This window comes from Anoplophora glabripennis, unplaced genomic scaffold (genome assembly GCF_000390285.2).
Source record: "Anoplophora glabripennis isolate ALB-LARVAE unplaced genomic scaffold, Agla_2.0 scaffold41, whole genome shotgun sequence".
In the NCBI taxonomy this organism is placed as follows: Eukaryota; Metazoa; Arthropoda; class Insecta; order Coleoptera; family Cerambycidae; genus Anoplophora; species Anoplophora glabripennis.
Window position 1 is genome coordinate 800,548 of NW_019416901.1, and position 72,089 is coordinate 872,636.

The following is a 72,089-nucleotide window of genomic DNA, read 5'->3' on the forward strand; positions in this document are numbered from 1 at the left end:
GTTCCAAATTCAAAGGTAGGGTATTCTCTTCTTCTCTTCTTCTTCTTCTAGTGGTTGGTCCTAATAAATCCCATAGCACCACGGCCTAATTAGGAATATTGTGCGTCCCACTACTAGTCCTATTCTCCAAGTAGATTTGTACTTTTTACAAGGTCCAAAGGCTTCCTTGCTGACACTTCTCTCAGTTCCTTGGGTTTAGTTGGCCTCCAAGATCTCCAGACACAGCACTAGATTACTGTTTATGGGGCTGGTTCAAAAATGAAGTGTGCAAAGTTAGAGTGAACACTCGGGAGGCACTAATTCGACGTATAATGACATGCAGCAATCAGGAGAGCTACGTAGACGAAGCAGAAAATGTTTAGAGGTCAATGGTGGTGTCTTTAAACATTTAATCAAAGAACGTCCCAACTCACCCTGTACTCTATATTTATCTTTATGGTAAACACGGACGCGTGTCGCTTTCCCTGCAGGATCCGCAATTACGCGAATTGGCGCAATTTTCTCAGATTTGCCATCCAATTGAGGAATGTCACGACCCGACACGCTCGCCGCCCATCAGACCTGCCTGATGACATCCACCATGACATAAGCCGCGCCAATTTATCTTTATAAGTTAATTCATATTTATAATGAGATAAGTATCGATGACCGCATGCTTCCCGTTGTTTCGTACGGACGAGTCTCGTGCCAACGGTATTATACCATCTATCACAATCACTCCCCCGGAGACCCGGGTTATTATTTCATATCTAAATACGAGCTGCTGCTCATTTGAATAGTCCTTTGGAGTACATCTGCGCTATTTTTAGACCGAGCGAAAACAATTGAGGGTCGGTCCCTGCATAGCTGGGCATTAAAAGCACGCAGCGCTCTTGATTGGATTAAAGTCCGTTTCCTGAAGGAGCTCGAGTTGCTCCTTTGGAGCAGTCGGTCTTTTATTTGGCTTGACAGCATGATTGGTGCTCTCGCTTTAAACTTTGGCGAGGGGCGGCTATGGCTTTCGAACCTCACTGTTAAAATAACAATTTTAGTCCCTGTGATATATATTGACTTTCACTCGAATATAGGTACCCGTTAAATAAATTCTGCAAATAAACTGGTATTTGGTGCACTTGTATCTAAATCTGAGTAAATGTCTTCATTATTGAGTGACCCCACCCCATTCTATGGTTGTCGTGCGTTGTCTTTGTATATTCCCATCGCCCAAGAGCGTAGCCAGCCAATGGAAGGGGGAGGAGGGGGGGAGATAAGAAAGTGGATGGGAGAAATATAAATTATAGGTAAAAATAGGTACAGTGAATTATTTTTTTTTAGAAATATTAATAAAACCTGTTTAATACAAGGAAAACATAAAAAATATAAATAACTAAAAATATTAAGAAATTCAACGAAAATTAGGTAAAACATCTCGGATTTTTTGAAAATTTGTTGAGCAGTTAATAAAATCTTCATGGTTGTCAAAAATAAGCTTTCATTGCTATTGAACTTATTGTCTCTAGACTTATATAGTGTATACGAGTAAGTCTCAAAATAACATTTTCTACTTAAGTAATGCAATTCTTATCCTCCAGTCAAACGCTTTTATTATACAAGGCGATTCATAAATGGTGACCCAAAATGAAACCTCGTATTCTTTGGTGAATTTTAAGGGAGTCTTTCCTATAAAGTTTTTATCTAGGACGCTTCGTTAAAAAGATACAGGGTACAGAAAAAAATATTGTTAATTTTTTTAAATAATTTAAAAACTAGTAAGTGAAACAATTTGAAATTGAGCACGTATTTATGTAAACATTGTCCAAAATCTGAGGGGTTTTCCTAAAATTTACATGTTCCAGTGGCGGAGATACAGGGTATCGGTGCCATACTTTTCTAAATAAAATAGTACGCCACTCTTTACGGTATTGTATTAAAAAATTTAAAATATTTTTTCAAGTTTAACACCCTGTACCTATCTTTTTAACAAAGCGTCCTAGATAAAAACTTTATAGGAAAGACTCTCCTTAAAACTCACCGAAGAATACGAGGTTTCATTTTTGGTCACCATTTATGAATCAACCCTGTATTTGAATATTCCCGTTACTTTTTGATCAAACCTCGTATTCCCTTCGCAGATTTGCCTCCACTTTCCAACGAAATATGTTGTTATGTCCGTTAGTAACCAAGTACACGCCGATTTCGAGTGAGACGTACATATTTTAAAATGATAAGTTATTTCCTGCCCCCAGAAGTGTCTCAATTTGTTGCAATTAAATTCTTGTCATACCGATATTTATTAGCGATTGTTTCGTTAGTATAAATAATGTCAACATTCCTCGTGTACCTAATAAAGATCGGGCTTTATTCGAAATAAATCACGTATTACAAAATAACGTATCGAATCTGGTTGCTAACATATTTACATATATGCACTCGTACCTCGTTGCACGGCCGTAAAATTGACCGATTGTTTTAATTATCTATTAAACAACTGGCAGCCGATGGATTTTACTGGTTCGTAAAACACAATGCCTTTTCTTATTATCAGTTGCAGGCCCTGGAATACAATTGGACTTTTTAGCACCGAAGGCATTTCATCCGCGACCGAGCTACAGTTACACTCACAGAACAGGTTGATTAGAGTTAATAAATAACGAAATCTACTTCTATGGAGATGTATTAGTGACATCGTATCCAATTATTGATTACTAGCGTCAAAATAATAAGGATTTTGATAGCATAACCGCCTCCACAGAGTTTAGCCCAAGAACGACACAAAAAAAATCATCGTACTTAAAACCACTATTAGTTTTGTCTATCAGAAGGAGTAGAATATCGTAGTAGTTTGAAACTGAAATGAAATTCACAATTTTCTTGAAAATGATGATGTTACATCAATTATTTAGTTGTAAGTACATTAATAGAATTTCTACGAATCTTTTTATGATTGATATTGATTATAGAATTTCAAAAGCTCATGTGAGATACGTTTAAGAATGTTAATAATACTCCATTCTTTTGAATGACTATCTATTTGTACACATATTGTTAACCAATGGTTGGGAATAGACTATCGTAATTTACAACATATTTAATGCAAGATAAAGCATTTATTTCCCATCACATTACCATAAATAAACAACATTATTATAGAGATCTCACAAAACGAGTGCCCAAGTATTTACGGACGGTTTTCAAGTATGTCTACCATTTAAGATAAACATTTGCTTGTGATTAGAATTGTTTCTATTAGTTCGAGTATAATAGTTTAGAGGGATCAGATTTTTGTTTTATTTCAAAGTAAAACCCACTCACATAAAAAAAGATATATCAGAATTTAAATATATACCGAATATAATCAAAAATTTTATAAAATGAAACATCCTTAAACAAATACTTTTAATGTTACGTAATATTTATAAGGAATCATAAATAAACACAAAACACAAGCCTGAATATGAATTATGTTTTATTCACCATAACTAATGTGTTACTAATACCAAATTTCAGTTTAATATATGTTGGTCTTTTAAAAAAAAGTTTGTTATCAACAAACCCTATCTATCACACAAACGAAGCGTTCTAAGACCTAGATTTATAGGAACTTTTCTTATTAAAAAATGATTCTCTATCAATTGTTAAAATCCTACCACAAAAAACTGACTCACCCTGTATATACATGGCGCCCAACGTGGGGCGCAATTAAGAAGAGGCTATTTTATAACGTGATAATAGGAAGAGATTATATTTAGAAGAAATAATATGGATCTAAGGAGTAGTAATGTGACAAGAAGAGAGGATGAAGATATAAGTATGTCTAAAGAAGAGCAGGAACAAGTGAAAGCAAGGAAACAGGACAGAAGAAGGAGATGACATGTTTATTGAAAATGTTCCAGGATGTAAAGGAAAAGAGAAAATAAAGAAAAGAAGATATTGAGAGACAGTTAAGTAAAGAAAAAGAACAAGAAAAACAAAGAAAATAAGATATTGAGAGACAGTTAAGTAAAGAAAAGGAACAAGAAAAACAAAGAAAAGAAGATATGAGTGAATTAAAACAAGTGATCTTAAGGAATACAAAAGAAATATCTGGAGTTTTGGATAAGAAACTAGAACAAATGAAGAAAGAATTAGAAAATTAGAGAGAATTAGAAAAAAAGAACAGGAATGTAAGAGCAGGGTTGTTCAATTATGGGAAAACATCAGGAGAATAGAGGATAATGCCCAAGAAAAAACTCATGAAATAGGAAGAGATGAATAGCTTGGAGCAGCGAATAACCGAACACGGACAGGACAAAATGTATATATATGAGAAACGAGGAATACAATCATGACAGAAAAACTCAAAGAAGAATAATTAAAAAAAAGAAATGGAAAATTGGAAAAATTTACAGATACAAATGGGACAGAATAGGATAGTAAGTTACACTGGTCAAAATTTGACACATAAATTTGATGGACGAATAAGACAGGAGAGAAGAGATATAAATGTCAAAACAGAAAAAGAAGATTGAATAAGAAAAAGTTAAATAAATTAAAGAAGATGAAAGGAAAAGAACACGAAGCGGATAGTGAAAATCAGTTGCTGAGAAAAAAGAAAAAAAAAATTTCTTAAGGAGTAAGGAACAAGTTGTTGTTTATTGTGTATGAAACTATAAAGGCAAGAAGATATCAACAGTGAAAATTAAAATTAGAGAAAAATTGTGTTTGAAGAAAGAGTAACGGTGTACACGAAGTTTGACAGATAACTAAAGAGTAATAATCAAATAGTCATATTAGTAAAATTATTTAAATTGTCGTAGCTAGTAATAATGGAGATAAGGAGCTATTAAGGCGAGTTCGGAAGTTGCAGCCAGCAGAGCGATACAAGAGACAGAGAAAGGAACAAATTGACAAAAAAGGAAAGAGTGAGGGGACGAAAATAAGGAAGAAGACAGGAGAGAAATAGCAGAAAGAAAATTACTACTTAAGAAATCGTAGACATTAAAAGAAAGAAAGAACAATAGACACGTATGTATAGGTAATAAGTAAATGTTAGTTTGTAGAATAAAAGAGTAGAAATAAATTACCGCAGGATAAATAGGGACATTCTTGAAAGGTTATAGATTTATAATTTATTTTGTCAATATAAAAATTTAAACACAGATTACAACAATACTATTTAATTTTTTTAACAAAGTTAATTACAAGTAAAACCTATTTTGTGAACCGACTACTGAGAAGATCTCATGTTCTATTAAATTTGATGTATATTATTTATACAAAATTGACCTAAGTAATCTAATTGTCATTGAAATTATCAAAAGTAAAATAGAAGCCCATTTTAAATCAAGAATACTTTATAAAAAAAAAATATATTTTTTTTTTAAATTTACAATTTATATTTCAAGATCAAATTGAGTGATAATAAATAAAAAGCTAGCCTGGTAAGTAATAAAAAATATATTTTCTAAAATAATATTCAAAATTTATAATATTTCCATTGACGCTCAACATTACATATTGCATAGTACACCAACATTAAAAACTAATTATCTTAAATTGAGCATCACAATATATTTTAACACCATCAAGATAAAAAAAATTAAAAATCGTGACTGAAATTCGTATGCCCGCCGTTTTTTGTTTCTTTTTGAGTTTTTATTGATTTTATTAGTATATCCTCCAACTACGGATACATACTTAAGAAAAAATTTTTGATTTTCAACTTCTACAGCTTACACAAAATGGACTCTTTTTTGAAGGTGATCACGGCGCACGACATACAACTGATCATCAAGACAGTATTTTGTACCAAGAAAAATTTTTCCCAGCATTGCATTTGTATCCTATTTGAAAAAAAAATCCTGTAAATTGTTTTATTTTTTTTTTACTAACTAGATGTAAATACTTCCCTAAGTTGAGATTTTATACACCGGTGGCACCATTGGTTTTAGGCACGTACCTTCGCATAAAAATTGAAAAAAAAGAAAAAATTGCGGTGATTTTCGACGTTTTTTTTTTCCGAAAGTGCAACCTCAAAGACATAAAGTCTAGTAGGTTTGATTTGATTCCTTGGCCGGGTGCAATAGTGCCGGTGGTTCGAAGATAAAAATATAATAAAAAAGCTTGCAAACTATTCATCAAATGCCCCGTATATCAACAGCGCGGCAGCGTGGCAACATAATCCGCCGCAACGCCAAACAATACCGAATAAATCACGTCCACGAAAACTGAGCCCCGCGCCGTCAGGTTATTCAAAATAATTGGGTGTTCCCCGATTCTTCAGCGGCCGTTGTACACATATATCCACCTCTAGACAATGCCCAGCAAAGATACAAAGCCACAAGTGCACTGGCAGGTACCACTGGACAGGGTGCGGCCGGACCAGCCCAACGATGCTATCTGTCTTCGGCCGGTCGTGTTGCACCCCTCATCAGGTATGCCCCTCTCCCCCCCAGAGGCCCGGCCCGAGCCGAGACGGCGCGCGAGCCGCTCGAAAAAATGCCGTGCCCGTCTCGGCGCACGCACCTGGTGCATTTTTTCGGTCTAATTGCATTACGGGGTTCCGTAAAGTGTTGCCGATTGCACCCGGGGGTGGTAGATGGGGGAAATTAGGGACGGTAGGAAGGAGGGCGTAAGGTGGAGTGCGATTCGGTGGGAATAAGCGTTTGTTTGAGGAGGCTGCGGCAGTGCGTGAAACGGGAATGCGTTAATTCGTGTCGGGGACTTGGATTTCTAATTCCACCTTGAGGTGAAGAAGACTGCGGTTCAACTTAGCCTTGTGCTCCAGTCGAATTAATGTTCGAACATAAAAAAATGTTTGTGTTTTTTTTACTGCCCATGAAAATCTAGACGACCTATTGAAAAATTTTTATTTTGTGTTGAAAGCAATTAAATTACTTACAATTTAAGGTACTTAAAGTCGTATTTCACCAATTTGTTAACTGTAAAAAAAAATGTTGATGAAATTTATGAAAAAGACGCTCGGGAATTCGCTCTTTTTGCATTAAATGGAGCTTGGAAGTTAAATAAATAAAATATTACTTAACATAGCGACCAATGATTTAGAGAAAGCAGCTTAATTGTTCTGTTTTAATATTTTAATAGAAACCCATAAAAAATTTAATTCGATAAGTCACTCATATAGTACTAGATTCAGAGACAATTATGTTAATCCGAGGTCTGTAAAATCAATAGGACAAAGAAATTTTAACTGTCTGGCTTCTAGGTTATATAGTAATTTTAAAAATATAAATGTATACAGCTCTTTTAAGCATAAAGTAAAGCTATGGATTCATGAAAAAGGCAGAGAAATATTTCATAATATCATAAGTCAAAAAAATTGAGATTAGTGTTTTATACATGTTTAGGTACATGTCCAAAGAAGTGGTGTATATTATCTGTTGTTAAATATATGTAGAAGTGTATTGTCCACTGTATAGTCAAGAACAAGCTGTAGTTACTTACCAGTTTATTTGCAAGTTCTGTTATATCATTGTTTTGTAATTTTGATTTATTTTATTAACATTTTATGCATGTTGGCGATTTTATGTTGATTTTATATGTTCTAAATTTTTCACATACTTTTGTAAATAAACAATGTACAACTTTTTGAAAATAAAAATTTAACCCTTTCTTTAATTGTCCCTAAAAACCCGGTCTGGTAGTTAATTAAACATTAACGTTATAAAAAAACTATCTTGATAACAAAAAGAGCGAATTGCCGAGCAGTTTTTGCCTGACTCTGGGACACTTTATTTACAACGTTGTTTTGCACATCTCACTTTGTTAGTTGTGAGAGCAACTTAATTTCAACTTCTTGAAATTTTTCTTTTTCGATACTTTTCTTTGGATCAATTAGAACCTACATCTATGATATTAATTTCTAAAATTAATATTTAATTGCAAAAACGAATAATTTTTCAAGGGTTTATGACTGGACTGGACTATTGCGACCTTAGATCAAAGTTGAATGTAGCTAGTTCAAGTTTTTCGTGATAATTTTCCTCTATTCACGTAAAATACATACACATATATTTTCATAATATTTCTTACTGACAAGGAAATCGAATCTTGATAATCTCGAATCTTAATCTTAATTTTAATAACTGTTGAGGCAAGTCTTGTTAATAATAACACTGTGCCACAAAAATTAAGTATTTTGGGAACTAAACCCTAGATCAATTCTTGTTTTGGCTCTATATCAATCTAAGAAGCGGTTTTCGAGATTTCAACCGACAGCGATTGGAAAAATATTGATATTCATGATCTACTTTCCTAACCTGTTATTTGAATGATTTTTTTCGCAAGAAACGATCGCTGATTGTACAGTCGAAGAAGAAAAATTACGATTTTTCAGTTAGATATAAAGAGAAAAACTCCGGGTGACTTTGAAAGATAAATCTGTATTCCCCAGATTATAGGTTCACAGGAGCTTGCATGCGCTAAAGAAGTCTCTTAATGTTTACGGTAAAAATATGAATTGATCCGGAAATTCTGACTTCACATTCGAATTTAGCGGGAAGAGCCCACATTTTGCGACGCTGCGTACTATAAAAAATCTAGCAGAACGACAGTTGCGGCGAAAGAGGAAAGATAATGACCCAAGACGGTGGCAATTCTACAGTTAACGCTAATAATAACTAAAAATACTATTAATTATTACTGTCGATGGTAATTTTTGCAATTACAATGTAAATGTAATTAGTATTCGCAAGTTTCTCATTACACCAGACAAAGGATCAGATGACACATGGCATCTGATGGATCAACACTTAAACCGGCGAATTTATTGGCATTTCGGTTTTTCTGATGAATTGATGAAATGGGAATCAGCTGCTGCTGAAAATAATACCGTCATTGTCACAGATATTTCAATGATTTCCATCGAATTTTGACACAACAGTAAAAACTATGATTGTTTGAAATAGTCGTCAGTACGACATAAAAGACAATTTTTTACTATCTATCCATCTATCTATCTATTTATACTATAAAATATAGGCATCCTATTAAAAAAAATGTCGGTAATGTTCTATTTACTGTTTCAGCGGTTTTTTAGATCTGGACTGGAAAAAAACATGAATTTGTTCCATCATTTTGGGATACAGTGTATAATCTAGATCTAAAATAAAATATGTCGAAATGGCAATTCAAGAAGCCCGAAAAATATTCCGAGGTAAAGTTATTTTCCGTATCTTAAAAACTACGTGTGAAAAAAATTATTGGTGAGAAATTCCTGGTAATTAAAAAAAATCAAATGTTAGGGGCCATATTGTGTATGATACAATGTGTAATAAAAAATATCAAACTTATATATAGCCAATAAAAACATTAATTTAATTAGTCAGTTAATTATGCGTATTCTTTAAAAATGAAACCAATCTTCTTTCTTCTTTTTTTTCTTTATTATTACTCGCATTGTTATCTATAATGTAATTATTTATTACCTTGGAAATATTTTTATAACACCAATAAAAGAATAAAACGTAAATAAATTATAAAAGTCATAAATTACGATTTTAATAAAATAAGTTATTAATGCCAAAAGTTACGAGTGTTTTCATAACATGTGGCGTTTTATTTGTGTTTTCAAGTAATAATAGCTGTTTCCTTTTTTAAGCAGTTTCTATTTCTATTATGTCTTTAATATCTCATACCATCAGAGGCTCTGGTAATCTATTTATGCTTGTATACTACTTACAATTGTATTAATTTAATCGGCCTACTTTTTGACCTGAACTGAAGCCTCCAGACATCTAGTAATAGATGACAACAGTTGACCAATTTTTATAAAATTAGACTGCACTATCCTACTTTTACTTGCTACGTAGACATTGGCCTAACCTGCTACGAAAAGGGAAGATCTCATCAATGATGGAACAAGTAAATACGTAGCGGAAACCGCTTGTCAGAACGACATGTGGTCAAGTGTCAAGTCAAGCAGGTACCCTGGTCCGTTTTCCCAACGAGTTTTATGGTAGGCAAATAACTTGGGCCCGATTTGTTTAATTCCGGGGAATTTATTGGAAGGCATTTGTCTCTATCTCACCAGTCGAGGTGAGAACGGACTTGGACTCATTGTTTTTTGAATAAATTAACACAGGAAGACTGGGCAGAGCACTGGTAGAAGGTCTAATTGTTGGAGAAGAGAACAATACAGTTAAATGAAATAAAGATTAATAGGAATATATCTCGTACACAGTATCATAATTTTTAATGTTATACTTTTACAACTAAAAGAATTATTTATTTTCCCCAAAAAGGGTCGAGCGTTGGATAAATGTAATATTTTCTTTGGGAATTTTTTGGTTATAGTATTGATTGATTCAAATCCAGTAACAAAGGCACCTTCAAAAGCTACGATCCCAGAAATTTGTGGTAACGGTATTGAATTACACACAACAGAATATAACAGTAAACTAAATCAGGAGATGGCCATAAATTTAAATATTAAATTTTCCTGTACAGAATTTATTTGGCACCAGCAACCCACGAATGACTTTAATAGAATATACCCAGCCTTACCATAAAACTAAAATGTTACTTTCCGTTTCAATACATGAATTAAGTAACACCCTGTACGTATTCACTAATTGAATTATTAGTTTTCTTACGACGATCGTCGTCGGTGGTCATTTATAATATTATGTTTGTAATGGAAATGAAGTGATTTGACGTAACGGTAAATAATTATAACCAAATAAACACAGCTTCCATAAATCATGGCGTTGTCTGGGATTTAAGAAAATTTCCAGTCAGGAATTTGTTCCGTAGTATTGGCGCCTGAATAACTTTACGGAATCAAACTTATTGCCTACTACGAGTAGATGTGACGAAACTCTATCTTAATTATGTGCATACGGTTAGGATTTATCGCTTTACCATTTTTAGATTTTTGAATTCTGTTAGTATTAGACTCAGACGGTGTCCCAAAGATTTATCTCAGATGACACTTCAACTAATTACCTATTTTTAAAGAAATCAGCTTTATATCAGTTAGATTCTGTAAATGTAGTCCAAAGTAATTATTTCCTAATCAGAGTATTGATTGTATTTCATATAAGAAGACCAGGTGTTTACAAACTTGGAAATAATTTTATCTGCTCCCACTATAGTAAATAAACTATTAATACATTATTTTTAAGGAGGTAAGTGGATTTTACCGTAGAAGTGGAAGTTGCTATGGGAAGTCAGTGAGGTAAATTATCTTCCTAGGGAAAAAAGCGAGTTCGAGTTATAAATGCACATTTATAGAAAATATTATATATAGAAATATTTGATGAACATTACATTTTATTAATTATTATGAATGAGTATTTAGGTATATCTAGTAATTGTATGTTATTACATTTAGCAACATTTATAAAATCTGGATAATTGTCTATTTCACTTTTGTTAGCAACTGTCAGCAACATAACTTTCTGCAATTGTGGCTGATTTCCACCCCCCATGTCTCTTGATTGCTAATACATCAACTCTTGTATTAGCCAGTAACGTTGCCGATGTTCTTCGGAATGGATGGCCTGTATATGTTTCAGGATGTTCTAGTTTCAAAAACTGTGCAATCTCATTAAGAAGCACAGAAAAGGTATTCTTGCCGACTTGTAACACCTACCTGCTTGATAGCGCATAAAAAAGTATAAGCATAAGAAATTTTTGAAATTGACGTTGTCCAAAGCTTGCACAACTCATCAGAACGGCTTGCTCCTGCAATGCCTAAGACCGTCACTACCTTTATTAGCAAATATGTGTTATCGGGTGCCTGAACGAGAAAATCGTTGACTTGTTCTCTTGTAAAAACATTTGACTCTTTAGGTCTATAGCCGTCATTCTTACGTTTCAAAAATGCTCCCAACTTGGGGTATTTTGATATATCCACATTCTCTATGAAAATAGTTGACTATTCACTCCACAAACTCACCAGTGGCTTTAAAGTTGTTGACTTCTCCGTGAAATATGCTAGCAGTGATATTTCAGAAACACCAGTATTTTTGTTCTGGTCCCATTCTTTGAAATTTCTATATGCTCGTCCGTAGCGCATTATCGACTTCTCGCGCAATAAAAATGTTTATAAACCCCTTAGAAACGACCAAATCCAAACAATCAAGGCGACTTTACAAGATTTCGAATAATCTCAAAAAAAAATAAAACCTAAACTTAATTTCATGAACCATAAAAAAGTGTGGGAGCAGATAAAATGTTATTCACCACGCAGCAGTTAGGTATAATTTACCAGTCTCGGACTCTATTGACAGCCCTCGCCCCGCTCGGGCGCAAAATCGTCCGCGACTGGTAAATACTGCTTACCTGCGTTATGGTGTAAATAACTATTTTCGAAAACTGTGATAAAATATTTAAGTGCATAATATTTTTATTAAATTTGAACAATAATTGACCAATACCATTTCGAAAATTGTTTATAATAAATCATCTATGATATTTTTTCTGAAGATGCAGTAAACCCAAAACGGTCATAAAATAAAACAAATTGGAAAAACATATTATAAGCTAAGTTATTTTATTGACCAATGTCCCACTAAATAAATTCAGCAATAATTATACCGGGTGATTTCACTTTAAATACAGAAACTGCAGGAATAGATTAGTTGCCAAATAATAAGAAGAATTTGCTCTATAAACTTTTGTCCTGTGGATGTGGCATTCGAGATATAGGGTGTTCAAGTTTCCAAAAAAAAAATATGTTTTTTGTCATATCTTCATACTGCGCTTAGCGATTTGAATAAAATTTACTACAGCATATTCACTTAATTATACCTTTTATTGAATCTAAAATTAACCTTGTGGTTTTAACCAGTGGAATGTTACTGGAGGTTCCGCCCCATTTTCCCAAGAAAAACCACGCAACTGGTAGTTGTTAGTAGAAATAATGTTACATTCAGATACTGTTAAGTCACATGAATGAAAAGTGTTTCTTGATGTAGCAAACAAGTTTACAAAAAAATATATTTTTTCATAAACTTTAACACCCTGTATCTCGGATACCGAGTCCCGCAGGAAAGGGGTTTGTAGAATAAACAATATTTTTAACAAGTTCACTTAAACTGTCGGGGCCATGTGTTAAGCGTCTAGTATAAGAAAAAAAAATCGATATTTTTAATAACGCGCGAAACCACGGGAAGAGCGTAGAGATTCCAAAGTAGAATTAAATTAAAATTGTAAATTGATAGTAATTCAAAAAGAGAGTCATGGCTGTTTTTTTGACGGATTTTCCAAGCTATAAGAGTAGATTAAATGAGATCGACTAATCCGTCCCGTATTTGCTACACGGAGTCGCTAGAGGAAGGCTAGGGTTAGGGTTACTTGTAAGTAAGTTTAGTTTCAGAATTCTTATATAAATCAAAGTCAAGTCAATTAGGTAATTATTAACCTAGTCTAGTTCTATCCAAGCGTCCCGATATTCAGGTCCACGTCAATAAGATAAGAACCGATACTTCTGGACCCAAGAAATGGGCGTGTCAAAGCGAATTGTGGAATTTAAGAGAGATCTAGGAGAAAAAGTCAGTTCTTCCTTAGATTTCACATTGACCAGTCGACCTAGTTTTAGATTAGAGTCCCGGGCTAGTTAAGTAAATTTAATAATAGATAAAGTTTTTCCAAATTTTGTATGAAGCGCGCATTCCCTGAATCTCGGTACGCTGTAGCGTGTAAATCAATCATCATTAGTCAAAACCCTCCCTGGAAGTTTTGGCGTTCCTTTTTGTTTCTTCCAACTTCCAGTTTCACCCTGTATAGTCAGCCACTGGATTACAGTCTACGTAAGCAATAAAGGGTAAGTGCCTGAAATTCATTCTCTGAACATACAACATTTCTAAGTTCTCACGTATTAAATTAAAGCGTAATGATAATTATAAACTCCCTTTCGAGAATTGAACAGTAAACTCTTTTGAAATCCAGTCTCGCTATGATACTGGTCATAACGATACATAAATAAATAAAGAAATAACCTCAGATTACAACGTTATTAAAATCTAATAACACCGTAATAGATCCCATTCGAATTTTACCAAACTTTCGATTCCAAATTCGCAGCGCGATCACGAAAGGCTTTCGATGCGACTCGGTGGATTTGATGAAACTTAATCTTTTCACTCGCAACAAATTGGTTATTATTAATAAGACTGTCCCGCGGTTGGGCGTCCGCCGCTCGTACGGCTATAGAATTCTTCTATTAGACCTCTAAGAGAAGTGAATTGGCCCGTGCCGAGCGCAAGCAGGTTTTGCCCACGCAAAACGCCGTCTGGAACGAGAGAAAAGTCACCGGAAATAGAGACTAGTTTGTCATGCTCGCCCAACACCTCTGCACCGCGCACCGTCGCTAAAACAACCGCTGGAGTGGAGTAACAGAATTCACTGAACGATTTGTAACTGTTCTTTTAATGGTATTATACGATTTTTAATAACCACAATAAAGAATTTTACAATGCTAGAGGACTGACTTGTAGTCGAATGTTGGAAGACGATTGTTGCCAGTAATTTTTCAGTTCTCGATAAATGTTGCCCCCAGGGGGTGTTCCAGGTGTCACTAGCCGAAAAAAGTCATGCAACAGGCAACATTATAGTACTTTAGGCCAGGAACATTTAGGACAAGACTATGAACGGACAAAAAATTGAAAAAAATCCTTTACGAATGAAAGAAATAAATAAAATTTTATAACACCTATTTTATATCAGCAAATTCAACTGTTTTTACCCTATTGTCATTATTAATTAAAAAAATTAATTTGTGGATTTAATTAATAAATCAATTTGACATATCTCATATTGCTACAACTCTTCAAAATTTTGTCCACCGACGTGTAATCACAATTGGGCCCGTCTTATCCAATTTCTATGAACTAACACAAATGTTCTCTTGCTTCACCGTAACACAAATGCTTTACCGTAACACAAATGTTATGTTAAAACGATATCCATCAACTCCGCGTTGCTATACACTAAGCCATTTTTGACACTTAAAGAACTGATGTAAACACTATCGCCAAAACGTTAATACTAAACTTTACAATATTACTGAATTTTAGTTGCATTTTATCTGACCTACAATTGTTATAATTTTTCTATACATTTTGCGATACATAGAATAATAATTGTCTGCATCTTCTGCCATACCGAACAAAGTTCGTTTAGAGGAGTGCTGGCTAAAAAGACCTATGTTGGGAATTTTTACACTGTGTCTTACATTCACCTCTTGTACAGAATTCAAACTATTGCCATAATATCGATATAAATTCTACCAATAATGTTAAGTGTTTAGATAAATCAATAAGGTGGGATGGGCAAATTAACTGTGTGGTTAAGAAAGTAAGAGATGTCGTACATAAATTCAAATACAAAGTAGAGTAGTATATTACTCCTATATTATTTTAAGAATTTTATTTTATGTTCTACCACACGGACTCTTATTTCCATTTTAGAAGAGATTATACAGAAAACTATAAATTCCTTTCAAGTTTCTCATTAATCCAAATTATAAACAATAATTTTGTGAGAAAACTTTTAAGTTTGAGAACACAAATACGGACGTGCTGTGTTAAAAGGAATGTTCCTCTACCAAATAAATTTAACAGGACGTAGAAAAACTCGACCGCGCTACAAGTTTAATAATCCAAGCCTAAGCCTCCAAAAATAAGTCAAAAGATAAAGTATCTACCGGCGTTCAACAGGTGTTTACTCTTCGGATGGCCAATTTGGCGGTTCTAAGTCCGCCAAAAAAAGCCACGCGCTTCTTGAAGACCTGCCAGGCTAAGTGCGTGCAGTTTCGTATGTATGCAAATGGCCTGGGTGAGCCTTTTTGTGAAAAAACCCGACCATATGGTCGAACTGACTAATGTTCTGGGGACCAGGTAATTTATTGTTTAGTTGGGAATTAAATTCTTATCCGAATAGACTGGAGATGTTATTAACGGTATATCTGGATTTATATCGTGTACGTCATTAAAATAAAAAGTTGGGCGAGACACTGACTTGATTTTAAATTAAGTCTAATAACACGAGCTTTAGTGAAATTTATAATACTGGACCGTCATATAACTTTCGATACAATACTGGATATAAGAATACGTTGATAAATTTGTTAAAGGATTTACTTACTTTTATATATTGTACAAATGTATGTATTCTTACAAAAGCAAAATATTTACATTTGATTTGGTGAAAATATTATTTTACTCACAATTTTGTTTATTTCTCTAACTATATTTTTACGCAATGATGCTACTCCAATTCTTTTTCTAATGGCTACAAAGACTTTTTAGTTTTTTTTAAGCAAAACTAATATGTTTATGTTAACAAACAGAAAACATATTTACATATGTATATACATTTCTGAAAACATACATAGATATTGTATTTTCGAAACCAAGAGAGTTGCACTAACCAAATTTGGACAGGACATAGCTATTACAATAAAAAGCATCGCCTTACTATTAAAAATGTTATCACCGCTGTACTTGGTTGTGAAAATTCCCTTTACAAAGGGATAGCAAGACAATAAGCAATTTTGTTTAATTAACTGGTATATTGTACTTATAGGATTTTGAAAGGAACTATGACGTATGAAGATATTTTATTACATGAATCGTTCAAATGGTCATTTTAGATGAAAAAAACCGAGGAGTGCTATTAAATTATAGGGTGGAAATTGGAGACAGGTGTGAAAATGCACCTCTTTCAGTTTTTTAAATGTAGCTCGAAAACGAAGCAAAATTTCGCTATAGTTCATAGGAAAAGTTATTTAGAAAATTAAATTTCCCATCGAAATGGCTTATTTAAAAAATTTAGAAGGATAATTTTATGCAAAAAATCGTTAATAAACAATTTATTTTTGTTACTTTTCTGCCTCTATTTTTTCTTATGTAAAGATAGGTATAGGCATTGGTTCATAAAAAAAGCAGTATTTTTGGATGAGAATTGACTGACGTTTACCCTTACACGTTTTAATTCTCATTTTTTGCAAAAAAGGAAGGATTCGTTCAAGGATTTTCATGAAAATGAAAAAAAAAATGCGGAGTGCTATTAAATTAGAGGATTGAAACTGAAGATAGGTGTGAAAATGCACTTTTGCAGTTTTTAAATATACCACGAAAACGAAGCAAGATTTCGGTACAGTTCATAGGAAAAATTTTGTAGATAATTGAATTTCCCATCGAAAAGGCTTATTTAAAAAATTTAAGAGAAAAATGTTATGCAGAAAATCGTTAATAAACAAAAAAACATTAATAAAAAAAGCAAAAAATAAGATTTGTTGATTTTTTTAATTTTCTGACTAAATTATGTTAAAAACGACGAAAATCTAAAAATTATTAAAATTTTACCGGTTATAACTCGGTCAATATTAGTCCAAATACTTTTGAAAATGCATCATTTTGAAGGGAACCTCATCTAGTTTTTTTGTACAGCAATTTTCTTTGCCTACTTCTACTAAAAAAAATTAGAATCAAAAAAGTAAATAAAATCAAAAATCTTATTTTTTACTTTTTTTAAAATTGTTTATAAACGATTTTTTGCATACAATTTTTCTTTTAAATTTTTTAAATGAGCCATTTCGATGGGAAATTCAATTCTCTAAATAATTTTTCCTATAAACTATACCGAAATTTTGCTTCGTTTTCGAAATACAATTAAAAAACTGAAAGGGGTGCATTTTCACCCGTATCTCCAATTTCCACCCTCTAATTTAATAGCACTAGCGGGTTTTTTCAACTAATATGACCCTGTATTTTTTTATATAATCAATAGCCTATTAAACAGGTTTTTGTAATGGGTACCTATTTACCATTTATAGATAAACAGAGGAATATGTAAAATAAAATAAACGCACACAAGCAATTGAAAACTTTCTAAGATGAAACATTTTCATACTGTCCTATAAAAATTCTAGATCAGAAATTTTAAGAATGATATTGATACCACAACATTATTGAACTGCTTAGATTTTGGGAACGCTATTTTTATAAAAAATTTAAAATAAGAGTCATATCAATATAATAACTATAACATCTAATTTTTTCTTTCATAATATCAAGAAAGCTAAAACAACTAATAAAAAAATTGCAAAATACAAAATACATGAAAAAAAGTGTAAACTGCAATTTATTACAAATATACAATTTAATCTGGTTTTAATTAAAACAATTGAATAAATTGCACAACAAATACATTAAAAAAATTCAATTTGTTTTAAAAAGGTACATTTTAATATTAATAAAAGCTTTAATTTAATTTATAGGAATCTATTTTATTTTAATTTTTTCGTTTTATTAATTTTTATGACAATGACCTCATGAACGTTTATAATTTATTGGTTAAATCTTAATAAGAATCGACATAACATCTTTCTAGTAAAAGATACCGGTCTAAAACAGTCATGCAATTCATCTATAGGAAATAAAGACAATCCCCCATCAGCGTCCTGGCAAGTTCAATAGATGACATCATTATAGGACCTTTCTTCTATAAATATACTCCCACATCCAAAGAATATTGTCTTTTTTATAAAATTGATTTGCCAAACGGTAAGATTTGTTCCTGCGATAAAACTAACGAGCGAATAATGGCATATTTCAGCAAGGCGCGCCTTGTCTTCGCCTGAATACGCGAATGAATCTTTTCAAGTCGAGAAAAATCGACTAAACAAAATTTCTGGTATTTGCCGTAGAATTGAGATAAGTCATTGAGAAAAGCACGAATTTGATTACATTATTATAATAATTATTGATTACTTTCTTAATTATAAATAATAAAAAGTAGCGTATGAACCATTCTGGGAAATATACCTATCAAAATTCCAAGCTAATTCAAAGACAAAATGAAAATACATTACAAAAGGAATGCACTAAAATGCAATTAAAATAGGTTAGTTATATATTGCAAGAAATACAGTAGACTTACTTACGTTGTGAAATTTTAATGTATATGTGAATTTACAGTTTCACTGTAAAGTGCCTATAAAAATGTGCAAAATTGCTTCCTACCTGAATGGAATTTCACAATTGGAAACCATTAAAAACTTTGACGAATTTACCAAACAATTATCCAAAAAGGTGTAATTGTAAAATTACAGATTTTATGTATAAATCGAAGGTAAAATTACAAGATTCTATGTTGATAATAGTTAAATTAGTCTAATTACTGTTTCTATAACAAAAAATAAAACAGTTACTAAAGCCAGAATAAATTCTAAATTGCATAAACTTATGAGCTGTTTGGATTCAAAAGATGAGTAAAATTTAGTTACTCAGCTTTAAAACTCGACAAAATCGACAGAGATTAACCAATTTCTGAATTATTCAACGAAGCTGGCGACATTAATAACTTTTACAACCGACCCACAGTGCAATCTGCCTTATTAGAGCGCTCCTGGAAGTTGCTGAACATTGAGGCATTAAAAATAGCATTAGCCGAATGCCTTCGTGTATTTCATGAATGAAAAACATCAACCGTACATTCCTCCATCGTAAAACTGCTGCAGTGGCAGTGCCACAGCGTTTTCTACATACTTGTAGAGCGTATCCGATTAGTTTACAGAGCCAGAGATGGCTGATTTAACTTGAGACAACGGTAAGTGTTAGTTTAAGGGCATAACGCCAAAAAATTAGAGTACATGAAGGAATAAATAATATAAATACAATAAATTACATTATATACAATCTATTTTACGCCACAAGTGTATTAAAGAGTTTATTTAAAACTATAAAGAAACAGGTATAACAAAATGCAGTTAAAAGCTCTATGGAAATAGCTAACTTGCAAATAATTACAAATCTCTAAGTTTTCTACCAGTGTCGACGCAACATTTCTAATGTTCTGAAGATAATTTTAATAATTTAATCATTTTTATCCACAATCACCTTATAATCGGACTTTTATCCACACATATGAACCGTCTAAAATGATACTTTATCCACTAGTGGGACAAAGTAACTTTATTTCACTAGCAGACTATTGAAAAAATCATAAACCTATAATAAATCAATTTTAATTTATTTACTTATTAACATTAACATTTACATGTATAGTAATAGACATTTCGTTCTTTGTTTTATCACATTTAACTTCATTTCCGTTAATAACAACCCTTGTAGCATTGTTGCCATCATTCTCGGAACGCATAACATCTGCCCAAGTTGATAAAGAATTTACACAAGTTACGGATGTCTCTACTTGTTAAAGAACAGCTATATTTTCCTTGGATCTTCCTTGCAATATCAAGTTTGTTAGATATAGACTCATCAACAGAACTTTCTGCTACAGAGTTCTTCCATCCACCATGCCATGCAACTATTGAGGATACCTTCGCCAATGCGTTGATTCCAACAGGCTGAGAAATACATTTTTGAATGATGTATCTTAAAAAGAATCTGTCTTGTGTTAGTTCGCAGCATCGACAGGCACCAGAAGCCCTCATTATTAGTGCAACCTAAAATAATTCAAAGTTCACTATATACCTAACAACATGTAAAAAGTAAAGAAATAATACTTTAATCATGAAATGTTCTTTATCGGAAGCCCCAGTAAAAAATTCTTCAATACGTGCTGTTTGCAATACTGCAGCTTTTTTGGTTTGTATCCTCTCGATTCACTCTTCAAATAAGCAGTAAGCTTGTTATATTTTCCAATATCTATATTTTTGTAGACCTTTTGTAGCCTTCAACATCGAATACTTAGACCACATAGATGAAATTGGATATTGTTTCTTCAAATTTAAAAGATACGATAGCATATCTTCTTCATTTATTGTTATTACTCTCCGTTTTTTCCTTTCTTTCGCTAAATTTGGCTAACACTTTTTCATAATGTTCCCTGGATTTCGCTGGCAATAAATGGAAAATTGATTTTTCAGCTTCTTCAAAAACAGCCACAGGAACACAATTACTTTCTTGCATTTTCACCAAATTCAGATAGAACTGTTTATTAAATAATTGATAATAATTAACACGTTTCTTTGAATACTAGTAAGAAATATCAAGTCGTGCGAATATTTTTTTATTAATTTCCAATAATTCAGACTCCATATGATTGTGATGTGATTATGGATAAAACGTTAAAAACACTTATACAATCAATAACTATTATCAAAATGGAAAGTGTTAGTTATAATTGAGAATAATTTCAAATTCGTCAGCAAACAATAAAAAAGTACTATTCAGAATGGGAGAAACTGTGATAGATGTTATAAAGAAAGGTGTGTGGCCCCAAGTGAGAGCCTTGGGGCACACTGAACACTACTGCTAATATAATATTTTTTAATCTAAAGGACAAAAAAACTACAAGCATTAAACTAAAAGTTCAGTTTCTTTTGGAATAACACTAAGGGTGCTTTGTCAGTAATATTTAAATATAAATAATTCCTGCGTAAATCTTTAGTCGTTAGTTGAAAATATATGTTAAGACTTATCTTAAAAGAACAAAACTTGCAACTGCTGTTTGCTCTTGTACTATAACCGGAACGGAAGAATTGATGTAGCGTGCTGCACACATTATATGAACTGCATATGCACTTTCACGCAAGAAACATAAAACCTCTAGCTTTGTATCCAATCGAGGGAGTATTTGCTTACAAAAACATGCTCTTACTATAACTACAATGCACACGAGGATTTTATGGGAATTTCCACCCCTAGTTAACTCTGCTACTTCGAGCATTATGGAGAAATGGTACATGTGAGTTCTATAGCTTCCTCGAGACGTTTGGAAAATCACAATCGCAAAAAAAAGTAATACGCAACATGAGATTTACTGATATCTTTAATTTTTTTTGTCTTTACTGTCATAACCTCAGTGTTCTTTCGATTATTTCGACACAACAGTGCCAGGACACGTGAGAGTATGCCGGTCAAATTATTTCAAGAAGCACCATGACGCTGCGTTACAAGTAAGGCACTTCCACTGTAAATCACTCCGGATAACTTCGTGGGGAATTCGCCTATCGGCAGTGTCAATCAGAGGCCATAGAATGCATCGGACGATGGCCACGGAGATAAACCCGGGATTGAAATTAATGTGACAGTTTGTTGTTGCTACCGTTTGGACCTCGTCAGTGCCCATCCGTTCCGTCGGACGTTCTCTCTTGGGCTCCGTGACGCCGTGATCGACCAAATATGTTAATGAAGATGGATATTACCGTGGCTACATTAAACGGTAGCCGGAGTGTGTTTGATAAAGGTCAAAAATGATGGCTCTATATGAGACGGTGCAAGCTCATTTGGTAGTCAAATGGACGTCGTTTCGTCCCGTATCGTTTTACCTGTTCGGATATTTTTGGTTGGCAACGTTTTTTCGTTTTACTCTTACGCTGAATCCAAATCAGTACAAAAAATATAATGAAATTATCGATGAATCCAACTCGTGTGTGCAGAGTGGTTCATTTTAATTGTTATTGCAGGGTTCAAACTAAACGCAGAAATACATTGGAGAGAACTAACTATTGATGAAGTTAAATCACTAAATATTCCGAAAAAATATTGATAAACAATGAAAACGAGTTGTTCTTTGCATCATTTTTGTATATTTTTGAGATGAAATATGTCGTGCTTTTAACATGTACCCGGCTGCATCACAAGACCTTTATCTGAAGCACCTTGATCGTGCTATATACAGAGTGTCCCTGAAAAGGATGGACAATGCTTGACCACAGGTTCCTTGGATGAAAATAGGACTATTTAGCCTAACTTACCTATATACAAAAGTGCACGCCTACTGAGATATAGCCTTCTAGATATAGAATATTTTTTTCAAATAATTTGAAAACTACTTTTCTTAGAAACTTCAAATTTGGTACACTTATTTTTTTATATAACGGCATGGTAAATATAAAATTTAGAGATAATACATATACAGGATGTTATATTTTTAGTGCATGTGCGCCACTGGCTATCCTGTAACTTTTTTGTGTGTATGCCAATGACGACAGAATTTATATTTTTAAAAATAAGCACTATTTTATAAGATTTTTTTGCTCTTAAAATTTCGATATCGTTTATCGATTTCGAGTAAAATTCGCATTTTTTATACATTAAATATAGGCAAAAATTCCGATTTATAAAAAATAATTTATAACTGCAGCCTCAAAGCAGGGATTAAGAATGAAAAAACGCCACATAAAAAAAATAACTACACATCTTTGGTATTAGTAATATCAATCAATAAAATAAAAATCAACAGTAATATTTTAAATAAACAATATCAACTAATAATGTAAGAAAGTCAACATTAACATTTTAAATAAACTGATATTTGTAATCACATTAAAATAATATTACAGTAAATGCTCAAAGTTACTTTCTTGTTCTTAAATGCATTAGTTCTTGGAAAATTAGAAATTATCCAATAATTGTGCATTACCTCTCATAACATTAATTTCATGTTGTATTCTTTCCCATATTCGTTTTCTGTATTTACTGAAAAGTTATTTTAAACTCTGGTCCTCAACGCTCCCCAAATAAAATAATTACATGGGTTTAAGTCTAGGGTTCGAGGTGGCCATTTTAAAGGGGCATTATTTCCTCTACCTATCCACCTGTTACACCTTTAATAACCTGTAATACCCTGTAATATCTGTAACCTGTAATAACTGGTCTTTTAATAATCTATTAAAGGAACTTTTTGAAAGCCAATCTCAGCCGTCAAACGCCTTTTATTTACTTGAGGAATTTCTTCGACCCTTTCCAAAATTTGTTCCTCCAGCTGAATAATTCCGGCCGTACATTATCCACGATATAATGTTACAGGTAAAAAACTTCCTGTTTCCCGAAGGCGTCTCTCCGCATTAGCAAATGTTTTGTGATTTGGAGTTCTTCGATTAGGAAATCTTTCAGCATATGTTCGAACAATAGCACAACAATTTCCATCACAATAACCCAAAACTACTAACATATCAGTTTGTTCAACAAAAGTATAAATCGCAATAAAAAACAAAGTATTCTAAAATTAAATCACAGCTAGCTTGACACAGAACCTTTTAATTATTGTTATGAATTTGTTTCTCTGTTATATGGCACCTCGTACTAGAATGTTTTATTTATCTTAAACTGATTTTATATTATTAAATGCGTAAAAAATGACAATTTTACTCGAAATCCATAAACGATATCAAAATTTTGTAAGAGGCAAAAAATCTTCTAAAATAGTGTTTATTTATAAAAATATAAATTCTGTCGTCATTGGCGTACATACAAAAAAGTTACGGGATAGCCAGTGGCGCACTAGAAAGAGAACATCCTGTATATGTATTCTCACCAAATTCCATATTTACATTGCCCTTATATAAAAAAATATGTGTACCAAATTTGAAGTTTCTAAGAAAAACAGTTTTCAAATTATTTGAAAAAAACTAGGTTATCTGTTCTATATTTAGAAGGCTGTATCTCAGTAGGCTAAATAGTCTTGTTTTCATCCAAGGAACCTTTGGTCAAGCGTTGTCTATCCTTTTCAGACACCCTGTATAACGAAAACAGTCAATAACAAAATTTATAATAGTTTTGCGATTGGTTTTGTCCAGCACTTTAGAAGCCAGTAGGTGGCTGTAACCAGCAATGTAACTTTTTAACGCACCAATTAAAAAATTGGCTACTGAACGTCCACAAGCATCAGTAGCTTCGTCTATATAGTCCAATAAAATTCTCGAAAATACATAATTTTTTTCCAAAAAATTGTTCAGTAATTGAAAATATGTAAAAATTAGGAAAAATTTTGTAGAATTCGATGAACTACTTTACCCCACCTGAATTTTTGGGCTTCATTTTCAAAATGGCTTTCAAAGTTCGAAAAAAATCAGTATTTTTCATTTATAAAAAAACTAAACATTTTAGAAAAAAATGTTTAGTTTGGCTGTAGGAATTTTTAACACGCATCGAATAAGCCCAAACCGGTTTTGATCCATAAATAAATTATTTAGTTATTTCAAAAAAACCGATAAAAATCGCAATTTTTTCAAATAGCTGAACCTATTACTTAAAAATAAATATTTTTTTATGAAACTTGGTGAAAGGATAACTCTTGGTGAGCAAAATAAAATGATTGTTTCAAAATTGAAAAATATTTTTTAGTCTGCAAAAATCGAGTTTTTCGAAAAATAAACGTTTTTGTAAAATCCCCATAGTTCAAAACGCGAGTAAGCTGTGAAGGCCACCGACCCCCGTGCCGGCTCTGTTAGACTCTGCGCGCACACTAAGACTACTTATCTAAAGACAATCCAAACGGCCATTTTCTTTAATACCGAACCAACATTTTCCATTATTCTCTAAAAAAAATCCTTCGCGCTTACGGCACTTCCCGACCCATAAACTTGATACAATGGAGACTTAATGGACTCTAAATGTAATATTGAGAAACTTAATTTATAGACCACGGACGGGAAAAAATCCGTTTATAGACACTGAGGACTACCGCTTGTATAATTGCGTAAATTATTGCTTATCCGAGACTTCATTTATTGATTATTATTACTATATAGGAGCATTCATTTGTGAGTGTGTGTGTCTGTATAAATTAGCGATAGAACGCAAATAACTTTACTGCATTTACCGAGTCACCGGCAATTACTCCTGCTGCTCGGGGGCATCGAAAAGCCATGTGCAATACATTCTCACCATATTGGAGTATTTTATTTCAGGGTGTGGACAGAGCGCATAATAATTATAAATAAATTAAATATTTACTTTAATGGCAACGTAAATTATAAACTGGCTACCTTCCACGTCTACGAGCATTTGTTAATTATTCCCCGTAACATCGATTATTTAATCGTCCTAGCAGAAATTCCTTTTTCTACTAGCAGGTACATAGATTTAAGATAAAGATAAGACGTGTACCACTGCGCTTGCTGTCAATTTCCCACTTCTAGCATCCACCACCCACCAGACTGCTATTTTGCAGTTGGAACATGTCAGTTGTGCTGTTAAGAAGTAGGTAAATCGAATTTAAAATACATAAAATTATATATTTCCATTTCCCAGTTATTATTTTTTACCCAATATGCATAAATAAATACCAAAAGTTGCTTCAGAAACTTGGCAACAGCGCACGAGTATGTTGAGTTTATTATTTCTAAGTTGGCATTATGCTATGTGATCGCTCGCATACCTGATAGCTTTAATCTATAGAATGTCGGATGAAGAACAGAGTCGGTAGAAAGGAAATTTTGTGAAAAAAAAGTAGGAGTGCTTGAAAATTAGAAGAGAAAATAGCAAAAGCAGAAAAAATTCTCTTGAAATGAAGATTGTGGAGCCAGAACCTCCGCACACCGTTCGAGGGCACCAACTAATCGACATAGAATACATGGCATGCACTGCTCTTTTAGCAAAGAAATAATTGAAATTATTTAAATGTCAATTTTAAAATGAAAAATGATATTAAAAATGTCATAATTTATTAAAATGCATAATATTGTTATATGCGCTGTGATGCAAAGTATAAATATTCCATTTTTATTATTTTATTATACAGGGTGTTACATTTAAAAAATGTAATATTTGGCGAGTCCCGTTTTTACCCATCGCCCTGTGTGTTTCAAATTAATTTTGTCCTTTAGGTTTTTTCATTCTGTATGACTTTTATATAAACTTTTTTTCTGTGTTATGAATAACAAGGGAGCTATTTTACTTTCTCACACTAATGGCCCACCCTGTATATGCTGCTGCATTTTTTACTTCTTGTAGTGAAAGTTTATCGTAACTTATAAATAAAAAAGATTTCAAAAACATACTTCATTTGAAACTTTCCCATTTTATTTAGTATTTCAAATTGAGTTACACAATTGAACGCAAGCTGAATGTTATCAATTTTTAACGACTAATTTGTGTATCGTGTAAAGTTTATTTAAATTTCCCGCCACCTTTCCTCATTCATACTCTATTGCGCTGTTGCCGTTACTCCTTCGCCTTTATTACTTGACGAACGACAAGTCAGAACTTTTTATGTTTGATAATTTGTTTCTCTATGAAATGTGAGGTAACCTACTTTTTTGTTTCTCTCATCTATTAGTTAATGATTCAGGTAGATGTCTATATCTTTTTCGTCTTACCATTTGCATCTTTTTACCCGTAATTCGATGGTAAGCGTATGCATCGTAGCAATTCCCTTAAGGACCTATGTTAAATTTTCAAATATTTGGCATTAATTAAAAACAAAAACAAATCGACAAATAATTCGAGAAAAATTCACAAATTTGATTTCGCATTGTTTCTCAAAGTACTATAATCAAATGTTGATGTTCCGGTCGATTTAGGAACCATAGTATTTTTGTTATCGATAATCGAGTTCGTTACTGGAAGTTTCAGTTTGGTTTTGTTTGTTTTCTATATAAGAATAAAACTGTAGTTGCCTTGTTTACTTTTATTTAGAATTTTCGATATAAACTTATGCCACAATATAAGATTTCCATCTCTAGTGACCCTTCAAACTTTGAAATTTCTACCTCCATCTATCAGTAATGTAGTTGAAATCCCAATAATAATAACAATAACAAGAATAATAATAGAAATTTCAAATTTTAAACTATCAAAAAAATTATCTGACAGAAGAAATTTTGAACAGATTTAGATAAACTAAAACTTGTCTGGCTCTTCATTGGACATCGTCGACAACAAAGACTACTTTAAATATACGTCCATTTATTTTAAAAATAACTACACAACCGAGAAAATTAACCCAGGAAACGATCATGTCCCTAATAGGTAACTTATTCCGAGCTAGAACGAGATAATCATGGCCTATTATATCCACTGACTGCTGTAATTTAGCTCCTATCAACACGTGTTGCTCTAATAATGGTTCGTTAAACAACAAAGTTTACATAAATGTCAAATAAAATTATTGTATAGTCGTTTCACGGTTCAAGTGAGAGCAATTTTCACGAATGTAATAGTATATACATAATTCGGCAACGTCGCATTCTAGTCTTCCGGTAAAAATAGTGTATTAATACTGCCTTCTAATAGTTTATTCGAAGAGGAAAGCAATTGCCACTCCTTCCTTCCATTATGGTATAAATGCAATTCACGTCGATATGTCTTCGCTCAATCACAATTAGACTGAATTCAATAATGAAGAAGTAATTAACCATTGTAATGCAAATTATTCTATGTGGTTAAGACGTTTGCATTTAACTTTGTTTTTAATCAGGTCGGACTAATGTACAGGGTGTCCCAAAGTTCGCGTCTCGGGCCCATAACAGACAAACGAAAAACGACAGTAAACACGACGTGTTTAGATGGTGTGAATAGGGACTCGCTAAGGTCTGTTTTTACACTTGAAAAATATTTTTTTTTAAATTCGGATAATAAAAAAAATGGTGTCATTAACTTTTTTTCTCCACGAACATACCTATTTTTTATGATAACTAATATTATTTATTTTTTTATGCAGAAATTTTTCCTCTATCTCTTCTTAAAAAGTTACAATCACAAACATTATACAAAAATGTATCCTATTGTAGTGGAATTGCTGCGAAAACGATGGCCGAAACTGCTGTCACAAGTCTGTTTATAAAGGGTCGGAAAGTCCCCATGGTTCATCATAGAAACTCATGCGATAGAGAAGGATGGCTATAATGAAGGCGTCTCATAGTCACCTTCCACAAATAAGATCCACTTCCACTTGTAATTCAGCGACCGGTGGTCATCTTTGTTTTCGTCGTTTGCCTTTTCTGTAATAGATGTCACTACTTATACAATTCCGACTTCGTATTCCGATATGTTAATACAATCCGTTTACAGAGGGCAGTCCTAGAAAGAGTGACGCCAGATCTACAGATTTTGTTGGAATTGGAGAAATAGGGAATTTTGCTTTATTTCTTGGGATTTTTAAGTCATTTTAAAAAGTATACTTAAATAACAACTAAATTAACTTTAAATGCAGCTGAGCACTATACTCCATTTGAATAACTTCTCAGTAGGGGAAACAAGGTCACTAGATTTACAAACAGAGGTATCTACTAGCTACTGTAAAAAGTTTTTTTTGTTACGCGTTGTGCTGCCCTCTTTTAAGGGATGGTATTAACATATCGGAATACCGAAGTCGAAATTGTATAAGTAGTGACATCTATTAAAGAAAAGCCAAACGACGAAAGCAAAGATGACCACCGGTCGCTGAATTACAAGTGGAAGTGGATCTTATTTGTGGAAGGGCGAAACGGGCGGTGTCTATGAAACGCCTTCATTATAGCCATCCTTCTCTATCGCACTTATTTTATCGCTCTTACGTAACGGCCGATGAACCATGGGGACTTTCCGACCCTGTATATTAGTTTCTGTCAAACGCTATTTTTTGCATGATAAACAAACTAGTAAGTGGTTGCTAAATATTAAAAAATTTTCACAAACAATGAAAAGGTTGACATGATTTTAATTTATGGTGAATGTCAAAAAAATGCCAGAAAAACTGCTAACTTATGTCACGATTGTCTGTTATGGGCCCGAGAAGCGAACTGTGGGACACCCTGTACAGTGTGACCCATTAGCATAAATACACCCTTGTAAAGGGTGTCCAAAATTTACGCAAAAGTAATTTTGATAGAATTCACAAGTTTTTAATTAAACTCTCAGCTGTCACGCTGCGTCTTTCTCTTCGTTGGCAACACTGTACCGTACAAATGGCGCAAAATTCAAATCTTACGTGAATTCTGGGATACCCGATAAAAAGTATTTGTTGTTGGATTTAATTGTTTTTTTTTAATATAGAGATAACCCTTTTTTATATAAAATCTGACTACGCTACTCGAAAATGTGTAAAATATTGTTTGAAACCATGTCATCGTAAAAATCAAACTGCATATCCTAAATCTTCCACTGCATCCGAATTTTACCGATCGAACTAGTTTCGAACACTATAAACGTTAACGATTTAATTTATTCGTGAGGCGAACAATGGCGATATATCTCTGCTTTCGGATAATAAAATTAAAAAAATGTTCGACATTGTATTGTTGCGAGTCCTGCCTACTGCATAAATTTAAACTGTAGGATACTAAGGTTTTATTTTCGTATTTATTGTTCCCTCGTCAGTTTATTATGATATATTAATCGTCAATCCTTCATTCACTGCGGTTAGTTTATGTAACTCTTGTTAACAATGGGGTCAATACCACCAAGAATACCGAGTAGTGCTCTCGACTTGCGTTAAAATTAAGGTGTACACGCCATTTTCAAATAGATGTTTTAATAAATTTTAATAAAAATGTACACGAACTGGACTGTTGGATCTTAAATTCGCGAGAAACAGAAGAAATATGTCGAAATAGAGAATATTTGTGACCATAATCACATAAGCAATTTTTTATTTGCTTGTTTGATAATGCTGCAAAATCTAAGAGTGCATTTTTAGGCAACCCAAATATAGTTAAAAAATTGATGAGTATAAAATCCGAGTCATACGACAGCACTGGCCTTGATTGCAGTAACCAGTAAAATAGTAGACAACAAAAAGTTCTACTATGGGATTGTTTAAAATTATTTATCCACAATCACCTCATAATCGGACTTAGCCACACATTTGGTTCCTTCTAAAGTGAAGTAAACAATTGTCTTCATTTCTGGAGTAGTATTAAGAAAAATGTTTACGATAATGGGCTCGTTAGAGAAGATTTAGGAAACAAATGTGGAGAAATTGTTAAGCAAGAAATAAAGTAATAAAGGGATTAGCAAACGCATACAAAAATAAGGCAGATCAATTGAACTTGAGGCAATTATTTAGTTGTTTTGTTTAGTTGTTGTATTGTATCAATTTAATATATCATAAAAAAGTGTTTTATTTTTGTTAGTCTAAAATCACCTTCCACAAAAATATAGCCGCGATAGACAGATCTTCTTTCTACATTTCGAGATTTGCTTTTTCAAATGGTACCCTTATAAACGTAATTTATAAATGTTAATAGAATAACATTACATATAAAATATAAAACTCATAGAAAAAATAAAAATTTGAAGCGACAATGTCAACTAGATTAATTTGAATTGTTTTTTGCATGACCAATTTTTGTAGTTTTACTTTATTTTTAAAGTGTTATTTATTGTGAGGTCTCAATTTGAACGCGTATTTTTAAAACTGCACTGCATTATACGCCCGTGAACGGTGAAATTCGGCGTTTATTGAAATTAAATAAAGAAATAACAGCTCCGGAGCACGTATTAGGGCTAAATTTCAGTAATACAGACTATCGACTTTGCATATCATTACAAATAATTGTGTTTGCGAGCACTTGACTCCATCAACAGCCGAGATGGGCTTAATCATAAGTTTGTTGGTAATTTTACACGCCATAATATCATGGTGAGGTGCTAATGCCATTATTATTTGAACGTCAGACCGATGCCTAACTGCACCATTATCTCTCGGTGCTATTAGAGAGTCAGTGTGAGGTCTGGTTTATGGATACATGAATAATGCTATGGGCTCGCATGGGGTAATTCGAAAAAAGGCCTACATATATGTTGCCGTGCGCCCAGACGTTTATTGTGGGCAATTTTTGTTGCTGCTCCGCGTATATAGGCCTTGCGCTACGGGTCCCCAACGAGCGAGCTCAAGCGCGGTTTCAGCTCGGATCGCTGTAATAGAGTTACCGAATGGGTTTCTTTAGATGGGCTTATTCTAAGGCGATAACGTTTATCATTTATTTCTATTTTTAAATTATATAAACTCAGCAAAACAAATTTTTTAGTGAATCAAGGAAATAGAGAAGCATCTTGAAGCTTGAAGATTCTAGTTTTGAAATTTTGATGAAATTTTTTTTTCTGTATCAGTACGACTTTTGCTCATTGAGATATCGGCTATTGATTGAAAAATCAACTTTTTTTTTGATCATCGAAATCTTATGAACTTAATGATCGTACATCGAACGGAAAACTGGGTTTTGGAAACTTGAATTAATCCTCTTCAAGGGTCTTTTGATATGTTTGAGAAAAAAAAAATACTCAGAAATATTGTTATACTCTCAATAATAATATTGTACTCATTATTAATTTGAAAATGTACAAAAAATTACTTTTTCTGCTGTTTTGGAAAATCAACGGCTACTTTGCAAATATTGCGAAAAGTACCAATGTTTGTAGTTTGTTTTTTTAGCTCAATACATGCTCATAAGGCCTGTAAATTTTATAATCGATCGGTTGAATCGTTTTTCTTTCTTCAATTGTCAGTTTTATAAAAATTTAAAGAAGTTTATTGCTCCTTAAACATCAATTACAGATTTTGATGAAAAAATTTTTTTTGCGTTATTTTTCACACAATTTCATGTTAAATACTCATTAAATATCGAAAAGCGAAAAAAATTCAAAATTTTAAAAAAAAAACAATTTTGAAAAAAAATCTAATTTTTCAAAATTTTTTAAAATTGTTTTTATCTTTTTTACAAGTTCACATTGAATATTTCAAATGTCAAATAATTTTTTATATGAACTTTAAAATAAAAAAAAATTAAATAAAAAAAAATTTGGGAAAAAAAAATCAAATTTTTCAAGATTAAAAAAAAATCCATTATCATTTTTACAAGTTTATGTTGAATGCTTCAAATGTTGAAAAAAAAATTTTTAAATTAAAAAAATCTAATCAAAGTTTTTAATAATTATTTTGCGTTCTTTTTTACAAGTTCACATTGAATATTTCAAATGTCGATTTTTTTTAAGTACCAAAATTAAAAAATTTCGGAATTTAAAAAAAATAAAATTTTCAAAAATTTTTAAAACTTTTTTGCGTTATTTTTATTACAAGGTCACATTGAATATTCCAAATATCGAAATAATTTATATTTTGAAATTTAAAATAAAAAAATTTTCAAATTAAAAAAAATCAATTTTGAAAAAAGAATCAAATTTTTCAAGATTTTTAAAAATTTTCTTCGTTCATCTATTTTACAAGTTTACATTGTCTAATTCAAATGTCGAAAAAAAATTTTTAATGTTGGTTCATACAAAAAAATTTAAACATCTAATTTTTTACATTTTTTTACAATTTTCTTGCTTTGCCTTTTTACAAGTTCACATTGAATATTTCAAGCGTCGAAAATAAATTTTTTTTAATGTACCTAAATTAAAAAATAAAAAAAAAATTTCCAAATTTTTTAAACATTTTTTTCGTTGTTTTATACTCGTAAGTTTACATTGAATATTTCAAATGTCGAAAAGAATTTTTTTTAATGTAGAATGAAAAAATTTTGAAATTTAAAAAAATCTAATTTTTCAAGTTCTTAAAATTTTTTTGCGTTATCTTTTTTACAAGTTCTCACTGAATATTTCAAATGTCGAAAAAAAAATTTTTTTTTATGTACCTAACGAAAAAAAAATTGAAATTTAAAAGAAAATCGAATTTTTCAAAATGTTTATGCGTTATCTTTTTTACAAGTTCGCATTGAATATTTCAAACATCGAAGAAATTTTTTTTTAAATGTACCTAAACTAAAAAAATTTTTAAATTAAAAAAATCTAATATTTCAAAATTTTTTAAAATTTTTTTGCGTTATCTTATTTACAAGTTCACATTGAATATTTGAAATGTCGAAAACAATTTTTTTTAGTGTCGAATGAAAAAAATTTTTTAAATTTAAAAAAAATCTATTTTTCAAAGTTTTTTAAAATTCATTTGCGTCAACTTTTTTACAAGTTCTCAGAATATCTTCAAATGTCGAAATTTTTTCTTTTTAATTTAAAACCTACAAAAAAAAATTTAAATTTTTTTTATTTCAAAATACTCAGAAAATTATACTGAATCATTTTCTGTTCAAGTTAAGAAGGAAGATTTTGACGATGTTTTAAATACGCCAGGAAATTTAACTCTGATTCCTATTGCGACAACATCTTAAAGTGGATAATAATAGATTTTTTTAAGTAAAATTAACAAATATTTATAACGCTTTCTATACGGTAGCATAAAATTATTTACATAGAGTGTTTGTCCATCAAATGATCAAGTAACATTTTGTTCTGTTTGAAGTCCTTAATAGAATCACTAATACAAATGTTACAACTACCGTAGGTATATGTTACAACAAACATACATTTTCAACGTCCATGTAATAATATGTAACCCGTTCTTTGTTTGGAATTTAAATGCAACTGATGCGTCACATCCATTTTATTTGCTGCGAATAATTTGTTATTTTAATGTCCAGTTTTACGACAGGAAGACATTAACATACGCTTAACACACATTTTTCGAAATTACCTGCCTTACACCGCAACAAATCATTCGAAGGCCTTGATCGCCCTTGGAGACACGTCTTCCCTTTTTTTCTTCACACGCCGATTCTTCCTTACAAACCACTGTTCCGCTGTTTCGGGAAGACTACACTTTCTGCTCCATTAACGACCCTACACGGGGGACAATTTAGTATTATTTTCACGACCAAACGAAGAAGACTGCTTTTAGAATAAACGGCAAGGCAAGTTCAAGGTCGAAATCTACCTGTTCCCCTATGCGTATGTAAATTGTGCACAGAAATGTGTAACAGAGCTGTAAGTGACACTGGTTGTCGGAAAACGGCCAGTACAGTTTCGCTGTAAATGTTATTTATATCAAATAAGTATTCCTTGAATTAAATAAATAGAATTTTATCATGCTTTATCACTCAGAATTTCTTGGGGAATCAGTCGACTTATGGGGAGAATAAAGTTTCAGTATTCTTATTCCAAGACAAGTTACGGGATACGTCATAAAAGCCAAAATATAAAAGTTAGGTTGTTGGACAGCAATTAATGGGCAATAAAATTGAGGATGTCAAATGGGGGAGAGCAGCCCCTCGCTTATTTTTAATCGGCCGGCAGGAATTTATCCCGGTGACGCTGCATAAATTCGCAATAAAATATGAATATTTGCAGCCTAAATAAATGACAAAGGAACATCGGGTTGAAAATTATTGGATCATAACTCGGTGTCACGGTTTCTGTTTGCAATAAAATTTATATCTGATACCATTAACGACTTAGGTGTCGCAATCCTCGTTTCGTATGCGCACTACTGATTGTTATTTTCATCATGCTTATTCGCGGCGGGCAATTCAGGCGCATAAGTTTTCAACTGGTATTCTATTTAAGGCCGGTTGCGTTTAGTTTGTTGCAAATCGGCATTTTTCATCTCGCTGGTATTTATCCCGTGAATTTACAAGGTGTCTCAACCATCAACATGGCTACGAAATACGAGGAAAAGCCACTAAATAACAGAAATTGTTTGCAAGGATCCTTAAAGGAATTGTTTGACTTATTTATTCATAACACTCTTATTATTACATTATTCCATTTCAGTTCATTGAATACTCATTTGTTTCTTATTGGTTTAATTTATTTAATGATCATTGGTTGGGTTTTATTAACAATTCTTATCTTTATTCGCATCAGCCTATAATAATCGCTTACATTCACTATTTGTTCAAGTTTATCTTTAAGGAAGTAGATAAGCAGGCTATAAAATGAATGGTTAAACTTACATTTTAAATCACAATAACAGACTGTCGTGTGTAAAAGCTTCGTTTCTTTCTATGTGAATGTGGTAATTATAAATAATTGTTTGTATTTACATTATAGTAATTCACAGAGAGTAAGAATAGACATCAAAGCGTAATATGATGTGTATCTGCTATTTAAATCGTAAAACTTGGTACGTGTTAGTTTTTACAATTGAAAAAACGATATATTGTTGTGTTTCTGAGTTATTCAAGGTTCTTTGTCAAAACAATTCAATTATCGCGCAGCGAGTACCTCGTAAAGTTCTCGGCCCAAGTACGTGGTAATTAAAATATCAGATATGACAAATATCGCAATTACCTTAAATGCTTCAGTGAGCTTTACATTCTTAAGAATATTTTTTATACCACGTGTAAAATGACGACTTTACGCACGCTGCATTTCTCTATTAGGTGGCTAAATTGTGAAGATAGTAATCTGCGCAGTTGCCAACCTTCAATAAATTGAGAATCTTTTATTTAAACATTCTTAAAATGCAGCTGAAGGTAAATTGCATTGGTTTATTTATTTATCCGACGTGTGGAATTGAAATCATAGAATATTTACTTACCGAGAAATAAAATACAGCATCTAGTTCTACAGCTTGTCCTACCGTTTCACACCTTGCCTTTAAAAGTGGGATTTTCATTGGTCAGCTATGAATGCTGAGACTCTTTATGGCAAGAATTAATACCTTTATTTTATCTACACTATCGATTGTCAATTAAAACTGAAAAAATTCCCATAAACTTTATTACGCTGGTAAGTCAATAAACATACTGGCGTTTCCTATTGTTGTTTTATGTAGTGGACAATTTTTTTTTAATTCTTGGCATAGTAAATCGTTTTACATACTGTACAGGGCGATTAGGTCAAAACTGGAATGTGGAAGGACTGCAAAGGTTGAGGAGAATTTATTAAATGATTTAATATCTGCATATATTGAAAAAATATATTCGATTCGACATAGTAACACCAGTACAATGTTTTTCTAGGATCACTAAATCACCCCCTGTAACAAGCTAGTTAATTTCTTACAAAACTTAAAATAAGACGAAAAAATAACATAAGCATGCTGTAGAGTGACGAAAGCGTGCCGAAAATACCCACAATTCACGCAGTAGCAGGGCGCATGGCACATGTTTCACAACCCAGACAAATGTCAGTCCGAGTCAAATCAATAAGAGCACAAATGGACAACAATTATTCTAATATTCCATATCACGCATTTCTGTAACGGAAAAGTCAATTGTTTCCGCAACAAAGGTGCTAACAAAGTTTTTTTTTCATATTGTTAGAACCAACGTTCGTACAAAAATTGACATTTGAACCTTTCTATACGCCACTAACTTTAATACCTAACAATAAAAGGGCAAAAGATTGGAGTAAATTCATATTATTTGAGTCCAAACAATTTTTTTGCCTATACAGGGTGTCCCGAAATTCATGCAACGAAATTTGGTCATAGATTCTTAAGACAAATTTAGGGGACCCGTATTTTTTCTTTATGCCAACTAGCCCCCTCTTTCGGAGTTACAGCCCCCTGAAGTCCGCCCCTAAGAAGTCTTTTTTATATCTCAAAACCATGTTGTACGAGAATCACTAAATTTGGTACACAGGGGTCTTATGACATGTGGAATCTCACAGTGCTACATTTTTTGGCAAGAAACCGCCTTAAGACACTTTTTCGTGGGCCGCCTTGTCTTTATTTTTTTTTTAAATTACTAGTTAGCTAGAAAGCCATTGAATTTAAAAAATTTTTGTCTCGTAAAACGCAATGTTTTTGAGGAAAATGGCGAATCAGGATAGGCATTCGATCACATTTTGACATTTTTCTCGAGAACATTGCATTTTACCAAAAAAATATAAAGAGACAAAAAGTTTCTAAATTTAATGGTTTTCTAGTGGACTGATGTTTTTTAAGAAATTTAAATATGCGACCAAATTTGTTTGGCTCCAAAGACAAGGGGGCCAACGAAAAATTATCTTAAGGGGGTTTCCCGCCAAAAAACGTAACACCATCAGATTCCACATGTCATAAAACCCCTGTGTACCAAATTTAGTGATTCTCGTACAACAGGGTTCTGAGATATAAAAAAAAGATTATACTTAGGCGCGGACTTGAGGGGGCTGTAACTCCGAAAAGGGGGCCACTTGGCAAAAATAAAAAATACGGGTACCCTAAATTTGTCTTTAGAATCTGTGACCAAATTTTGTTCCATGAATTTCGGGACACCCTGTATAGTTTTCTGTCGAACAATTCAAAATTACATTATGAAAAAAATTGAATTGAAATTTGAATATTAACGTGTTTGAAACAAACAACTCTCAGCAAAACATTTCCAATTTTTTTTAGTGTTTTTTTTTGCCATCACTCTCAGCACTCAAAAAAAATAATGCAAGGCAAAAATTTTACTGGCTTAATCAATGCCAGGATTATTTAACCTGATTCATCAGTTTCATTTTGTTTTCTTTTCAATTTTCTGCAGTTTTGGAAAATCAACGACTACTTTGCAAATATTGGGAAAAGTACCAATGTTTGTAGGTTTTTTTTTAGCTCAATACATGCCCATGAGGCAAACAAAAAATCAAAATTTTTGAAAAAAAAACATTGGAAAAATCTAATTTTTCAAAATTGTTTGCGTTATCTAATTTACAATTTTACATCGAATATTTCAAATGTCGAGAAAAATTTATTTGAAATTAAAAAAAAATGAAAAATTTGTCTTTTTTTCCAAAATTCAAAATCACTACAAAAATTTGGAAGTTTTTTTGCTCCTTTAAATTTTTTGCTGTTTAACTGAAAAACGTAAGTTTAATAGTGTCAAAAAAAATAATGGAAAAGGATATGTGCTTAGAAATTCTGAACAGCATTCCGTTTTGCAAGTATTTTCAATTTTATTAAAACCTTTGTCATATCTTATTTATTCTCCTTAAATGTACTTTAATTTTTATTGTTAGCTTGTGTCGAAAAATGATTGAATAATACATAGTGACATTATACAACAATACAGAAATAGCAGATGTGCATTTTGTGTATGGACTTGCCAATGGTAATGGTGTTGAAGCTCGACATCTCTATGCTGAGACTTATCTATTCTTCTGTTCGAATACTCATCAGACTTCTTCTGCGGCTATGGAAAACCGCTTGTATAGCCACTTTGGCTAAGCAACACTAATTTAGACATAGAAATGGTAAGAATTCTGTCGAGCATTGTATTGGCGCTTTAGAAGTTTGTAAAAAGAGATAGAATCGCTTGTATAAGAAGCAACTATATCCATTAAATGATAATTTGCTAGTTTTTAAAGATATTTCCCAAATAAGGAAATATTTATAGAAAACTGTGGTGTTTAACCAAGCTTCTATCTAATACAACTCGAACTGATAGCCGCTCTATATCTCCAGCGGCTAAGAGCCCGATTCCGCTGAAATAATATTCATATATCACCACCTGGTTCAACATCGATTGCCGGATTCGCAGAAATATGGTATTCACCAATTAATTTACGGCCGTCTAGCTTACTACGAACTGGCTCGCGCCAATAAAAAAAATTAGATTTATATCCGGCGTAAGTTTCGCTAAGCGAGCAAACGGCGCGGAACGTATACGCCTACGCCGAGTCCTTTTCTTCGGCTACCGCGATGTTTCAACTATCACAGTACATCATAATTTCATGCGGAGATTCTTCGATATACCATTTAATGTGCCCACCGGTATTCGCCCTGCACACTTTTCCAATCAGGCGGCGCGCCGACGCGTGGTGTGAAATTACGAATCGCGGTGCTTGGCGAAGCGTTCGCCTTTTTTTCAGTATTCCTTTTTCAGGGGATTCAGCTGGTTTTCCCCTTAGAACGCCTTGCCATAAAGTGTCTAGGCCAGGAAAATAAGCTGAGAAATGAACATTTCGCGACTTTTTGTTTCGGCAAGCGAGTTTATCACTATAGATGCTCAATATTATGTATAATAACAACGTATTAGTTTCCACAGTCATAAAAATGGGGGGAAGATTGTTTACAGTCTGGTTAATTGTATAATTTTTACGTAAATTCACGTTTTTCGCTTATAACTTTTTTCCGGTCATTTCCACGAGAAAACAGTAAAGTACCTTTTCTTTTCTTCTTCAAAAGACCTACAAAACTAGCCCTCGAACGAAAAATATTGATTAGATCAAAAGTTATAAACAGAAGAAGTTTATTTATGACTTTTGAATTAAACATTTATAAACTGCGTTATTATTTATTACCAGAACGTTTTGTCATCGCATCCTCTCATTCCTTATCCCTGTCTAATAACTTACACGAAATCTGGAATCGGTAAGTTGAATACTTTACAAGTTATGGCCTGGTAAACAAATTATCTAATTATTAGTTTGGACAATCCCGAGGATCTTCCACAATCGCATTGATTTTTTTCTTGGTAGATTTCATAATAATACATTGAAATCTATCATTTTTTTTTAATTTTAAATTTGCAACCTGGAAATGTTTTTTTTATTTTTAAACCTTTGCAAAATGAAATATACCACGCACGCGCGTGATATAGTGATATATTATTACATATTCGGAAAGCTTATGAGCTTTAAGTTAAAAAAAATCGTCAAGATTCGTTGAAAAACAACGGATTTGCAGACAGTTACTTTCAGTGTTTTAGATGTTTGTTGATTTTCGATATCTATCCAAGTGGTTTTAGACAACAATAAAAACAATAACGGCGGCCGCAGCAGCAGCACCAACCACGACGACGACGACGACGACGACGACGACGACGACGACGACGACGACAACGACGACGAGGACGAGGACAAGGACCAGAACCAGGACAACGACAACGACAAAGACAAGGACAAGGACAACGACAAGGACAAGGAAAACGGCAAGGACAACGACAATGACAAGGACAACGACAGCGACAAGGACGACGACAATGACAAGGACAACCAACAACAACAACCACAACGACAACAGCAGCAACAACAACGACAACAGCAGCAACAACAACAACAACAACAACGACAACAGCAACAACAACAACGACAACAGCAACAACAACAACGACAACAGCAACAACAACAATAACAACAACGACAACAACAACGACGACAACAGCAGCAGCAGCAGCAGGAACAACACAGTAACAACAACGACAACAGCAGCAGCAGGAACAACACAGTAACAACAACGACAACAGCAGCAGCAGCAGCAGGAACAACACAGTAACAACAACGACTACAGCAGCAGCAGCAGAAACAACAACTACAGCATGTAGCAACAACGACAACAACAAATAACAACAATATTGACAACGACAATAACAACAACAACAACAACAACAACAACAACAACAATGAGAACAACAACAACAAAGACGACGACAGCACCAACAGCGACACAAACAACAGCAACAACAGCAGCAACAGCAGCAGCAGCAACAACAACAGCAACAACAACACCAGTACCAGACACCAACACCAGACACAAAAATGTATTTTTTTCGTACATTCACGCCTTTCTTTTGCAAAAATCAGTTGCAATTCGCACAAAAAAACATAAAATAAATGATAAAACTGACACAATTCCTAGCTAAGGGAAACATCTGATCTAGCTATGACATTATCCTGCCTTTAGACCACCTCTTCTTCTATCATTCAGCTCTAAAGCATTTTTAGATGGACTATAGTATTGCTGCATCAGCTACAACAATATATCGGTAGCAGTGATTTGTAACCTCCGCAATACAATAAGCGCACAAGGTTCTCTAGACGTATGCGACCTACTAAGTATTCAGCATCGCTGTGAAAAGAAGGTATGAGGTATTATCACGTCCAGTTATTTCAGTAGGCATAATGAAAAGGGTACGTTCGCATTCATTTCGCGGAGCAACAATTAATAATTGGTAGTACTTCAGGCTTTTAATGACATGTGGAGGTATATGAAAAAACGGTTAGTGATTGTTGGTACAGTCACCGCAACAAGTACCGGATTTATGTCGGTCATGTTACTAGTAATGTGTGGAGAAAAATAAAATTAGTTATTAACTGAGAAGAGTAAAAATAATAACAATTACTTCTTCCGGGTTTTCTGGTATTCATATGAGTTTTTTCAAATATAATGGGAATATAATATAATTATGTTTTATTAAATCGGAAATTTTATATCGATTCTTTTCTCGGCAACCAAAACATGAAATTGTCGAATAAACACAAAATTTAGATTGAATATATTTTAAATAGACACAAACAGTGTGTGAATTACTGTAATCAATTTAAATTGAAAGATATTTATCAATAGTATAAATTCAAATGTTGTAACTGATAAATTTTCACAATAAAACGTCTCGACTGTCAAAATTATGACAAAAAGTGAATTTGCATATTCATTGTAAGTTCTGGCATGAGCACATTTAAAAATATAGTGAAATTTTGACAAGTCATCGACAAAGGTTTTTCACATGTAATATTGATTCATGCAATAAAACTGGAATGTAAACAAAGCATAGTATACCTGTAACCAGAATGTATGTGTGGAATTAAACCTATGCATCTTTGGAAACTTTTATGTATCATATAAATGTTGACATTTGTTGTTCCGTTAGAATTTGTAAATTTTTAATTGTAAAGATGTATTAGGACTGCAAAATAATATGTGCAGAATGTAAAAGACCCTCATAACTTCAAAAACTGTGTTTAAACTCCAACCAAAGTCCAAATTGTTATTACTTTATATTACTTGACAGATCGGAGTACGTTGAAATTTTCTTTCGTTTGCATTTGAAAAACGAGTAAAGACTGTATGAAAGGTGTTAAAAAGGTTGTACTCAAGACAGTGAAAGAACAGACATGCTGAGAATTAATCTATTTATCAAAATTTAGTTGAAATTTGTAAATGTAAGTAAAATTTTGGCATAACTTTTAAATTAATCCAGAAACGTGCAATTGGTATCAAAAGATTCAAAAAAATGCAAGGAAGCTGAAAATGTAAATTTTATGCATCATAAATCAGTCCAAAAATCAGTATTTGCATAAGTATAATTTCAAAAATGTTGGTTATTGTTGCTATAGTAATTTTCACTTGTTTTTCACGTTTCTTAAAAGTAATCTCCGGGCTCGAGGTAGCCAGTCTTCCATGTTTACCTGTAGCAATAACATCGCTCGTTTGCTCCTAGAAAAAACAATTGCTATCAAATAAAATCATCAAGGTAGTGAAAACAGTATACTTATCAAGCCATCTTGGTGGTGAATTGTCGTGAATAGATATAACTGTCAGAAGTCAGAAAGTCACATTAGTAGAAGTGACAAAAGTTCGAAAAGTCATTCAATAACATCAACACAAGTTATTTGAAAACACCAAACTGAAACTAGGTTAACGAGCATAAATAAAAAGTGTTAAGTGAAATCCATAAAAAAAATAGTGCAGTGCAGTTTCATCTGGAAAAATTTTTGTAAAAGAAACCTACAAGGTATATTCGGCAATCTCCGTGGCTAGACGTCATTTCTACGAGGAACGTCAGAACAGCGCGACTACGTGAAGGAGAATTTAAAGTGAAGCGAGGTTACATGTAAATTAAATAACCAGCAACAAATCTACGTTCGTAAGTGTCGACAATTAGCTAAACTTTGCAAATTTTACAACTAAAGCGCTATATAAATTTCTACATTAAAAATTTTCACTGCATTTATGTGTAATAAATGCACAATTCCATTGTTAATCAACTGAACTACTTACAGTATAAAAAATCATTATGCACTGTAACAGTAGAATTTAGGGGGGAAATTTCTTGTATGATTAATTTAGTATAAGGAGTATAACATTTGTAAATTGTAAACAATCCCATGACCAGTAAAATCCTGTAATATATCGATATTGTGTAACTTAAACATACCTTTCATTTAGAGAAATTAGAGTAACAAATCAACATATAAAATTTTAATNTTATGACAAAAAGTGAATTTGCATATTCATTGTAAGTTCTGGCATGAGCACATTTAATAATATAGTGAAATTTTGACAAGTCATCGACGAAGGTTTTTCACATGTAAAATATTGATTCATGCAATAAAACTGGAATGTAAACAAAGCATAGTGTACCTGTAACCAGAATGTATGTGTGGAATTAAACCTATGCATCTGTGGAAACTTTTATGTATCATATAAATGTTGACATTTGTTGTTCCGTTAGAATTTGTAAATTTTTAATTGTAAAGGTGTATTAGGACTGCAAAATCATATGTGCAGAATGTAAAAGACCCTCATAACTTCATAAACTGTGTTTAAACTCCAACCAAAGTTCAAATTGTTGTGCAAACTTTATATTAGGTACTTGACAGATCGGAGTACTTTGAAATTTTCTTTCGTTTACATCTGAAAAACGAGTAAAGACTGTATGAAAGGTGTTAAAAAGGTTGTACTAAAGACAGTGAAAGGACAGACAAATTTGTAAATGTAAGTAAAATTTTGGCATAACTTTTAACTTAATCCAGAAACGTGCAATTGGTATCAAAAGATGCAAAAAAATGCAAGGAAGCTGAAAATGTAAATTTCATGCATCATAAATCAGTATTTGCATAAATAAAATTTCAAAAATGTTGGTTATTGTTGCCATAGTAATTGTCACTTGTTTTTCACGTTTCTTAAAAGTAATCTCCGGGCTCGAGGTAGCCAGTCTTCCATGTTTACCTGTAGCAGTAACATCGCTAGTTTGCTCATAGAAAAAATAATTGTTATCAATTAAAACCAACAAAGTAGTGAAAACAGTATACTTATCAAGCCATCTTGGTGGTGAATTGTCGTGAATAATAATTCCATTGTTAATCAACTGAACTACTTACAGTATAAAAAAATCATTATGCACTGTAACAGTAGAATTTAGGGGGGAAATTTCTTGTTTAATTAATTTAGTATAAGGAGTATAACATTTGTAAATTGTAAACAATCCCATGACCAGTAAAATCCTGTAATATATCGATATTGTGTAACTTAAACATATCTTTCATTTAGAGAAATTAGAGTAACATATCAACATATAAAATTTTAATCAAAATAAAAATAAAATAAAAAAGAAACCCACACGCTGAGAGAGTCCCATATAACAATATCAATAACAACAAAACAACATAAAAAAATAAAGGCGTCCACAAAAACATAATAATATATAAACAAAAAGATTGCGGTCAGCAAAAATCCGTGAAGAACGAAAACCATCTATGAAATACCACTTTCCGCTCTTGAACGTAAATTATTATTGCAGAACATCATTCTAAACACTTGCAGAGTAATAAATTCACATAACAATTGGAATTCCACAACGAATAACCCATTTTAACTGTTATAATTTTACAGCATTCCATTTCACAGGACAATACATCTACGCCTTAAGATAAGCTTATCCGTTGACCTCTCTTAGATTCCTCACGAGACTGGAAACAGAGGTAAAAACGTTGTTTACTCTGTTAGACACATAAAAGCAACATTTTATTTTTAATTAGTTTACATCAACGGCATCGAATGAGAACCTTATCCGCAATCCCATAAGGCATTGCAAATTAATTTCTAGAAAAACGAAATTAATTTTATTTCCTTATAAACGGCGGTGAGAGGCGGCTCGCGTCTCTATCCAGCGTTATTGCTAATAAAAATTAATTGTTGCGGCTACGTCGTCGAACGCTATTAAGTGACGTATCAAATTTAAAAGTTGTTTTCTTCATATATGTACCCAGGGATTCCGTTAACTTTGAAAAGTTCGCCTCCTACGATCAGTCCACTTCCCAGCTGACTCTCCCACGTGGATTGCCAAATGGAGACACCGAAATCAGTTATTCCATGATACCGGCTCGTGGCATAATATCAATTTTTAGTTGTGAATCACACCCGGAGTGTTGAATTGCCGATGGAAACTCGACTTACAAGGGAATAAAAAAGTTTCGAGGCTGCAAGGTCGCGACACGTCCATCAACTTACGTATATAGGCCGGATTTGATCCTATCAGTTCTGCGGATCTCTTTGGAGATGTGGGAATATTGTTTTTTTTAGAGGACAGATTGTGGTATCCAGTACTTTTCCAGTTGATGTCATACAATTAGGTTAGGAAACTTAGATCATTGACATTAAAGCCAAAATCGCCTTTTCAAAGTGTAAATTCTAAAATACCATCAATAGATGTTTTTTTATCCCATTATACAGGGTGTCCTCGTTTTTTGTAGCAGTACTTTCACAACTTGTACTAAAAGTCCTTTAAAAAAAAAAGTTCATGTAAACATATATGTATAGATGCGTCGTTTTCGATTTACAGTGTTCAAGTAACAGGCGTAGAGTAAACTGCATCCTTAATAAACCCCCAACCAAATCAATCCAGAGGTGTTAGATCAGGCGATCGCGGAGACCACCCAACTAGACCTTTACGATCCACCCATGTCTGTGGATACACTGTATTCAGCCAGTTTCGTACCATCACATACTACTGGGAAGGGCATCAATCTAATTGAAAAAACGAGTCTATTCTTTGTTGAAAAGGAACATCGTCTAGCATGTTATCATGCTGGGTAGTTAAAAATTCAAGAAATAATTGACCGCTTAATCTATTGGGAAGGATGTAATGTTCCAACAAAAAATCCTTGGCAACTCAAAAACAGACATATTCACGGCACACTTTGTAACAAACAAATAAATAAATTGAGCAAATCTCGAACCTATTCATGAAAATGTTTTATTTCTGACTAAACAAAGCGAGATAGGAAAAAAATTAAATAACAAAAAAAGTTGTATTTTTGATAGCTAAATCTGAGAAAAATTTCAAACTTACCAAAAAGCAGTGGCGTACCATATTTTTTTCTATTTTTATCAAGCTGGTATCTTGTTGTGACGCCACTGGAGAAAATAGGACAAATTAAATTATGTGAGAAAATGAGTATTATTATTACAAACAAAGTTGCCAAGTTTCAACAAAGTCTAAAAAGGGGTTTTCGTTTCACGAATAAAAAATTAATTCTCATTTTAAACTTGAACACTCTGTAAATCGAAAACGACGCATCTGTACATATATATTTACATGAACTTTTAGTACAAGTTGTGAAAGTCCTACTACAAAAAACGCGGACAACCTGTATATTAAAAAAGCATTTTTTGATTTTTCAAAGAAAAATCATGTAATCACAATTCAAAAACATGCTCAAAAATGCAAAAAAAAATAAAAATGACTTGCAGCAGTGAATTTTTCAGTAATTGTTGATAATTTGTTTAAATTTAGAAAAAAAATCAAAAACTGAATACACCATTCAATTGTACGGAAAAAAATACAAAAAAACTAAGTCTAGATCAAGAGTCATTTTTAATTTTGAATTAGATGATATTACTATTGTAAAAAGGTTTCCGGGTTCAAGCAAAGACTTGGCTACTCAATTTCATGTGAAATGTCTTGGAATCACTGAAATTTTCCGAAATTTTGTCAACGTTCAAACAATTATCCGAACCGTAACACAAAATATCCTCTATAAGAGTGTTGTGTAGCTGCTCTAACAGTTGGTGGTAATTTTTCTAAACAGTTATTTTAAAAAGTATACCTTGCAGTTAATACTTTGTATTGCTGAAATCTCAAATCATCCAGAGATAATTTATCGTTTGTAATTCGACATAGATGTTTATAGCAATACTGCAGAAAAATAAAGTTTTGGGTCAAACAATGAGACACAGTTTGTTTTGTATTTTTTTCCGTACAATTGAATGGTGTAATCAGTTTTTGATTTTTTTTAATTTAAACAAATTATCAACAATTACTGAAAAATTCATTGTTGCAAGTAATTTTTAATTTTTTTGCATTTTTGAGCATGTTTTTGAACTGTGATTACAATTTTTTTATTTCACCAAAAAGTATATGCCAAAACAAAAAAATGATCACCGGCAGATCTCTGTACGATGATTTTTCGAAGTAGATTTTTTTTTGAAAAAAAAAGTGTTTCAGACCGGAAAAACTGAATATCTCGGAAACTTCTTGATTTTTTTATTTAAAAAAAATTGTGGTTATTTAAGACACAAAAAGGTATACTTTCATCAAGTTTTGTCAAAATTAAATTATTTTTGCGGAAATGAGAAATAAAAAACAAAAAATAAGAAAAAAACCTGTTTTTCGCATTTTTCTCAAAAACTTTGAGGTTATCTTAAAAAATGACCTCTACAAACGTTGTAGATTTTTGCATGATCTAGAGGTTTGGTATTGGATACTTTATTGTTTGACGTCAACTTTCGTCCGAAATTCCATAATTTTTCACCACTTTTCAACCATCCCAACCCTCCGCTACCCCTGCTCACGTATTTATTTATTTTTTTTCGTTTATTATAAGCCCCTTTACCATTTCATTAAAGTCCAGGTAACAATTTTTTTTTTCTCCAAGTGTAATTTGGTTGGACTATAAGGTCGATTGTAATTTTACAAATATTATAAACTGCAGCATAACTATGGAATCACATTGTAATTAGTATTACAATTTTACAGTGTACCTTTTTGTACTAAAGGCCGATATATATTAAAAAAAAAAGAAAGCAATTATTCAATTTTGGCTTCGATTTTCAAAAATAAAATAAAAAAACATTTTTGTGTAGAAAACATTTTAAAAATGCAAATTTACATGCTCAATGTAATTTTACTTGTATAATATTAGTAAAATATTTTAATGCCATTTCGTTTTCACTTTTCCAATTTATCATTGTTTTCTTCTTATTTACTTCGTATCTGTAGGTACACATTTTAAAGACGATAAACTGTCCTCCGGCTGCACCTTTTGTCCGTAATCACTTACGAGGAAGTGAACGCGGCGGCAGATATTATAAATGTCCAGAAAAACATCTGACAAATGAAATATCACGCCAGACTTTTAATTTCATTAATAAAACGGAATGATTCAGTCGGTTCGGACCCGCGTTTACACAGGAGAACTCGACCTAGGGATCAAGTGGTGGTCATTAAGAATACGATTGGCCATTGACGTGCTGCTGCATTTTGTCCGAGAAATGTCACGTAATTATATTAGAAACCCCTATGTGAAAATACGGACGATTTTTCTTGATCCGTTAGGCGGCAAGATGGATTAAAAGAAAACAGCTGTTCGTAATGAGAGTTCTGGGCTACTTCAGTAGGGTCGAGTTATGTAAATTTACCAAGTCGACAGCTAGACTATGAAGAAACCCCTTTTAACAGCTATAAAATGATGGATGCGATTAAAAATTAAGCTAATTCAAAGTAACTTAAAAATAAGGAAATAGTGACTGTAAATCTTCGAAAAATTTCAATAGAGAAAGACACATTAATTAATTACAATTAATTTTAGTGAACTAAGTGATTAATTAATTAATTAACAATACAAACTGAGGTTACTTTTTCTTTTTCTCTGAACACCGACTGTATTTTATGTTCCTTGAGATTATGGGGGAGATTCCAATAAAGGAAATATGTAATACCAACTTCTTGGAACACCTACTTACATCTTATTATATCTTTGATAATTAAAAAGAAGACAAATTCTCTGGTCAGATATGTTTTATACGCCCTCACACATGGATATATACGGCTGTATTAACGTCAATAGAACAAAATATAGCGACCTAAAACAAATAAAAACGTTTCAAAGTAAATCTATTAATACTTACGTCACAGTTACTGAAATAATATTTTCTTTGTTACACAAACAACTTGACAAAATCGAAATATGCAAGTGACGAAAGTGTAAGGCTTTAATAAAAGTTAAAATGGTATTAGATTATAGATACAGGGTGTTTTGAAAATGGGGTTGCACCGAGGGAAATCGACCAATTGGAAGGTTTTGTTAAGATAGCACAGCCCCACAAAATAACAAAAAGCTATGTAGAAGTGACATGAATCCATAGATTTTGTTTTTTTGCTGATTCAGAATCCAGAATTTAGTAAAACGCTAAAACATCCCCATTTATAATAAAATACAAGAATTTGTAAGTAGTTCGAGAAAATGTTTTAAAATAATAATTTGAGCTTTACAAATTAAATCCACACCCTCCCCTACAAAGGGGTTAATGCACTGCTAAAATCAAATAACTAATGTTATGTGATAGCCTTGTATTTTATGTTGCTAACTGACCTCTTTCAGTTATATATTTTTTTCTATTCAATATTTTTTCCTGAATTTTGTTATCACGGGTTTTTTGGGTCGCTGATTACGAATATGAAGTGCAAATCCGAAAATTCCCGAATAAAAGATGGCAAATTCAATATGCCGTATGCAAAAATCGAAAAAGCAATCAAAATTTGAAGATTATGGCTGAAACTTGTTACACGGTGATTTTTAAAGTCGCTAATCACAAATACGAATAAGAAGAATTTATTCTGATACATTTCAAAATCACCTGAACTAGGGATGTTTGCTTCTTCTTGTTTACTTGAGCAAATTTTCCAAATGGGCGTCTTGGGGTGGTTGCCGAAGTTATTTTATGAAAAAAAGTTCATATAAATGTAGGTCGAAATATGCTTCGTTTCAGAGATACAGAAAAAAAGTTGTGGCATTCTCGCACGAACGCCACTGGTGCAAGTAGAAATATTCGGATCACCCCAAAAAATTTATCTCTCCAAAGCGTGTTTCAAATTTTGTGTGAATATCTTAAAAACTCTTTGAAACAATTAATAAAAATAAATAAAAAATTAAAATTTAAACACTGCATTTCGGAAACGAAGCATATTTCGGCCTACGTTTATATGAACTTTTTTTCATATTTCGCACTTATTTACAAACACACTCTGTATACATTTCCTTATCCGAGAGATGTTTTCTCTTTGTACTTATTGCAGTATTCTGATTTATTATTTCAATGACGTGTTATACAAAAACTTAATTTCTTCGAAAACGGCTAATTTTATCGAATCAAATGTAGTGTACCTTTTTTAAAGAGAAATAACGAAAATATTTAAAAATGCAGTTTTCAGCTTCATAAAGTGACACCTGTCAAAATTTTGGCCCAACGAGTGTTCTGGCAAGTCCGTTCCTGACCCTGATAGTGTAAACTTCTACTGTAGCATGGTTTTATGAACCTTTATGATATAGATTCAATTTGCAGTTTTATATTTTACTAGCAACCCGCCCCGGCTTCGCACGGGCAAATACAAAATAGCCTATGTTACTCCGAGGAGATGTAGCTTTCGGTAAAATTGGTTGAGTAGTTTTTGAATTAAATCGTAACAAACAAAAAATCAATCATCTTTCATCTAATGCGACCCTAATATTAATTTTAAAATAATTCACGATATATCTATATACCTCAAGACAACAAACGAACTCAAAACTAAAAATGCAAAACCTTTAAATTTAAAACAATATAGGTAACTACCAACAATGTGAAAACAAAACGAATTAAATTAAAGTACCTATGTTCAGGACTATCAATTTTAATTAATAAGTAAGTAGTTAGGTATCTAACTACCTAAAGAAAACAAACACGAAACAAAAATGCGACTATGAAGTTTTAAATGATTCACAATAAGAAAAAAACAAACAAATTATTAAAACTCAATGAAATAAAAGTATGTTTGCAAGTATCTATGTATGTTCCGACTACCTAAAGACAACAAATACAAAACAAAAATGTGACCTTAAAATATCGAACGCAATTATAACTTTCCAACAACACCCAGAAAGAAAACACAGTCGTCAGTCGTCACCTCCATTCGCTCCAAGTCAGTTTATTAAAGGATCACGCGCGCGTTATCGTTCGGCTTATTAGCTAAACAGTAGGCAAGACGGTGCGGGGGGAGGGTCGGCGATCGCATCAAGCGAAGCGAGGCGCTTGAATTTTATTCTCGCGTCCGTAATTTTTTTGCGATTACTCCTAAGATATTCATTTAAATTATATGGTGTAAAAGAGTAAAATAATGTGCATGAAATGCTTAAAGCCTCTAACTTATTTAAAATGATAAGGATTAATACCGTATTTGTGTAAATAGCTTTTACATTACCGCTTTATAATTGCCAATTTTTTAAAGTATTAAAATGGATATAGGTAGTATGTTATCTTTAACATATAGACATATGCCATCGCGGACTTTTCTGTAGGCATATATAAGATACACAATTCCACCATACATTGATACACTACATAAACTTTCGGACCCCCCCGGCTCGGACGCGAGGCGCGGGGTCACGGGGCGCCCGCGCGGCCCGGTCGAATCACGGCGACACGAAATTAATTTCGTTGCGCATTATTTTGATTTTGCTATATCTCCTAAGGTATTCATTTAATTTGCATGGTGTAAAGGGAAAAAATAATCTTCATGAAATGCTCAAGCCAACTAACGTATTTAAAATGATAAGGATTAATACCGTATTTGTGTAAATAGCTTTCCAATTACCGCTTTATAATTGCCCATTTTTTAAAGTATTAAAATGGATATAGTATGTTATCCTTAAGAGATAGACATATGCCATCGCGGACTTTTCTGTAGACTATAAGATACACAATTCCACCATACATTATTTTGTTAATTCGACCAGACGGCTTATTTTTTTCGGACACCTCCAACAAATATCGTTAATGTATACAAAAACTTAACAAATCATATACTAAAACCTTCCTCGAGAACCATTGGTGAAAACAGCATGAAAATCGGTGCAGTAGTTTTTGAGTTTATCGTGAACAGACAGACAGACAGACAGACAGACAGACAGACAGACAGACAGGCAGACAGACAGACAGACAGACAGACTTTGTTTTATAATATGTAGTGATTTAAATTTTTATGAATAAACCATCGCAAATGTGTAAGATCGTGTAAGCAAATTTACACAACTTTTATGAGATGTATTCCCCGAAGGTACGTCCCTGGCCACACCATATACGTTCCTTTTTATCTAGCCAATTACCAAGTTCATTCACTAATAACCATTACTATGTACCTCGTTTGCGATTTAGAGATACTTAATAGGACATAACTCCAGTCGCTAAATAGGCAATAATAAATTCCAACTAATAGGTAATCACTGAAAATTAGCTGAATAATAATAGGCACACGTGGTGTGTGACTATTTTTACCGGATTTTCGTTTACATGCCTTGTTAGAATCTACTTCTTCGCTTCCAAACTATAACGCGCCGCTACCAGTGACAGATACTGAAACGGATCATAATAAAGTTGTACTCCTTATTTGATTTGAAAGGCATGACTTGCATTTGTAAATTTCAATAAATAAATCTTACATGTTGGGTATAATTAGGTGGAACTGTCAGTTCCGTCCGAGGCAAACCTCAAGTCTCATTAGACTCAGTAATTATCTGTTTAATGCCGTAATTGATGGGTCCGCTCAAGACTAGTAGATATATTTCAAATTATGATAAAATAATTATTGTTTTTCCTCGACGCCCTCGATAACTAATAACATTCGGAATTAGTAATATGTATATTATCTGCCAAGTCGACAATAATTATAGTTTTCACAAAGAATAATGTGTCATTTCTAAATATATCTGTTGATTAGAAATATTTCTATTAAATAGTATGTTCTTAGAATACGTCTAACAATATTCAATATTCTTCATTTGCAAAATTTCTTTTAAAAATGCGGCTACTGTTTTTTAAATGTAGTTTAAGAACTTAGGTTATTTAATGAATCTTAAATTACATTTTTAACAATTTTACACGTGACAATAATTTCCCAGAGGATTTGGGAAATTACAGTGAGGAGAAGGAAGATAGATTCCATCAAGACATTAGGAAATGGAGCGAGATAATAAGGTAAGATGGGATATAAATAAGGCGGCCGACTACTGCTGGAACGTTCAACAGAGATTTACCCGTTAAATCAAAAAAACGTACGAGGAATCCAATCCGCAGATCTTTTGACAATAAAATTGTCCGACATCATAATAGACCAGGGCGGATCTGTTTTGAGGTGGATCTGGACGAGGTCCGGAACATTTTCAAAATTGCATAAATGTTAAAAACAAAATTCAAAAATTCCTATTTTATCTGACAATGAGTTTTTTACTTATATCTTGGAACCTATGCATTTTGGGTGAATATTGAAATGGAAAAAAAGTTTTAGAATTGAATTTTAGACAATATACTGTAAGTTAAAAATGTTTAAATTTATTACTGACGTTGCAAAATAGCAATAATTGATGAAAAAAAATAAAGTTTTTTTGGATAATTTTTTTTTAAATATTTTAATTACTCTGAGGGCATTCTAATTTGAAAAAACTTTGGAGTATAACAAAACAACACACCAAATTTCATTAAAATCGGTTAGATAGTTTCCGCAAAATAAGTTTTTGAAGAAAATTTATAAAAAATTTTCAAATTTTCAAAATGTTGCACAGCCTCAAATAAAGCATCTAAATGCTTGAAAATTTTTTCACATAAATAAGACCGCCCAACCTTTCAAATGGATTTTGAAAAATTGAAATCGGTTGATTCGGACAGCCCCAATAAATTTTTAAAATTAACACTTTTTTTATTTTTGAACAATTAGATTACATTTATTAAGTTGCAATTTAGTTTTTTTCAAGAATTATAATTTTAAAGTACTATTTTTTCTTAATTTTATCTATATTTAACAAAACAATTAATTTCCAAATAAAAATTTTTTAATTTGTTTAAAAAATAAAAAATATATATTTAAATAATTGTAATAATCATAACTAAATACATTCATATTCAGTGTTGGAATATATACGTAAACTAATTTTTTCATTGAAAAAATGCAATAGCATAGAGTAAAATATACAGTATATTTAATGCATAAATAATAAACTTTATTTATAACAAAATATGTGCAAATTAGACAGTTGGCATTACGATATTCGAATTCCTTGGCTCGCGAGACATCGGATTAAAAAAAATGATGATCGAAATTGGTCCATTAGAAGCCGAGATAATGCAATTTTTTTCGTACCTTCGCATTTTGAATCTCCGAATTCAGTCTCGGAGCGAAAGCCCCCTCAAAGTTCATAGAAAAATACCGGTCATTTCCTTTAATACATATGTCCCTGTAACCTTCGGGATCACTGTCAAACCACATTTGAAATAATTCCCGTCTATTTATTTTCTCTTATACCTCACTTTTCCCCTCAACTAATAGTTGTTAATGTAAATTATGTTACTATTTACAAATAGTTATTTAAATACACACGGCAAATACGATTTACCGCAGACGTAAAATAGAAAATTATCGACCCGATACCAACTACTATACAAGGTTCCGTAAATAACTGAACAGTTCAAAACGCGAGTCAGCTGTGAAGGCCACCGATCCCCGCGCCGCGCCGGCTCTGTTAGACTCTGCACGTGCACTAAGCCTAATTATAACCGTGTAAAAAATTGAAGCTGTTGGAGGAATTAAATACAACATTAACCTTTATAGTAAATCCGAAAAGTAATTTGAAGCATGTAGTAGCCCTCTCATCATCACTAAAGCAAGAGACAAACTTGTGACATCAAATGAAGGATTTAAAATTCTAATGAATAATCCTCCAACAATTCCTATTATAAACTCAAAGCTGAACCAATGTAGCTACTTAATAGTGTTTAGATCCTCGGGTCTGTCATTTCTTAATCGGTATTGTATAATCATTTTGCAACCGCATAAACGCCCCAGTTTTCTGGCTCGTTCTAACGACTTTATAGACTAGAAGTAAGCAAATTGTCCTGTCCGATATGAGAGAACGAATTTATGCGTTTACTGATAAGTTAAAACGCTAATCTAAATACCAAATTCCTAACAGGCTTAAATGAGCAGATTATATTGCACATTTTCACTTTGTAAATTATAAAATTATATAAACCGTTTCTTCATCGCGACTGTTTAGAGGTGCTTTATAAAAGTTATTATCTATAAACACGGGAAATATATGAACCGTTTCATATTTAAATAGACAAACTGCCGATATTAATAATACGAGATTGCTTTTCTTGGACGGCCAGTTATTATAAGATTGCGTAAGTTTAATTCAAAATTGTAGTAGATTATTTTTTCACTTGTATAAAATTAAAACGAATTATAAATAGGTCAGTATAAAGCGAAATAATTATTATACGTAGACAGTAATGTTACACAGAGTTGGAAAACAACATATCAAACCATAACCTTTAATAACTACAACAACCTGAGAGACCTACGGAAAATTTTAGCCCATCAAAAGGTATTTCATAGAAAAGTGGGGGAGGGGCTAGGAGCCCGTTTCTTTGCATTTCCTGAGAAAACTTACAATAGTAATGTATATTTTTTTACACCATCAGAAAGTAGAGATTTCAACGAAGAAAAAGCCCACCGACGTTTTTAAAAAAGCAGATATTTTGACGTGAGAATTTTCGATTGAAAATTAGGGTGCTTTTTCGATATTAAGTAAAAATAAGGTGAAAAAATAAATATTTCAAATCAAAAAAATTACAGCGTGTTTGGGACATAAATAGGTAAGTTTTCACCAAATTTCGTGAAAAAAAAATTTGTTTGTAAAAGATAAAAATAAAAAACCAAAAACTTGGTTATTTGAATTTTTCACATAAATTTTGAGGTTATGTGAAAAAAGTGTAAATACAAAAGTTGTAGATCTTTTTATTACCTACAACTTTGCCATTTAACTTTTTTCCATAAGACTTGTAGTTTTTCTGGAAATCAAGGGAAACCGTTTTTTACCCTTAAAAACTCACCCCCTACCCCTTCCCGACCTCAGATCGCCCGTAAATTATTTTTCCTTTCATTTCTGTTATATTCTCTTTCTTTTCCAATGGGTTTCATCCTACTATAATTTTTTTTGGTTTCAAAAATTATCGACCCTGGTCGATGAGGGATACAAGCTCCTAAAGTTTCCATACCAGGTGATTTAAGGAAGCCTCTCACTACAAGTTAAAGCTTCTAAATCGAGTTCTCTCGGGAGATCTCACAAACAATTATTGCTCCAGCCAAGCCAAAAGACAGTGATAAAAAGACACCAGAATATTAAACTCGCCAGTGCTAATAGACCAAAACTGTCAAGCAAAAATGTCTCTGTCGAAAGCCTCATGAAAAATCCAAATCACGCCACAGTTATTAAAGGTTATATGCAAATGAAACTTAAACGTTTTCCAACAGGCTGTTACTTTATGAGTGGATGTGCTGGTGTGTTCATATTTAGGCATCGAATTATAATATAATCTCGCTTAACCGGCTTAATTACTTGGTAGACGTTATTTAGATGAAATTTCCTGTCAACACATGTCAGATATAAACCTTATTCCACACGGGCGTCATTAGCAATTCATAGACAACTCCCAAATTCGTGGTGATAAACTATTCACCAGTCATCACCTCCTTAAAATCCTGTTTTGGCATAGCCACCTGTTGTGATCGAATACAATTCAGTCGTTATTTTTGAGAGAGTACATGGATATGGGTACAGTTAGGTGTTGTACGGGGGTAGCAAGAACATTTAAAGAAATAGTACCGATATTTGACTGCAATAATAAGTACTGTTATAAGTTTTTTCATATTTATACGACCAATAAAGGAAACATGACATATTAACGAAAAATTAAAGATGATATTGCTATTACATTCCGATATTTGTACGAGCAGAGAAAACACTTTGTAGAACGAATAAATAACGAGGCTTGTCAGTGCGCTCTATTCTTAGCAGATAGATGGTTTCGCCGATTCTTGAGAATACAGTTAGCGGAGTTCCATTAGCATAAACAGTAATTAATAGTGGAGGTACTTACATAAATAAGATCCTTTTTTGAACCACCAATACAATTAAAACAAAGTCGGGCCCATTGGAAAAAGTACCTGCAACAATACAATAGGTGAGTATATTAAAAATGCCGACGATATTCATCTTAGCGCATTTAGTTACCAGCCTGCTTTATTACCATATTGTATACAGAGCTAGGAGTTAGATCTTATAAAGTAAAAGCAACGTTTTATAAAAATTAAACTAATTTATTACTGTTTGTAAGTAAGGTGAACAATGGTACCAGCACCAGAGATATTCTATAGCCTTAATAGGGACCTATTCTTGTACCATTGTGTCCGGGATGGTGTGACCAAACAATGTGTCTTTCTGTACGTCTGTACCATATGTTTGTATACGTACGGTAGCGCGTAGACGACGTTTATTTTAATCAAAACTATAAAAAACGCGTCGCTTTCAGGCATTTCTGTTGTCCCCTACATCGGCAGGAGGACGCATTTACTACCGTGTTTTATAAGCAGAAGAACTTTCGCTTCGTAGAATAAACTATTGAATGAAACACGCGGCCTATGAATTATGGGGATTTTACAAAAACGCTTTTTTTTTCGAATTCTCGATTTTTGCAAAATCCATAAAATATTTTTCAATTTTGAAAAACCATTTTATTTTGCTCACCAAGAGCTATCCTTTCACCAAGTTTCATAAAAAAATATTTATTTTTTAAAGAGATACAGCTATTTGAAAAAATTGCGATTTTTAGCGGTATTTTTCCAATAACTAATCAATTTATTTATCGATCAAAATCGGTTTAGGCTTATTCGATCCGTATTAAAAATTCCTACAACTGTTGTTTGAAGCATTTTTTCTAAAATGTTTAGTTTTTTTATAAATGAAAAAAACACTTTTTTCTAATTTTTACATATTTTCAATTGCTGAACTATTTTTTGGCATCTGAAAAAGTATTTTGATTAGACTAAGTGTCGTTGCTGTCAGTCAGAGTATAATATGTAGATGATCTGGACCTCTCGTCATTCTCACGAAAATGGTTTTCCTCAAACGATTATGTGGCGAATATTGCCTCACGATCTTCATATAAAACCTTACATCTTCATTCAAATGAACTGGAGACAGCTGATCGTCATCTGCATTGTACTTTCGCGAACTAGATCCGCATTTTCCGACGAAGCGCATTTCTGACTCAATAGATTCGAAAATAAACAAAATTTGGACTGATAAAGCTACTCATATGAAAGAGGTACCCTATCTTTGAGGTTATTTGGCTCAAAGCGTAATCGAACCTTACTTTTTTGAGCACTATGATCGAAATCGTGTTACTATTAATGAAGTCATATCCGTGCAGTGGTTTTATACTAATCTCAATTCTGTACAAGCAAATAAATAAATAAACAAATAAAATATTGCGTAAACTATCAAAGCAAATATACGACATGTGTATGTCATTACAATCAGAAAAAAAGGAAGAAATACAAGAAGCGACGAATATACTATTTAAAAACATTGGTTTACATTTTCGAAGACCATTTTCTATACAGGGTGTTTTGTAACGAATAAGAGTTTCCTTGAGTAAAATGGACCAACTTAAGGAGGTATATCGGGTTTACTCAAATGCACAGATGTACTTGAAATTTATTTATATAGCGTATTATCCAGTGCTCCCTCTGTGCGTCATATATTTTTGAAATTTTTCTTAAATCTAGATTTTGAGATATTGTAGTTGAAAGTTGTTCATTTTAACATAGGTTTTTATGGCGAAGATGGACGGTGCGGCTCTTTTTCTGCCCATAACTGTGAAAAAAATGTAGAAATTGTGAAACAAAACTTTTTCCATAGATGTAGTAATTAGAAACAAAAACCAAAAACTGCATCCCTGTCTGACTTGAGGATTAATGTGGCAACGTCGCAATCAGCTGACATCAAGGAGGGAATACATTTGAAAGACTTGATAAAAACGAAATTGATTTCAAACATATTCATTTTTCCTAAATCCCATGTACATTGCTATCAACAATAAGTTATCCACAACAGATAATTTTTTGTAACGTTTATAAAAAAATAGATTAATTAAAAAAGCTAGGAAGCTATGATATATTTATTGGAATAAAAAATACAGTTGATAAATCCTTTTAATATATTTAATGGTTTATAAAAACATCGTAATCATTACCCAGCAATATTTAGGGTTACATAAAGTTTTCTTTACTTGATTAATATAATTAGTAATACTTGAGATAAAAGCATTTGTACGGAATAACAAAGGAACATAAATATTTCTCAGCAAACTTTATATCTAAAAAATTAGTTAGGTATAGTTGCAAAACTTTTGTAACATTACTAAAAAAGAGATTAAAAACACGAATAGTGAGTAATAATGTAATTTCTATCACAGAACCTTCAAAATTGCATCCAACATTTTCTTCGACTTGGACTAGAGATGGGCGCGAGTGTCATTTCATTTCTTTAGAACTAAATTAACATAATTCTCGTTGTGTTACCAGTTCACATGATTTACGGATTTTTAATAAAGGATACAAATCTTCGCGAGGATAATACGATATATTTGTTATATATAATAATTATATTGTACATAGTTTACACACAATACATTTTTGAACGCGTACGCATCTTTACCAGAATTTAACGCGCAATATCTCCGATGTCCGAGGTCTGTAGGTTCGCAGTGTGTACATCTGCTAGTCAATTATTAGCGCTGTTGCCACATCTACATTGTCTTTATGCGTTCATTAAATAGAATTTAAAACTACTTAAATATGATATTTTCATGTTGTTAATTAGTCAATACGAATGCTATGTGCATATGAGTAGATTTCTTTGCTATATAGATGATGTTTATCGCAAATAATTTCAATAAAATTTAATTTTTTCAAATTGGCAGCGGGCTTTAGTCTCATAAGAAAAGCATAGGACCCCCCTGCGCTCTTCACTTCCCTCGGACCCCGATATACCTCCTTAATCCAACTTATTTTATTCCAAAATAACAAACATACAGGAGGTCAACATTGAAAAAAAGATGATGAACGGAAACGTGTTTGATTTGTCTCAGTATTTATTCCACATGGTTAAAGTAAAAGAAGTTTTACAAAATAATCATTGACTTATCCTCTTCGTACAATAGTTGATTTAATTAATGTCAAATTTTTTTCACAGAAAGCAAATTCCCAAATAAATAGAAAAAGCATGAACTATCCCACAAACAAATAGTTTTAGACAATTATGCAACGTCAAATTGAAATTTCATTAATCAGGAGGTTAGTATTCTCGGCATTATACACTTTTTAAGACCCCCTGAGCTTATCACAGCATCTGCAGCACCTACTAACACACACACAGCTCGGTCCGCTGCACAGACCGTCCAAATGACGACATTAGCAACGATCCTCACCATAATAACCGACATAAATTCCCAACTTATTCCGCTGCGCATACGAAATCACGAGATAGCGATCAACTTGGGGCCCTCCGGGCGATCTGCTGCAATTTGCCGATACTCGATGGTAAAAATGTCACTTCTCGCTTTTCCCCTCTCGGCCGGGGGGACGTGGTCAATTTAACTGGTTTCTATTCGTGCACGGAGACGGACAGTTTCAGGAATCAACATCCAGAGCTCTCGATCCTTAATATCATCAAATGTTACTTACGCGGGGTTGTTAACAATGCAAAAAAGGGGTAGAATAAATTGGCTAGTTGCCCATAATGTGTGAAGTTTGAAAAATCGTGTACGAAAATTGTTCTCCGTTGAAACAGGTATTAAAAAAAACGTCCATTAACATTTATCAACTGCTTTATATGTGGAAGAGTACCAATTTTTTCTGGTACAGTGTCACTAATTAGGAGAAAAAATTGTGCAAAGCAACTGTGCTCTGAAGTACGCATTTTAGGCACGCACAACTATTGTCCCCTTTTTATGTAGTATGTAACCCGGAGATGATTCCAGTGGTTCTCAACAGGTTTTAACAAGTTTGATTATTATTTGGTTATTTTTAATTTTGAGCACAATTTTACTGTTTCGACTATTGAAAATGCTTATAATTAACGCATTCTCGATGCGGTGCCATCCACAAATCAATGGAGAGATAAAACCGATTCGCTGTATAAAACATTTTAACGAAACAAAGAAAGGACGCCGGGCACAGCTCGATGTTCCTCCAAAGATGCGAATAAATCAATAACACAGCTTTATCTCGCTAATGAGATCTTGTAAATTCATTCCAGTTTCGTTCTTTATGTGGAAAAAACGACGCATTCCAATTATCACTTGCCCCGGCAGACACCGGTAAATAATTACTGCTTTATCCTTCTTACAATATATCCACAAAACCGTAAGAGGCTTCATTTACCAATTAGACCAATTGACAGTTCTCTCCTCGAGTATACGCTCGTGACGAGGAAATTGCTCACCGGAGGCAGTACTGCATAAGAAGCCGAGAAATCAACGCGGACGCATCTGGAAAGTAGAATTTGAAATAAAAGAGTCCCGAGGAGTACCTGGAACCAAATCGTCGGGTAACTGTCCGCACCTATCGACCATATCTCCCAGCAAGAAGTTCGATTCTATGCTGTTTTTCTAGGCAGAACGTGGCAAAAACGAGGATATATATTTTACATATACCCTGTTAAATCTGATTATTTAGTCTTATTGAGTATAAATATGCAAAATCTAGCTGTGTTTAGGAGGGTACTTATAAACTTTTAAAGTATAACAAGTGTTCGGTCGCGATCGCTGGGCGTAGGGGTGGTTCGATCGGAGTATTTTAAAGTAGCTGTGTAGGTTGTATATTTGTCTGTCGGAGCATTCCATGATTGCGGGGTTGAGGGGTGAAGGTGTCATTTGGAAGAAAATTGGTACTTCCAATGTATCAAAAATTTGCTTGATGGCGAATTCTGTAATTTTTTCCAAAATGCTCATAATTTCGAAGGAAATGATGGAAGAGACCAATGAAAACTTAAGGCTTAAAACCACCCTAGAATTTTGAAAAAATCGATTTTTGGATAGATGGTTTAATATGTATGAAGCGTATAGGAAAAAAGTTTTAGGTGGGGTAAAAATCAGGAACACGAATATTTTATGTTGAATGGCAACAAACACTTTAAAAGCATTTTTCGAGGAACCACATTTTTTAACTGGCCGGAAAAACAACTTTACTTAAAAAAGTTTTTTGAATGTTCACCAAATCAACAATTATTAAAATTTTTAATTTCCCTACGATATTCCATAGCTTTACATAATATCATAAAATGTGTTTTTTTTTTTGTTCAAAGACCATCTGCTAATAAGAAACCATTCCGGTCATACAGCCCTCTGAATAAAAGGTGTCGTCCCTTACAGCCGCCATTTTTAATCCAAATCGTTCGAAAAATTTCACATTGTACTAATACTAATAGAGTAAAAATTTCACACAATCGCGTATCGCGACAGAAATTGATTCAGTTAATTTTTAAAGTTTTTCTCGAAAATCAGGCTTTTTTGAAAAACATGAAAGTAGTAATTTATAGAAAATTAGAAGACGAATGCGAAAATATCACGGTTGTTACCGTAAAGCAGTGGCGTACTATTTTATTTAGAAAAATATGCCACCGATACCCTGTATCTACGCCACTGGAGCATGTACATTTTAGGAAAAGCCCCCAGATTCTGAACAATGTTTACATAAATACTTGTGCCCAATTTCAAATTATTTCACTTACCTACTAGTTTTTAAATTATTAAAAAAAAATTGAAAACATTTTTTAAAGTAAACACCCTGTATATGTTTAACGAAGCGTCCTAGATAAAAACTTATAGGAAACTAAAAAAAAGAATACGAGGTTTCAGTTTCGGTCACCATTTGTGAATCACCCTGTATATTCGTTATTTGTCCTATATTTCTTTAATACAAAACTTTTTTTTAATATTGAAATGTTGTTTAATATTATTAAGCAATAAAGGAACTTGACCTACTACGATTTTGTTGAAAAATCTCCAGTTTTTTCCCTGAAATAATAAATACCTAAAACTTTTCGATAATTTTTAGGTGCAAAGTAACACCAATAGCCACAAAGCAGTCCCATTTTACAGATACAATTCATTTCTACTAGTACTATAAGGCAATTCAAGGGTTAAATTATATTACTTAGCATAATGCAGGTATAAAAACACACATAAATAATGAAAAAACATCGAAACATTCCGCTATGAAATCTCCTGCGGCCTAACAATAATTATTATAACCGACCTTACTTCATAATATTTATTTATGATTACTTTGACGATCATTTATTACTTTAACGTTAACTTCTAACGAGGTGCACTTGCCTAATGGTAGGTAAAGCAGGTAATTTTCTTACATTTTAATTACGCGTACAACATTCCACTGTATTTTTTCTCGCGTGATGTCAGTTAACGTCAACTTTATTACCAAACGTGTAACTAACAATTTTTTATAAATGTTTATAAACATATAGCGGTTAAAAGCACTTGTTAAAATAAAAAGAACTGCAATAACTCTGTGTGGGAGAAGATGCTCTATTTTTAGTTAGATGAGGGGTTTGCCACCTATAAAAAATATTAATTAGATAGACTCTTGCGCCAGAGGGTTATTGTTCTCGGGCTAAGTTCAAGGGGGGCAGATCCGCTATTAGAAGCCCTGGGTTGGGTCTAAAGCCAAAAAAACTAAAACTGTAGGTACCTAAATAATATTTCCAGACAATAAGGTACTGTATACTTTGAGTTAATTTTATAAAATAACACATCTCAACTAGTCTCCCCGGGACAATTTATTTCTTAGGCCGTCGAACGTTGCCTTAATTAAGGACATTAATTAGAATAAAACAAAAGCAAAACAAATCGGCTTCGACATTTAACCAAACTTTAATAGAGCGTGCGTGTAAGTAAATGTAAATTACCTGCGCATGTATTTAAACAGACGCATTTACACTGAATTTCTTTGTAGGTATGTGACTGTCGAACGTATGCCACGGACTGTTCACCCAAATTTGAATATACTAAATTTTGTTGCTCATTTTTTTAATTTTTAACCGGTTCGTCCAATGGGAAGTATTGGAAAAGAATAACGCTGTAAATAAATTAATTCTGAATGCTCTGGGGTGTGGCTTTGTCAAGTGTATCGGCCCATCTGAAGAATATTCTAAATATATCAACTTGAGAGCAGTTTTAGTGGCAATGTTACCGTGACTTAAGATATATAATTTGAATAATAAAAAAATATGTAATTTTTAGTATAAATCATCAGTGACAATTTATATTATGTTTATTTTTAATTTTTTGTAAAAAATAACTTAATTTGACGAATAGATAAAAGATAATATAAAGTTAAGGAAAAAAATAAATGTATAATAATAAATAATGTAAATAATATTATTTGCATTATTTACTACAGCTATAAATAATTATTTTAGCATCAAGAATAACCGCTAAAGTCACTTTGACCTTTAAATTTTGTTTTCCATGGAGGATGGTTACCACAAAAAAAAGTTTTTTTAACGCCTTACGTTTTATCAAAGTTATTCAAGCTTAAATCATAAATTTGAATTTCTCGTCCAAACTAGGATAGTGAAAATAGGCTGATTAGAATCTTTTACGACCACGTCAATTAGGGATTTCTAGCTTTCATTGTCGTTATTTCTTCACATCAAAAATCTAATAAATCTACGCAACAATCTACAAAGGCATATCTAGAGCGTTCAACCGACTTAAATGGATGTAACCATTATTACCTGCATTTACAGGGCGATTAGCTTTTGACTTATGGTACCACTTTGTCAACTTTAACCGCTTTTGGCCAATTACGTCGCTGTTCTGTCTCTCACTCTCTCTGGTACGTACCTAATACGACTTGCAAGATGTTTTCTTTAAAATATATCAGCTAGTGGTCACATTAATATTTTCAAACTCTTATGTCTAGAAGTAGAAAACTAATATATGAGTTTATTGAAATACACACGGAAAAAGCTACCTATTACAAAATATGTATACAGTTACTATCCTGACTCTAATTTATATTGAAAATATATCAATTGTATTATTTTCCGTTAATAACAACCTTGTAGCATTGTTGCTATCATTTTCGGAACGCATAACAGCTGCCGAAGTTTGTGAAGGATTTGCTCAAGTTACGGATGTCTCTTCTTGTAAAGAACAGCTATATTTTCCTTAGATTTTCCTTGCAATACCAAGTTTGTTAGACTCCTGAAAATAACTTTTTGCTACAGAGAAGCTCTTCTATCAACCATGCCATTGATGGTTGTAAGATCAGCACCTTTATAGGCCAATAAAGTTGTTGAAGTGCGCCTTATACAATGGCCAGTATATGCTCCTGCATTTGCGATATTCAGGGATGAAGCATCTATTGAGGAACCTTCGCCAATGCGTTGATTCCAACAAGCTGAGAAGCACGTTTTGCTGTAGCAAATGCTACTTAAAACACTTATACAATAAATAACTATTACACGAGAATACATTAACATTGAAAAAAAGATACATATTTTTCATTTTTGAAAATAGTAGTTACAAGAATCATCAAACGAATTTAGAAAACATTTTACAGATTATTATAATTCTTCATTATTTCTTTTACTAACAAATAAAAAGTTTAGATAGTGTTGTATATCTTACAAACAAATCACAACTTACAACTTACATAAAATTATTCATAATCAGGATGATACCAAGCGTCTGCATACATTTTTTGCAATTACACGATTTCAAATAATAACATTTAGACTGTTTAGAAACGAATTAAATGTTTAAATGTTTATTTTAATAAACAGATTGTGAAGAAATGTGTATTATTACAGCTGATGTCGATCATTACAACGACTNTATTATCCTGACTATAATTTATATTGAAAATATATCAATTTGTATTCTTTTTCGTTAATAACAACCCTTGTAGCATTGCTGCCATCATTTTCGGAACGCATAACATCTGCCGAAGTTTGTGAAGAACAGCTATATTTTCCTTAGATTTTCCTTGCAATATCAAGTTTGTTAGACTCCTGAAAATAACTTTCTGCTACAGAGGAGCTCATCTATCGACCATGCCGTTTGATGGTTGTAAGATCAGCACCTTTATAGGCCAATAAAGTTGTTGAAGTACGCCTTATACAATGGCCAGTATATGCTCCTGCATTTGCCATATTCACGGATGAAGCAACTATTGAGGGTACCTTCACCAATGCGTTGATTCCAACAAGCTGAGAAGTACATTTTGCTGTAGCAAATGCTACTTAATACACTTATACAATAAATAACTATTACACGAGAATACATTAATTAACATTGAAAAAAAAACACATATTTTTCATTTATGAAAATAGTACTTACAATCTTCAAATAAAAAACAAACAGTATTCACAAGAATCATCAAACGAATTTAGAAAACAATTTTACAGATTATTATAATTCCTCATTATTTCTTTTACTAANAGAGCGTTCAACCGACTTAAATGGATGTAACCATTATTACCTGCATTTACAGGGCGATTAGCTTTTGACTTATGGTACCACTTTGTCAACTTTAACCGCTTTTGGCCAATTACGTCGCTGTTCTGTCTCTCACTCTCTCTGGTACGTACCTAATACGACTTGCAAGATGTTTTCTTTAAAATATATCAGCTAGTGGTCACATTAATATTTTCAAACTCTTATGTCTAGAAGTAGAAAACTAATATATGAGTTTATTGAAATACACACGGAAAAAGCTACCTATTACAAAATATGTATACAGTTACTATCCTGACTCTAATTTATATTGAAAATATATCAATTGTATTATTTTCCGTTAATAACAACCTTGTAGCATTGTTGCTATCATTTTCGGAACGCATAACAGCTGCCGAAGTTTGTGAAGGATTTGCTCAAGTTACGGATGTCTCTTCTTGTAAAGAACAGCTATATTTTCCTTAGATTTTCCTTGCAATACCAAGTTTGTTAGACTCCTGAAAATAACTTTTTGCTACAGAGAAGCTCTTCTATCAACCATGCCATTGATGGTTGTAAGATCAGCACCTTTATAGGCCAATAAAGTTGTTGAAGTGCGCCTTATACAATGGCCAGTATATGCTCCTGCATTTGCGATATTCAGGGATGAAGCATCTATTGAGGAACCTTCGCCAATGCGTTGATTCCAACAAGCTGAGAAGCACGTTTTGCTGTAGCAAATGCTACTTAAAACACTTATACAATAAATAACTATTACACGAGAATACATTAACATTGAAAAAAAGATACATATTTTTCATTTTTGAAAATAGTAGTTACAAGAATCATCAAACGAATTTAGAAAACATTTTACAGATTATTATAATTCTTCATTATTTCTTTTACTAACAAATAAAAAGTTTAGATAGTGTTGTATATCTTACAAACAAATCACAACTTACAACTTACATAAAATTATTCATAATCAGGATGATACCAAGCGTCTGCATACATTTTTTGCAATTACACGATTTCAAATAATAACATTTAGACTGTTTAGAAACGAATTAAATGTTTAAATGTTTATTTTAATAAACAGATTGTGAAGAAATGTGTATTATTACAGCTGATGTCGATCATTACAACGACTAATTTTACAGCGGCTGCTATCTTAATCGTTAAATGATAAACTTGAATAAATAAGGAACTAAAACTGCTATTATGGACAAATCAAATAAAGATAAGGTTTACTAGAAAATTCCGACCAATAATGTTAACTAACTTACAACCAATAAGAATGAAATTAAACGTTTAAATGGAACAAAATGAATCGGAGAATAAATTTGAAGCTGTTTTGTTAGTTCGACGGGAATTTTATTTAACAAAACAATCAAAGGTCATCAAAACATTCCACCTACCATTTTAATATTGCTTATAGCAGTGTAGTAAATATATCCCAATTATCATGAATTTGACAAGAAATATAAAGACAATTATTGTTCTGAACTTCACAACAACGATGTCTCATACTTTTGTAACAAACAAGAAAATTATAAACGAGGTGACATTACTCCTGGTTATAATTTGAAATATCGGTCTAATATATTTACGCCCCCTAATGAAATCGTACCTCGTGTTGTTATATTGAACAACGTCACAGCGTAGGACGACGTATAAATTTATCAAATTCTAAATAGGACACTGACACCGAGCGTTCAAAAAAATAGCTGAATGTTATGTAAGGAAGTCACGTTAATTGCACACAAAAAAATTACACGAAATTTCTGCTTTTTATCCGTTTAATGTGAACAGTTTTATGCTCATGACTCATGAAACTAGAAAAAATGTTGTGGATTTGAATTTCTAATTTCTCTAAATCAATTATTCTGTCACATTCCAATTGCATTGATCTCATTATGAACACAATTTCATTCCAAACCAAAAATAAGTCAAAATACCATCTCCTATCGCCTAACCACATCACGGCATACCCCTAGACTGAACTCGTTTAAGTGTAAGACATATACCGCCCAAATACGGATAAATGGTCTGCTGGTCTTAATGGTCTCTAAGAGTGATGAGTTCGACTAGCCGAGGGCATGGTATTATTTATACCCGCCGTGGTATTACACAAAACCATGTTCTAGTGTTTATAGGCTTAATTATGAACTGGTCTAACGTTTGCTAGATGGGGCGCGTAAGTCTCTCCGATGGTGTCGACCACGAGGTGTCGTTTTTTCTTTCAGTTCTGCGACGGACATAATTATCAGTCACGTGCATAGGGTCTTCGATTTTTTAGTAGTGAGTCTCCCTGAACGCAAACAATTCGGTGACTACACATCTGATTGTTATGTTGCAACTCAGGAGTACCGCAGGGTTCTAATTTAGGGCCACTGTTTTGTATTATATTTATCATCAGAGCTAGGCAACACCTACAAACTCATGACGTCTATTATTTGCTGATAATATAAAAATGAGTACATAAATCAACAGCTTTAATGACTGTACCAGTGTATGTCACACAAAGCGTTAAATGATTTGAATTGAGGTGAGATAATAATTATTTACAGCTGAACATATGACTGTAGCGTATGGAAGAAAAGCATATCCTTTGTTCTTTGATTATGCCAGTGGTAGTGAAAGATTAGAAACATGTGAGAAATTTTATGATTTGGGAGTTCTATCTTGTAAAAAACTCACATTTATTGATAATATTTCAACAAATGCCGCAATACGATGGAGTTTTGTGTCAGAAATTGTGAAGGTCTGCTCAATATTGACAAGTTAAAATTTAAGCACAACACTATCTTCGTACTACAAAATCGATACATTTTATTTTATTTATTTAAAAACTTAAAAACAATTGTCTTGTTTACTAAATGTTTCACAATAATAACTGCATTTTTACTTTACATTTTTTCCGTAGGACAAGTCTGCCGCGTGTACACGTGGTGTGTCAGCAGGTTAAGCGCTGTTGTCACGGCGTGATGAAACTCCCCAATATTAATACTCGCTGTATTTTGAAAACTTAATTTTACGCTTCTGCAACTTTTTTGTTCATTTACGATTACTCTATGTCATGTTGAAGTAATGACGCAGTCAAACTTCTTACACCATGTATATGTATACAGCACAGAATTGATTGAATTTGATGCAAAGAATTGTGTTGCACTGAAGTTTTTATTTAAATTGTTGCACCATGATATTGATTGTCACTCATTAATATAAATGTTAAGTCTTTAGTCCCATTGCAGTCACGTCAAAATTGCACATCCTCTAACAGTGGTAGTAAAACCAATGTTTTAATTAAGACAAGTAAATTATTTAATCAAATATCTGATTTATGTGACATTAACTATGACATTATAAATTACATAATTTCTAGGTACAGAGAAATTTATAGAAGCCAACATATAACAACTTTGTAGTGTTTTTTGGTTTCCCTTTTTAAATTTTTAACTTTATTATTACTATCTCAATGTTTTACTTATTTTATTTTCTGTAATTGGGAGTTTCAAGAACGTATGGAAAAAAATTAGTAAAAATATGAAACTATTCTATTGAACCCTGTGAATTTGAAACAATTAATATATTACATGTATGTGAGCGGATGTTGACTCTGATAACAAATATAGAACGCCGATAAACATTATCTTAATTCTCAATTTTCATAAACTATAATGAGAAAATTACAAATAAGTAAATGATCAAGTACGCTATTAAGTTCCACATGTTACATTTTAATCACATCCATCTTCCAATCTACCAAATCACCAGAATCTCCATTTTTGGTAGCAATTCCAATTAACTGAAGACAAAACTGTTCCTCATCAATTATTTTCCAATGTATATCATAACCCCGTTATTGGATTTTAATTGGTGGATTCCCCGAAATATGTAAATGTTTATCGGTCAAAACTGAATAAGGGACCGTCGTCGTAGTCGTTGGGAGAGGCTCAAGGACCGTCGACAGGCCGCAATCAATTTTTCCGGCTGTTCGGTTCCGAAAGGGCCACCTGACTGATGGGTCGAAAGCAGGGAGCTGTAGGATTGAAATTAGAGGCGTTTTGTTTATTAATTGGATAGTGATTCGGTCCTTATTGAATAAATGAGTGGGTAATTTGAATTATACCTCAAAGGAATGAAATAGTTTTCCGTCAATGGGATTCGAGAGAAGGCTAAAAGCAAATGTTTTGGTTGTCAGACATATTAAATTAATTATTTTATCTGCTCCCACTATAGTAAATAGACCATTAATGCATTGTTTTTAAGAAGGTAAGTGGATTTTTCCATAGAAGTGGAACTTACCTCTATATGGAAAAAAGCGATCTCGAGTTACAAATGCATATTTTATGAACAAATCAATAGAAATATTTGATGAACATTACATTTTATTAATTATTATGAATGAATTTATAGTAATTGTCAGCAACATAACTTTCTGCAATTGTGGCTGATTTCCACCCATCATGTCTCTTGATTGCTAATACATCAACTCCTGTATTAGCCAGGAACGTTGCCGATGTTCTTCGGAATGNACATCAACTCCTGTATTAGCCAGGAACGTTGCTGATGTTCTTCGAAATTAATGACCTGTATATGTTTCAGGATGTTCTAGTTTCAAAAACTGTGCAAAATTACAGAAAGGGTATTCTAGCCGACACAAACTCGTCGGTGACTTTGAAGTTCTTGACTTCTTAATGAAATATGCTAGCAGTAACATTTCAGAAACACCAGTATTTTTGTTCTAACACCATTCTTTGACATTTCTATATGCCCGCCCGTAGCGCACCTTCGACTTCTCGGGCAATAAAAATTCGCAGACAGCATTTTCTGCACTTTCTATTTGAAAATCACTCATTTAGAAATAATAATTCAAAACCAGCAAAATTGCAACTTTTATGTAGCTTTTCTTGTAAACACCTTAGAAACGAGAAAATCCAAACAACCAAGGCGACTTTGCAAGGTTTCGAATAATATCAAAATGAATTGATTAAGAAATGTCAAAAAATAAAACCTAATCTTTACTTCACGAACCATAAAGGACTGTGGGAGCAGATAAAATGTACACCACGCAGCAGTTAAGTATAATTTACCAGTCTCGGACTCTGTTGCCAGCACTCGCTCCGCTCGGGCGCAAAATCGTCCTCAACTGGTAAATAATACTTACCTCTTTTATGATGTAAATAACTATTAATTGCACAGTTAAGTAGACAGTCAAATGTGTATTAGAAGAAACCTTTTGTATTTTTCTTCAATTGACTTGATCAACAGTATCTTGTACAGATATATGAAGAATAAATTGACACTGATATATTTACTAAAAGAGATAAAATTAATCGAACTGGTCCAATAAGGATTTTATTTTTTCCAGGTCACATGCTTGTTGCCCACCAGTTGTAGTCTCTCATATTTTACTTATGTAACTCTCGCAGGTGCAAGAAGCCGATGCTCCTCACTTAAGTGCAGATTATTTCTGTATTTATATGTGCAATGGATTGATAAAGGGCCGGCATTTATTTTTAGACTCTTCCTCTAAAGTCATAGTATTGTAATATTTGTCT

At 32.7% G+C, this 72,089-nt stretch overlaps 1 protein-coding gene across 1 annotated transcript; it reads left to right on the forward strand.

The window, feature by feature from the left end:
- Window positions 1-6,274: 6,274 nt before the first annotated feature.
- Window positions 6,275-40,691, forward strand: LOC108917174 (serine-aspartate repeat-containing protein C-like). Its single transcript, XM_018723658.1, has 3 exons — window positions 6,275-6,392; window positions 40,094-40,391; window positions 40,574-40,691. The coding sequence occupies exons 1-3, from the start codon at window positions 6,275-6,277 to the stop codon at window positions 40,689-40,691; spliced, it is 534 nt and encodes a 177-aa protein (XP_018579174.1).
- Window positions 40,692-72,089: the final 31,398 nt, after the last annotated feature.

Coding starts and splice junctions, on each gene's coding strand:
- LOC108917174 (XM_018723658.1), top strand. CDS start 6,275: ATGCCCAGCAAAGATACAAAGCCACAAGTGCACTGGCAGGTACCACTG. Junction 6,393..40,093: donor CGTGTTGCACCCCTCATCAG/GTATGCCCCTCT, acceptor AAGTGGTTTTAG/ACAACAATAAAAACAATAAC. Junction 40,392..40,573: donor CAACAACAACGACAACAGCA/GCAACAACAACA, acceptor GGAACAACACAG/TAACAACAACGACAACAGCA.